General features: G+C 37.3%; 5 protein-coding genes across 10 annotated transcripts in view; 2 read left to right on the forward strand and 3 right to left on the reverse strand.

Annotated features, from left to right (window-relative positions):
• The window catches only part of kcnn1b (potassium intermediate/small conductance calcium-activated channel, subfamily N, member 1b), a 36,546-nt gene extending 28,088 nt beyond the window's left edge, over positions 1 to 8,458 (reverse strand). Inside the window, exon 1 of one of the 2 annotated variants that reach the window (XM_082187303.1) lies at positions 7,164 to 8,458. In XM_082187303.1, the coding sequence (XP_082043429.1) occupies positions 7,164 to 7,922 (759 nt within the window). In that variant the 5' untranslated portion in view covers positions 7,923 to 8,458. Of the gene's footprint in view, positions 1 to 6,829; positions 6,881 to 7,163 lie in introns of those variants that run through there. The other variant, XM_082187304.1, reaches the window with a different exon arrangement.
• A 9,187-nt stretch (positions 8,459 to 17,645) lies between these two features.
• On the reverse strand, positions 17,646 to 28,624 carry ccdc124 (coiled-coil domain containing 124). The gene is made up of 5 exons (XM_082187321.1): positions 28,549 to 28,624; positions 27,246 to 27,417; positions 22,523 to 22,715; positions 20,765 to 20,870; positions 17,646 to 18,598 (listed from the first exon to the last, which is right to left on the reverse strand). The coding sequence occupies exons 2-5, from the start codon at positions 27,402 to 27,404 to the stop codon at positions 18,397 to 18,399; spliced, it is 660 nt and encodes a 219-aa protein (XP_082043447.1). The 5' UTR covers positions 27,405 to 27,417; positions 28,549 to 28,624; the 3' UTR covers positions 17,646 to 18,396.
• A 1,124-nt stretch (positions 28,625 to 29,748) lies between these two features.
• slc5a5 (solute carrier family 5 member 5) lies at positions 29,749 to 37,075 on the forward strand. Its single transcript, XM_082187294.1, has 16 exons — positions 29,749 to 29,945; positions 30,107 to 30,527; positions 30,905 to 30,970; positions 31,194 to 31,245; positions 31,398 to 31,465; positions 31,797 to 31,951; positions 32,020 to 32,160; positions 32,326 to 32,455; positions 32,559 to 32,647; positions 32,723 to 32,835; positions 34,247 to 34,317; positions 34,417 to 34,503; positions 34,600 to 34,802; positions 34,926 to 35,020; positions 35,674 to 35,759; positions 36,049 to 37,075. The coding sequence occupies exons 2-16, from the start codon at positions 30,174 to 30,176 to the stop codon at positions 36,151 to 36,153; spliced, it is 1,815 nt and encodes a 604-aa protein (XP_082043420.1). The 5' UTR covers positions 29,749 to 29,945; positions 30,107 to 30,173; the 3' UTR covers positions 36,154 to 37,075.
• Positions 37,076 to 37,363: 288 nt separating this feature from the next.
• jak3 (Janus kinase 3 (a protein tyrosine kinase, leukocyte)) lies at positions 37,364 to 57,410 on the forward strand. Of its 3 annotated transcripts, XM_082187292.1 has the most exons (25): positions 37,364 to 37,610; positions 41,382 to 41,591; positions 41,906 to 42,023; positions 42,907 to 43,024; positions 43,241 to 43,386; positions 43,522 to 43,822; positions 45,340 to 45,462; positions 45,675 to 45,832; positions 45,924 to 46,098; positions 46,833 to 47,013; positions 48,016 to 48,140; positions 48,401 to 48,532; positions 49,405 to 49,492; positions 49,718 to 49,842; positions 50,320 to 50,458; positions 51,031 to 51,179; positions 51,369 to 51,519; positions 52,218 to 52,351; positions 52,803 to 52,992; positions 53,080 to 53,204; positions 53,307 to 53,479; positions 54,931 to 55,048; positions 55,247 to 55,360; positions 56,424 to 56,583; positions 56,831 to 57,410. In XM_082187292.1, the coding sequence occupies exons 2-24, from the start codon at positions 41,405 to 41,407 to the stop codon at positions 56,541 to 56,543; spliced, it is 3,390 nt and encodes a 1,129-aa protein (XP_082043418.1). In that variant the 5' UTR covers positions 37,364 to 37,610; positions 41,382 to 41,404; the 3' UTR covers positions 56,544 to 56,583; positions 56,831 to 57,410. The 3 variants fall into 3 exon arrangements, with proteins under 3 accessions (XP_082043418.1, XP_082043417.1, XP_082043419.1); XM_082187291.1 differs by having other exon boundaries at positions 56,424 to 57,410; XM_082187293.1 differs by having other exon boundaries at positions 37,365 to 37,610; positions 45,924 to 46,035; positions 56,424 to 57,410.
• Positions 57,411 to 70,784: 13,374 nt separating this feature from the next.
• LOC309511937 (N-acetyllactosaminide beta-1,3-N-acetylglucosaminyltransferase 3-like) overlaps positions 70,785 to 72,089 on the reverse strand; it is a 112,540-nt gene continuing 111,235 nt past the window's right edge. For 2 of the 3 annotated variants that reach the window (XM_082187317.1, XM_082187316.1), the window contains one exon: positions 70,785 to 72,089. This exon is cut by the window's right edge and continues 2,747 nt beyond it. The gene's annotated coding sequence lies outside the window, so the exon portion shown is untranslated. The other variant, XR_014210826.1, reaches the window with a different exon arrangement.

The following is a 72,089-nucleotide window of genomic DNA, read 5'->3' on the forward strand; positions in this document are numbered from 1 at the left end:
AAACATTCCAAACCAGTTCGTTTAAAATCCAAAGCTTGATTGTATTGGACTTACAACAGGTGACTTTTTTCCAATACCTACCTTCATGTTACAGTAAACAATTATTTTTAGGAAACAAAATTTCTGTAATATAACAAGAACTAATCCTGGTATTGATATCTTACGACTGCCGACTCCTGGTATTGATATCTATAAGACCTTATGTAGCCCCGCCCCTTTTCAGCGCTGCACTCATTGTCTTTTGACTTCCGGTCTGTATTTTCACAGCGATTCTGCGTGTTTATTAATGAACGGCTCGTTTTAAAATATTCCCGGTCGACTGACATTTGTTAAGTCATCTGCTTTAAACATCACAGTCCTCATGATAACTTTCTTTAACTTTACATTAAGTAAATCCACTTCAAAAGCGAATTACTCCTGGACAGCAATGCCATAGAAATATATAGAGCGACCGCAAAAACGGAAGTTAAAAGACAATATTCTAAAGATGGCGGCGCCCTCGTTTCTCTGGCGCACAAGGTCTTATAGCAGTAGCAAGGAAAACTAACTTTACCGCGCTATAGAGCCCTCTGGTGGTCGGGAGCATTTCCGTTGTGTTGCGGATTTATTTTGTGGTGTTGTGGTTTTATTTCGTTGTGTTGTGGCTTTATTTCAGTGTGTTGTGGCTTATTTCCGTTACGCTGTGGCTTATTTCCGTTGTGTTGTGGCTTTATTTCGGTGTGTTGTGGCTTATTTCCGTTGTGCTGTGGCTTATTTCCGTTGTGTTGTACATTTTCCTTCCTGTTGTGGATTCATTTCGATCTTGTGGCTTAATTTAGTTGTGTTGTGAACTTATGACTGCTTTTAAAATTTTGTTGTTGTGCACTACTGGGCCACCGTACTATAGTACTTCAAATACAATGGAGGAGAAATAGACATAATAAAACAGACCCAGAACTGATTTCCAACAAGCAGTGGCTATCTCTCTGATGAAAAGGCTCCAGGGATCAATTGCAATACATAGCAAAGCTTCTGTCAAAACTTCCACTCTTTCCAAGGCCAACATGGTCTGCTACTTGCCAAAAGAGCGCTTTTTTTCTATCAATGTCCACAGAGAGCCAGCAGTCATTTGTGTTATTAGTCTTTCTTCCTGTAAATGTTAAAAGGTACAATAAACTAACATTTGTTCCAGAAAGATCAAGTTGAATATTAACATTATCCTGAGGTTTAAAATAATCCAATCACAGAGCAGTTTAAATACTCAGAGGATCTTAGTTAGGGTTAAATTAAATATAAACTTTGTCTCGGATCCTTGAGACTATTGCTGACTTACAAGAGTATAAAGCTAGAAAGTGAATGCAATTTATACACTGTTCAATGGTTTGGGGTCAGTAAGATAATTTTTTCTTTGAAAGAAGACACTTGTGCTCACCAAGGCATTTATTTGATCAAAAACAAATGTTACATTTTAAATAACTTTTCAAAAATGTAATTTATTCCTGTGATGGAAAAGCTGAATTTTCAGCATCATTACTCCAGTCTTCAGTGTCACGTGATCCTTCAGAAATCATTCAAATATGCTGATTTGCTGCTCAAGAAACATTTCGTATTATTATCAATGTTAAAAACAGTTGTGCAGCTTCAAAGTTTTGTGGAAAACAGTGATATTTCCCCCCCCAGAAAGTTAAAAAGAATATTTATTTGAAATAGATTTTTTTTTTTGGAACAATGAATAAAAGGTAACACTTTAGTTTAGGGTCCAATTCTCACTATTAACTAGTTGCTTATTAACATGCATATTACTAGGATATTGGCTGTTTATTAGTACTTATAAAGCACATATTAATATCTTATTCTGCATGACCATAATATTCTACATCCCTTAATCCTACCCCATACCTAAACTTAACAACCTTACTAGGAGTTTGTTGAGGCAAGGCTAGTCGTAGTGAGAATTGGACCCTAATCTAAAGTGTGACCTGATTTCATGCATTCTTGCTAAATAAAAATAACTTTTGAATTGTACTGTAGGCTATACTGTGTATTTTATACTATACATATTTCTTATCCAATTTCCAAAAGAGCTGTTCTATTCACTTTTTTTTATATATATAAATACCATACATAGAGAAATCCCTGACTTTTCATTGCAGACTTAAATCTCAGCGCAGTTAGTGACATTGATCTCTTCTGAAGCTCAGAGGAGGCACATTGATTCCTGCATTTTTTAAGCAAAAGTCTCCATTTGCTCTCCATTTAATCACATTGCTGTCAAGAGAAACAATTGGGATATTGCAGAGATCTCATTTGTGATTTTTCTTTCCAGTGGGATGCATCACAAAGTAAATTCCAACACAAATGACAGCACAGCTGTTGTGACGACATGACACACAAAAGCTAGAAATTCTTCGCACGACCTTGGAAGAGTCAATAAAAACACACAGCTGCACACTCCGGGTACAATTTTATGCTGATTTGGGAAACGTCTACAAAACTGATCATATATCAGTCACAAAAAACAACATCTGCACCATCTCCATTTACTAAATTATGATGCAACAGGCTAAGCATTTACCACATTGCAATGGCGTTTTCATTGTCTCAGCCTCCCAATTTCACAGATTTTCCATATTAACCAATATTCTCTTCTGTGCGTGACAAAACTGAAGGGCCCTTAGACTTCACCCTCCCCTGCTCCTTCATTCTCCTCTCTGCAAGCTTTGGTCCGTACAAATCCAATTTAGCAAATCTATTTTGACATTGAATTTGCACTCATTCAGATGTGGCATCAGACTCTCTGTTCCTCAGGTCTCTTTCTGTAATGAAATGTCTGCAGCAGACCTGAGAGCTGATTACAGATCCTACTATTCAAGAATATCTTTTCTAACTGCTCACCACTATCAAAATGTGATCTTTACAACCAGACATCTTCCCACGTCTCGTGTTGCAAAAAATGTGCACCTCAGGGCCCGTACGATGTAGGAGACAAAATAAGAAAAACATTTACAACATACAGTATGTGATTTGTTTCAACAATTGTGATTTTTATGTAGATTGAATCATGATACCTGGAGAAAGCTATCAGTTAGCATCTCAACGCCAGTTGTCTGACTCACTCAGGACCCTCGGTCGGAAAAATGCAATAAGAAATCTGCCATCTTTGCTCATGGGAAGCACAGAACTTTTTGAGTCTAGCAAATGAACCGTAATGACCATGTGACTTAATCACACTAGAGCTGCTACATGCTGATGGCATCACAAGAACACACCGTCCCAAACACTTCTTCACTATAGCAGCTACCCAGAGATGTAATAGGAAAAATTGTGAAATTCATTTCACTATTATTATTATTAAAGGCACAATATGCAAGATTTTTGGATTAAAATATCCAAAAACGATGTAATATATTTTGTTGACTTGTGTACTTACAATATCCCAAATGTTTCTAACAATGTTTAAATGCTGTGAAGTCAGTTAATGTAACCAGTGTCACATCCCGTGTCATTGCGTCACCTGTGAATGATGTCATATTCGCATTACCCCTGATTTCCCGTTTTACATCCATAGAAATCATGGAAACACCAAAGATGCTTTAACATATAACGTCTTTTATTAGACAGGTGAGCAACTGTTTGGATACCTTTATTAACAGAAAATTAATCAATGTTATATAGCTCAACACGCTTAGTCTTATTTTTATTTTTATTTACTGCGAGTAACATGTTTGTATAATGCCTCAAAAACAACACTATTTAGTCAAGTGACTAACATAGCATAATCAGAAAGAGCATTATTTGTAGCAACAGTAATAAAGCATTTTCTCCACCATACAATGTTTTAAAATGAATTGCATTCATCTTTATGATATTCTAATATTGATCTAGCTTACTGCAGTGTGCAACGTGTGTCGTACCAGCCACCACGCGAACGCACAGAATAACATTATAAAATAACTTTCAACACACTCATGTATTTTTTATATTACAAAGTAAAACAGCGCTGCGTTACCCCACAATTTGAATGTGTCAAATAAAGTGACCTGTCTGAGTAGTAACTGAGTAGGCTGTTTCATTAGTATGAAATAAAATAATGTGAATTTAAGTTATCAAACGTAACTGTAAAAAAGTTCAGGTTCAGGGAAGGAGGCGAATTTTAAACGTAACTTCAATCGTAAAATATACATAAACAACAAAAACGAAAGGAGCGGCAGCGGCATACAAGAATAATAAAATATTTCCCACGCTCTCTGCCCTGCCCTGCTTCATTAGCTCATCCATGAACACGATTTCTGTCCGAGTCCCGTCGGATTGCTTTCCATCAGCTGTGGAGGTGAAGACGACAACTCCCATGATTCCACGGCACGCTCATTCACAGCGTGTTATTGTTTTGCGACCTCAAGCGGCAAAACTTACATATTGTGCCTTTAATTAGATATTATTTTTATTATTCCAAACCTTTAGTGCACTCTTAAGGCCAATTCACACTTCACCGACGGACGCCGACAGACAATTTGTCAGGTTTTTATTGGGTCTGCATTGTTACCCATCTGCGTCTGTTGGCATCCGTCTGAGCTTTTTTCGCCGATTGAACACGTTAAATCTGCGCTTGTCTGGTCGTAGAATGTATGAGAAGTGACGTACTGTAATATGGTGGTTGTCCGTGTTGGTTGCATCTATCCCTGCAGTGTGAATTAGCCTTTAAAAATAAAGGTTCCAAAAGGGGGGTTTTCACAGTGATTCCATAAAAGAACCATTTTTTGTTCCTTACAGAACCTTTCAGTGAACACTTCTTACAAGAACCTTTTTTTTTCTTCAGGCCAATTCACACTGCACAGACAAACGCAACCAGGTTTTGTCAGTTCAGTGTGTTCCCCCTGTCAGCGTCTGTTGTTGTTGGTCGGCTCTTGTTTTCGCTTGTTTGTTGGGTCGTGGAATGTCTGAGAAGTGACGGACTGGACATTTTAAACATCTAAATAACCTTTTTTCACAATTATCTTTTGTGCAATGGAAAGGTTCCATGGATCTTAAAGGTTCCTCATGGAACCATTGATGCCAATAAAGAACCTTTATTTTTAAGAGTGTGTGCAACTCATCCTGCTACAGTGATACAGATATGAATATAAACAACACCATAAAATCATGCCTATTGCCTAATTTCATTTCTAAGGTAATGGACATGTCTTTTGCATGCATGGCGGGTGATAAAATCTGTGAGCAAAACAAATCTTTAGATTTACATTTAAAAGGTACTTAGCAACAACTTAGAGACCACATAATGTAGCAATAACCTAGCAATGCCATTGAAACAAGGAATGCTGGGAAAGCTTTCCAGCCAACTCCATTATCATGGAAAGTAGTAAAATATCGATTTTATAGTGTTTCACTTGCAAATCAGTTTAGGGTAAAAAAGACAGCATTTACATCCTCAAGCAACTGACTTCATAACATCACTTCCATCCTTTTCCCAACTGAAATTTAGTGCACTATCACACAAATAACTGCAGAGACTCTCATGGGCTAGAAAACAACAAGAACAAAAACTGCAGAATCAAGAACATTGTTTCAAATCAAAGGTTTTTTGTTGTTGTTGTTGTTGTTGTCCATAGACAACAGAAAATAGGAGAATGATCAGGTATTTCAAAATGGATGGATGAATTATTCCGAAATAGCAGTGTTTTAACTGGTAGTATCAATAATTCAAACCAATGCCCAAGTATGCCATTAGAACATAGCCTATTCTTTTATAAATAATCTATACTATCCCAGCAATAGGACTTAAAACAGTTTGACATAGTAGACAGACACACACACACACTGTAGGTATTACAGAGAGAGCCTTTGGCTAGTTTCAGTTCGAATACACACAGAGACAAGAGAGCTCAGCCAATTATACTCTCCACAAATTACCCTTGATTAAGCAGCAGAACACCAGCTGCAGAGCAACAACACCCAGAGATTCTCCCTTCTGCCTGCTCGCTCATACTGAACCAGTCATTCCCTCAACATCCACAGCACATCCCAGTGCTTCCACTCAAGAAGAAGCCTTACTGTAAACTCTGCGTAAATATTTACATAATTACAACCCCTCCGCCGAGAGAATTCAGCATGGTTTTCCTAAAAGAGTGATTTGTACAAACAGCTAAAGCTCCAAGGGTTATTTTACTTCCTTCCAATGCTGTTTCTGAACCTTGCATTAAAACAATTCATTCAATTACAAATTAATCAAATGGCACAGGCTGAACAATCACTTTTTTTTTAGAACAAGCACAATGCAGTCAAACACAAGAACCAGTCAAGCGGAGAAAGAAACAGACTGACGCAAACAACGGGAAAGACTTATGGGAGATTTCATGAGACGAGATCAGTGATGGCTTTTACCTCAATCTGCTGTGCATTGTGAACTAAACTAATACTAATGTCTCTTCGCTCTGGCAGTGATGTCTAACCCATCATGAATAATACAGGCCTGAAGTACATGTTAGTACCACTCAGGGGGGCTTTCCCTTGGCTTGCACAGGCAGAAAATGGAACAGCGAGGCAGAAACAGGGTCAGCTCTCCCACAAGGAATGAATGACACTGATTTGCCTTTCTGCCTTGCTTTTCTGTCCCTGGTCCTTTCAGGCAACGGATGCATTGATATAAGGATAGATAGATAGATAGATAGATAGATAGATAGATAGATAGATAGATAGATAGATAGATAGATAGATAGATAGATAGATGGATGCATTTAAAGCATAATTCTAAGCTGTGGCTCACATAATGAGGTAGGCTAAAATATTCAGGGCTAGACTAAAAATGAATGATGCAGGTGTAAGATTAAACGAATGCTTCATAATGTTTACTTACTATTAAACGCCATCATGGGAATCATGGACAGCCTGTTGCAAGCACCCCCGCCTTTTTCTTTCTTTCCATGCTTTCGAGGTTAGCACGAATACCAACACCTAGCAACTACAAACCAGCCTTCTGCATCTATACGGCCGAAATGTGGTGTTAAAAATGGGAAGCGATATCAAGCATGACCTCCCAGAGTCGAGCTGAAGCCTGCGTAATCGGGTGCATTGATAAAACTGGCCACCTGTTAAGCATAAACTTCACAGAGTGCACGCATCAACGATGCGTATTTCATGCGGTCTGTGCGCAACAACAACAAAAAATGAGTTGGTATATGCAGGTTTACCTTATATCCTTCGTGTCTATGTTTATTCTCCTCGAGGCACACGCGACTGTCAGAAGACAGCGGGCTGCTTTTACTCCGCGGAGAAACGGAGTTCCTGGCTCCCTGGCATCTATCAGGCGTGCATGCACGGGCGTGATGAGCTGGATTCCGCTGCTCGCCTGATGTCAGGCTGTCGTTTTCACGGTGCTGCAGCAGAGACGGCTGCTGGCTTCTCAGCTCCCCGGATCCTCGAGCACAGCAGTTGGGAAGGCTACTCCTCAGCACCCGCTGCTGCTGAACCTGTAGCTGGAGGGAAGGTTGAGGGTTGTGACGCTGGCTTGGATGCTGCTGTTGCTGCAACAGATGTTGATGTTCATGCAATCCGCAGCTGCACGAACAATGATCTGGTTGGCAATTCGCAGTTTTGGCAGCCCCTCCAATACTCTGCTGCCGACTTAGGGAGGGTTTGGAACAGTCTGTGAGACTTAGGTTGCTTCCTTGGCTTTTGACTGGTGCTTCCTGGCCGAAAGGGCTAGGCAGGTTCTCTTGGCTCTGTTTTGGCAAGGGGTGTGCGGTCTGTCTAAGGCCACCCCTGTGCTCCGCGTGTTGGTGGTGGTGCTGCTGATGGACGGCTCCCGAGTAGCGATGCTGCATCCCCGCCTCACCTGCGGCGGAGTGCCGCTTTGCGTTGCAATGATCCGGCACCCTTTCGCTGCGCGCAGCCCCGGTGGAGTCAAGAAGGCCCGTTTCATTGGTAGGTTTAACCAAGACCAGCCTCATCACGTCACTATGGAGTTATAGGGAGCCCCACCTACATGTGACAGTCGAAGTGTTTATATGAATGAGTAGCCTACACTAAGGGAAGTGCACAGTACGAGGGTGCGAATTATGGGGAGGTTGGCGAAACCATAGTCCCCGAATTAAGACTCGAACCCCCTAAAGGAAATCAAAACAAAAGGTTGGGTGGAAGTCTTAGTTTAAATTTGTATACAAGTAACGTTATAGGTTTAACGAACAAACGCTAACGAATAAAAGTTGTGTCCGCCTGATAGTGCAACCATAGCAACAGGAGGCCGCTCGAGCAATTCATGGACCTTGTCACTGTGATGACGCGTCATCAGCATCGTAAATCCTGCAGCTTTTCATATCTTCATTTAAATTTTTTTTTTTTTTTTACATTTATAACATTATCATTTGTATTATATTACCTTTGCATAAAAAAACAACCAAAAAAATAAACTAGTTAACGCTGCCATGAGGGTGTTTCAGCGGCTGTGGAAGTGACGGTAAAAATGACATTTCTCTCTTCCGACAGCAGTTTATCAATCTCTCTCTATTTTCTTTTGAAAGCTCTGAAAACACTATTGTGGGATTTTTCTTTTGCTATTTGAGCAAATGGGAACACAAAAAATAAATAAATTTAATGTAGTCATTCACTGCTATAAAAGTTGAGCCAACTATGACGACTTCCACTTCTTAGAAACCCAGAAATGTTAAAAGGGTCTGTTTTGGTCAGATTCTGGTGATATGTCAATAAAGCGTGAGAAGTATTGTCATTATTCCCATCACTTTCCGATTTAAATATCACAAAAACGGATGATAGGCCTATAAAACGGGTGTTTGAAAATAACTTTAGGACGTCAATTACGTTTAGCTGACTTTCGACAGATTACAATTTTGCATGCCAAAATTGCAAACATGTAGCTATTATTCATTTAAAATCATCATCCATGGTGCTCGTCTAAAAATCCTTATACTTAGGAGGCGGTGATGGCTAAGTAGTGGTGGTGAAGGTTCTAGGTTGCTAACACAAATCCTGCTGGTTCGTTCCCCTGTAGAGGTGATTCAGGAACTGGAGGAATACTAAAATCACAGTCCTGATCTGGCACCATTGTACTCATGATGTTTATATGAAGTTGGCCAAGGGCAATAGTCCATGTAGTAAGTGTCCTTTTGTGAGATTTATCAGCTTAATGGCAACTTAAGCTTGGCCATTTTAATACAATTTTAAACTCAAAATAATTGCGTAAAAAAAAGACAAATTATTGTGATCAGCTATTTTTTTTGTGAGTTGATCACATATCTAATCTTAATGTGATGTGATGCTGGGTCAATCTGGTGGTCAGGCAGTCATGAAACTCCTAGTAACCTGCAAAAATATCAGAGAATAAATGCACATCAGTTCCATTGAAACCTGTTCTCAAACAATAAAGTATACTTGTATTACATTTTATTCAATTGGTTAGCACATGCACCTAAACCATTATCAAAAAAGCCTTGAAATTCAAGAGTAAAGTTGTTTAGATTTCAGGATAGTAGTTTCGGTTTTCACAGGATTGAGTGCTGATGTCAATGAAGGTGATGCCAAAGTTTGGAGTTGAACTCCGGAGTGGATCTGGGGCGCAGATGAAGGAAGCTGGTCATTTGATCTTTTTCATTAAGTAATTAGTCCTGGAGACCTGTATGGGTTCCTGGGCAGAATGAAGTATCATTTGCTTGCTGGTTTTGGAGGCAATGTTGCTTACAACCACATGAATTATTAATTTCCCTTTCCCACTCCATGTTCAGTGACATATGTGAATGGGATTGCCTGTTGAAATGACCCCAGTGTGTGTGGCACTTACAAACAGCATTTAAATTAGGCTAAACAAAATCTTCTCAGTTGTCAATGCTATTTAGATGTTGTTTTGTGGGGTTACAGACTGAACATTTAAACCAAAAGGGTATTAGTTGGAAGTAAATAGGGAAATGTTGACCATTAAACTAATACATTATACATCTACACATTTTCAATAATAAATAAATAATAATAATACAGATTTAATTTGTTTACCTTAGTAGTAATAAGTATCATGAACTGACAATGACAAATACTGGTAACACTTTAAAATAAGGTCCCATTCATCAACTTTAGTTAATACATTAGTTAACATAAACAATGAGCACTATTTGTTAATGTACAAGTACAATTCATCATTGTTCATGTTAGTTCACAGTGCATTAACTAATGTTAACAGGTACAACTTTTGATTTTAAAAATGTATTAGAAAATGCTGAAATTAGATTAACAAATGCTGTAAATATTGTTCATTCATGTTTACTTGACCTAATGTGAACAAATTCAAGTGACTTTTACTGCATTTATTAATTGGTCTTGATTAGTGTTAATTTCTGCACATACACATTTGTAATATTATACGAGTTAACAGTTAATGCATTATTAATTAACAGTAATTCACAATGAATAATAGTATATTAATAAATCAACATTAATCTTGATTAATAACTGCTGTTAAAAATGTTGTTCAATGTTAGTTCGTGATACTTAATGCATTAACTAATGTAAACAAATTGAACCTGAATGTAAAGTGTTAACCGAATAGTATGTCATTTTTAGGAGACAAAAGTTGTAGAACCATTTTCAGCAAGTTTTTTTTGTTTTGTTTTTTGTTAAAGTAAATGAAATCTCAACACATTTCTGTAGTCTGACATCAGAATCAAACCCTCCCATAGTGACCAGACTGTAATTTGTAAAACCACTTAGGGCCTAGAAACAGCACACCGTACAAACAGAGCAATTTTATGGGCTATCAGGTATTTAATATCCAGGTATCACTTTTACAACAGAAGGGCCATCTGTTTTCTATTTTAACCTGTGCAAGAGAGTGAACATAAGTAATTCTTTTAGCAATCAAACTGACAGCTCTTATATAAAGGCCTCTCAGTGTGCATTATTTATATATCTCCTCCTGCCGTTCCACCTGTTCATTAAACTGCATTCGAACTTCTCGCCCACAGCTACGAGGAAGTAACACACATCCTAAATATAGATTTTTACCTTTAATTGCCTTTCTGCTGATCTTGGATCATTTTCCTTGGAAAAATCCAGGCTTGAAGAAAAGCAACACTGCCTCCAGATCAGCACCAATCAATAGCCGTAAATGCACTAGAGCGGTTTGTGTTAATGCAGATTCATTTGCATAAAGCAAATGTCTGTAGATAGAAATGAATTTTTATATTCAGTTTCTGGGATGGCAAAATAACAGTTTACTATTAAATTAAATTGATATGGAGTCAATTTGAACACTTAAAACGTGTTAATTTCAAGTAAGCATATAAAACTGATTAGTAATGCCGTGAGAACGGTTCAGGAAAACATTGCAAAATGGTTGCTCCTGTGTTTATTTTCTGTTTGTGCTAAGCTAACTGTTGCTATTACAGATGCTCTTTTGTATGAAGAAGCGCATGTTCCTGTCTAACAGCGAGAGAGAGAGATGGAGAGGCCCTGTCACAAGCAGATGAGTGTTCATTACTTTGGGTGGGGGGGGGTAATATGAGTATATGGGGGGATTTGGGCAGCAGGAAAGAGATTTCACACTAATTTGTGGGATGACACCTTAACCATTTACAATATATATTAAACAAACTGACCATAAAACCCTTAATTTAATATCTCCCCATATACCATGAAACAGATCAAAATTGGTAGATGTTATAACAAACTTAAAAGGATGAATAGCATGTCTGTCATAAATATAAAGGACGTTTCTCCAATGCGTCATGTACAATAAATTACAGATGTCTAAAAATACAGCCTGATGATCTGATTAGAGCAAACAGGTTGTTTAAACAGTAACATTTTACAATAAGGTTTTATTTTTATTCTAACATTAGTTAACATTAACTAACGATAAGCAATACTTCTAGAGCATTTACTAATACATATTTAAAATCAAAAGTTTGAATCTGTTAACATTAGTTAATGTGAACTGACATGAACAATTGTATTTTTATGAACTAACATCAACAAATATATGCTCTAAAAATATATTGCACATAGTTCATATTAACTAATGCAAACAAATGAGGCATTATTGTAAAAATAAAAGTAAAATCTACCATGTTAAGCCATAATGCCAAAAATAGATGCAAAACATTGCACAGTAACTACTCAAAATAAAAAATGTCATTTTTTCCCGAGCATTTGCTCAGGAATGACAGCTGTTTATTAGAACTGTAATTGCTGAATTAAGTTCCCAAAAAGCCTAATCTCAGCATACAAGATTTAGCATTAAGGGGTCTGACATATAGATAAAACAAAACTTTCATAAAGCATTAATAATTGTAAACTGAGACATCCTTACCTTAAAGCAGCGTCCTTCTTTCCTTCGGCAAGCACGTTAGACTCTGGTCCCCAGACATACATGAGGTGTGAGTGATGGGCGCTTTTTCGAGAAAACAGGATTTAGTCATCAGACATGCAGCTTTTTCCTTAGACGCTTGTCAGATGTAGGAGGCCGGCCGGTCTCTCTTTGAGACGCATAATTAGGATGCAGGCTGAAGAAAGGACAGCCCAGCTTGATAAGGGTTGGCATGCAAATGGATAAGGAGACAAAGAAGAACAGCGAGAGAGAGAGGGAGAGCAAAACACTATATGTCGCACACAACACTTTCTGCTTTAAGCGTCGGGTATCATTATTGCGTCCACTGCTCAGGTTGGCTGTGGTAGTCGAATACATTGAGGTCCGCAGATGAGGAAATCGAGGAGAGAAATCTGCGATTGATGCTCAGCAGTTCAAAGGCCTTCCAAAACCCTCTTATCTTTCCCGCCACAGAGGCAGCTCAGATAAAAGACGAACACACATCACACTAAACGTTGGACGGAAACATGGATGTTAGAGATGTACATGTACACAAACAGCAGTGCTCAGTGCATTAAAGAGTGTGTATGGTCCTCTATTTATGCTGTAATTTGAAGTCACCATGAAATTAAAATTTACTTCTTTGTTGGAATATTGCAGTATTTATTATAAATCATAGATTTAAAAAAAAATTCATGTGCCCTTGTAATCTTTACTCAAAATAACTTCCCCTCCCTCTTGCAGTGACATCTCTTCTCTGATGACGTGTTTAATGCCGTTAGGGCGGGACAACCTGTCATTCACATTACATTACATCACAGCAACAGCAAATCACAACGAAACAATCAATTCCCGATGGACAAGTCCCGCCCAACATTTTTTTTTTTATGTTCGACAAGCCGTTTCAATCGGATATACCATATACGTCACAATAGGGAAGAAAAGTCTATAGCAAATTCAGTTTTATGCAGTGAAGAGGCAAGTTTTTGGATTGAAATATTGTAATTTTTGTGTCATGTTTTGTGTCATGTTTGTCATTAAATAATTTAGAGAGGGACGTGCTAGGAAAAAACACTGGGGACCAAAAGTCTACTAGAAAAGGCAACAATTGAATAAGCTTGTTTTGAATTTAAAAAATAATTAAAATGAACAATAATAATAATAAAAAAAAAAGTTTAACATTTTTCTAATAAAATAATTTTTCATTTTTAACTGTAAAAAAAGTATTGTTATTTTTGGTTAATGTTTGTCACTAAATAATTTAGCAATGTTAGAAAAACGCTGTATAAAATGTGGAAAAATATCATGGGGCCACTGAATTTACTACAAAAGGCCACTAATGATAATGCGTGTTTGGCATTTTTCTTTCTTTCTTTTTTTAATTAAATGCTGTTTAGCATTTTCCTAAACTAAGAATTTTTTTAAATGTAAAAAAAATAAAATAATAATCATTGTTATTTTATTGTTTGTCACTAAATAATTTAGCAATGCTAAAAGGGCATGGTACAAAATGTGGGAAAATACAGTGGGCCCCAAATGTCAACTAAAATTAACATGTTTGTTTTGCCCAATTAAAATTTTAATTAAGAATAAAATCATTACAAACAATATATGCTTAGCATTTTTCTAAGCAAATTATCATTGTTTTGTTTTTAAATAATATAAAATAACATTACAAATGATTCAACACATTTTGAGTGGAGAGTTAACCTGAAAAATGTATACGAATTTCCTAGTGTTTCTCCAGTCCCCTTTAGTGTCAATGACAGCAGCATTCAAGACTTAAACAAAACCTGATAATGTTCTCCAGCATGATTTGAGATGTTCCACAGAGCATCTTGGGCTGTAATTGAAGCAAAAACATCCGAGGTAACATTTTCAGTGTCACAGTTTTGATCAAAATCGGTGCAAAATCACTTATAATTGAAGTTCTTCAAATGCCTCCAACTAGAAAGAATAATGAGACTTTGCATCTTGCCTTAGACATATGTGGACCGTCATCAATCTTTGATGCTCTGAGACTCAGCAGATAAGGGAACTCCGTGCTATTTTGGGCCTGATGCTCTCTAAGACAGCAGGGTCTCTCTAATGGCTGGCCCGCCCCACACTTACCAGATTTTCAAAATGTGAGAGACCACAAATATGATGAAAAAAAATCACAGATTTAACGGAACTGTTTCTATAGAATGTGGAGTGCCGCGATGTGAAAACCAGCACACCACACACTAAAGCCGAGTGCACACTGTGTGATTTATTATAGTCCTTTACGACTGTTACTTGTAAGACTGTACAAGCATTATCCCCGCTGTAAGCCATGTAACACTGTGGGATGTCAGTTGTCATTAATGTCAGACTGTCCAGCAGTCAAGACGCGTTAAAAACGGGCACACGCAAGCAGACTTGTCCAGAGTTTTACATCATCAATCTGTGACACATTCAGTGATGTGAGCAGCATTTACATCCGGGATAGAAATTGTGGCTAGGAAACAAAAACAATCACTAGCATGAATTTGATCATGGCTCCTCTTGAAATAAAATGAAGACGATGTGTGTGGAGCAAGTGGTGGTTTGTTGTCTCACTAATTGCATCATCAGGTTCAGCGCTCATATTGGTTTTTGATTTGATGTTTGTCGTAGGAGAAGTTACACTACAGGACTGTGCGTAAAATCTTCTGACACTGCCAGAATTTATTCTGAGGTACAACTTGATCGCAATGGTCGTTAATCGGCTGTCGGTGAACGTGTCAAACTAACGATCAAAGACTTCAGACTTTGGCCTAGGATCCGAGGAAATGTTTAGGATTCACAAATTGGTCTCAGACGACCAAATCGCAGCCAAAATCATAGAGTGTGAAACCCGGCTTAACTGATTCCATTCACAAACAACCAGAATCCCGACTGTGAACATCTTGCAAAATCTCTCCCAGTCAAACGTGACTTGGAGTAAATGAAGATGGCGGACGATGGGTAAGAAGAAATGGCGATAACAGTATTTGGACTGCTTTTTACAGAAAATTTGCAGGAAAAAAAGAAAAAGGTTTGGATGAAGTTATGGAGACGGCGTGAACATGGACTTTACTTTTCCGTTCCACGTGACAGTCGACAGAGTGCTTGCACGTTTGTTTCAATTTCTGATCACAAATTTTCAACATGTTGGATAGTCACGATTTGAGATCGGCGCGGCCCCGTACGGTGTACATGAGGACATGTGACAAAAAGGCATCATGCCTCAGACTGAAAGGCTTCAGTCATTGGACGAAACTGCATCGCGCCTCAGACCAGTGTTGCCAAATCTGGGGTTTTACTGTGGAATTGGGCTACTTTACACAGTTGTTATTTTTAGTCAGCGGGTTGAGGCGGTTGAATGAAAATGCAAATCCACTCTCTGACAGTAGGTGGCACTTATAGAACAGCAGAAATGCCTTTATGTCTGACGCCTTTTTAAAAGGCTGTTTCGCCTCATGCCCAATTGTATGAGACCTGACACCTGACGTTTTTTCTGAGACCTGAAGCCTTTTAGTCTGAGGTGCAATGCCGTTTCGTCCAATGGCTGAAGCCTTTTAGTTTGAGGCATGATGACTTTTCGACATATGACTGAGGTCTGATGATGTCCTAAAATGTACACTGTAGTCCCGACATTCTTCTAAGCAGATTCAGTTACTCTTAACACACCTAACACCACAGGAAAATCTGATTCGGGAGGGGAGAATTGGGCCCAAAATTGGCCTGATTATCTTGTAGTGTGTGGGTGCCTTTAGATTCATCTTCTCATGCTGCGCAGATTATCAGCTATTTTATTTTGAGTTTGATCCTACGACAAAACCACTCATTCAGCAAAGAATTTTGCTCTTAAGAAACCTGGTCTCCAAAACGATCTTGATAAAATGATCACGACGAACCAGCGCTGCTAATAAAGATTAGCCAAATATAGTCATTGCCCTTGAGTGCAGGAAGGGGATGTTTTTTAATTAACACTCTCAGTGGGTCACAACTAATAATGTGCAAATAGGTTTAAAAATAAAACGACATACTTACGCAAGTAATATCTTTGCTATTAAACACCCCTGTTCAGAGATTTTTAGGTTGATTAAGAACAGCTATTGTTTCACAATTGTACTTGGGGTCTTCATATGTTGTCATTATGACTGTTTTATAGGCAGTTATGTCGAAGTTATGAAAAGGACACATTCATTAAAACATTATGCATGGGAGAGATGTTTAATAGAAGGTGAGTAAACGGGAGAGGTTATCGCATGGCATAATCTCAAGATGACCAACAGTTCTTCCACTGTGACGCTGCTTGATGACACATTATGGCCATAAATTACTTTAAGTGCGAAAGAGTGTGTTCTTGCCAAGGATAAAGGTGGCTACTGGGAATTATCCAGCCTGCAGGCTAATTTCCTTTCCTTCCGGAACGTCCCATAGGGGTCAGTGACCGTTTATGTCCATCGATTGTGCACCTGCAGAGACGTTATTAAAAGCAAATCTACCTTCAGTATGTCTGAAGTATCACATTAGCAGCAAACGTGGTTGAACGAGGGAAAATGTCATCATAGCATGGCACTGTCCATACACAGTATAAGACCAGAAACTCTTTAAAACAAATGTTTTTAACAAATGTTCAGTCAATCCAAGGGGTCAAACTAATTATTCCATGTGTTTTGTTTTTGGCTTTTTTTGCAACACTGTCAACCAAATGTCAGTATTATATGTGCATGATGTTTGTAATTTTCTAGCAATAATTTTAACCATTAGATAAAAATTAAGTGACTTGTATGATTAAATATTTTAAATAAAAATTAAATAATATATTTCATTACAAATGAAATTTATAAAATGAAATTTTAAACATTTAATTATATATCTAAAAAATTATATATATATATATATATATATATATATATATATATAGAGAGAGAGAGAGAGAGAGAGAGAGAGAGAGAGAGAGAGAGAGAGAGAGAGAGAGAGAAGAGAAATAATTTAATAAATAAAATGCTTATCTATATAACAAGGGTTTCAGGTAAGGGTTGTAATGTTAACCTTGTAAATCTAGCCTAAATTAAGCTGCAACAAGTTAGCTAGTTTAGGACCAAGGTTGGTTTGTGGTTCTCAGTTTCCCTTAAATTTAGGAAAAGTATTTGTTTGATCTATTTTTCTTACCATAACTTGGGTATGAGGATTAAATGATTCAGCTTGACAAATGCAGTCAACAATCCAATATTTGTAAAAAGTCAAAACAGACAACAACATTTTCCTGAAAAATAAATGAAATGGGAGACCAAAAAAACTAGAACTAAACAGCTTTCCATCATATGAGGCCATTTCTTTTAAAGGAAATTAGAAAAAAAAGTGAAAGGAACTCTTTCTTCCATCTTTATTATTTTTTTCCAAGAACCAACGAGAGTGTTTGTCCTCCTCCAGATGCGGAGCAAAGCATAGAGTGTGTTAACACTACTTGACACGTGTGTATGGGAATCCAACAGTTATTAGTCCACTCGCTTTTGGAATGTGGAGACATCGTTCCAGGGTCCAAAGTGCAGTTTCAAAACAAGGAGTTATGTAAGATCAATCAATCGAAAAAAATCCCTACCATCATCTTAACTAAGGGCAATTATCAGATCACCTTTCTCTTCTCCATACATTTCAAACCAGAAGCTGAACCCTAAAGATCTTCACACAGACTAAATAAAAAAATTGCCTCAGGTTAACCACACTCCAGCTCATGTGCAGCATATCAGATGGAGACATTAATAAATGGGCTTGACACTGCTGCAGTAAAACATGTTATGAGAAAGAAACATGTGCTAGCTGAGAAGAATCCACTCTGCATTCACTCCAAACCAAAACTAAAAACTTCCCAGCAGCTCTTGATATGCTGTGGTCTAGCAGATAAGCAAATTAGGTTGTATGCTGTTCATACATCATGAGATATTTATTGAATAATTAGTTAAATAATCCAAGTTTGTCTATGAGTTCATGTAAGAGGCGAGGGGTGTGAATAGATCACCAGTGCATGTGTTAATTTTGTGTGTCCTAATTAATCATGATGCCTTTTTTGTATTCATTAGGATCTGCGTCGAGGGTCAGTCTTTAAGTGCCATTGTGTTGGTTTACTTGGAGTTGTAGGAGGCCACGCGTTGGTTGAGGGGGTTGTCCGGAGACTTCGTCCACTCCTTCTTGAGCTGCTGTTTTAGCTGGGAAAGTCGCATATTGGGGTTCTCCATTTTAAGGCGTGCCATATTTTCTTCTTCAAATGCAGCGTAGGCGGCTTTCATACGACGCTCAGGGTGTCGATCCAGGTCTTCCTTAGTGCTGAAAAACAGAAAAAACAGAGGCATGAACCAAAAGTAGAATGGAATCTAGCTTTAAAGAAAGGCAATGCACAGATTATTGTGTTGATACTGGTCAAATCTATATTCTGAATGTGTTAAATTATGTTTAAAGTCTTTCCTTCCTGTGACAGGGCGGCCCAGAGAGAAGCCCCGATAGCTTACGTTAAAGTAAATGCCAGATATAGTATATTGTGCAACCAAAATCAGAACAATAACCAGAAAAATGTTATGTATGTGGGACTTTTAATTATAAACAAGCCTGAAATATCCTGTGACTCTTATTTAAAAAAATGTATATGCTTCCCTACTTCCAGCTGCTTATTCAAAAAGTTGAGGGAGATACAATACGCATTCTTACAACCATCTACAAACCATAAAGTAACAACTGTTATAAATCATGAACATTAAATCATAAACATTCGCTTATAAATGTGCGGTATTAATTGATCGCGAACTGCTCTGAAACCACGAGCCTGTAGAACGCGCAACAGTGCCGCATTTTGAACTTTGAACTCAGTTATTAATTAAATCATACCTTCTGAAGTTTAATCACATTAGGCTGTGTCATGATTCCTAATCTCCATCCTCAAATTCAAGAGCTCTTAAAATGATAATTAAGCCTTTTGTTGTACATTTAAAGGCAGGGTAGGCGATTTGTTCCAGAATAATTTTTTTGTTAAGCTGGTTGAAAGTCTCTTCACATCCTGATAGCAATCACTAAGTTAAATGGTCTAAATGTATTAATATTTATATATCGTCTGTGGAAGGTGTAGGACCATAAAATGTTCTGAAATATACGAACGTATAAAAATGGTCCGAACGTACATATTTTCGTCCCTCCGCACACACTGATCGCGCAGACATCACACGTCATCAGTGTGTTCCGCAAGGTTATGCAGAGTTAGGCATACGAGCAACAGCAGCCACCTAATACTTTTCCTCCTGAACCAAAACAATGAGCTTTTGCTGTGTTTATGCTATAACTACTGTAATTTGGAAGAGATGGAAACTCGTAACATTATACTCGGAGCGGTTTGTGTCTCAAATTTGTGCGTTTCAATAGCAACACTATCAACGGCAAAATGAATCTGCAGCAGTCAGGTGGTACAGGTCAGAGCTCTTTAAGTTGTTTATGTTCATTTTTATTGTAATGTTATGTGCTTTGACGCAAGAGGTAATTTAAGAGACACCGTCTCTTGTGACGCTTTGCAGACTCTGCCTGTGTGCGACTGTGCGTTGTTACGTTCATGTGTTTTAAAGGAGGCATTGCTTTGGAGCATACCTGTCAACATTTGGTTTTCAAAATCCGGGATTGGATGTCGGATGTCTATCGGCTTGCTTTCGGGTTAAGCTTTCCGTGACTGCGCAACTGAGTTATAGGTTGCCAGGTTGAGGTGACAAACGGGTTGAAATTGTATATGGTGTGTGGATTGTGTGAATATAATGCATTTAATACAAGATCTGGCAACTGGTCAACATTAGACAAACATATTGGTCCGATTATTCATAAAGGAGTTTGGGCCATGCAAATTACAGGAGTTTCCCGGGAGAAATAACAAACCGGGAGGGGTCTGGGAGATAGGGCTAAAAAACGGGAGTGTTGACAGGTATGCTTTGGAGACACTCTGAAGTGAGCGTGGGATCTTATGCTTTCAAAGCTAGCTTGCTATTGCTAGCCGCTCTGAAAATTGCCTACAATAGTGAAAAATAAATATACTAAAATATATTTGAAATACATTTATTTTATGCTAAGTATACTACAAATACATTTACATATTACGTACTAATTATAAAAACCCTGCAATTGAACTTTTGGTATACTTAAAGTCTGCTAAATTGGAACAACTAATTTTGTACTTAATGTACTTAAGTATATCTTTAGTTGGACCTCAGCACTATTTATGGATAACTAAAGTACATTTTGGTATAGGTTTTTTCACTAGGGCACCTTTAAGATATTTACAACTTTTAAACTGAATTTAAGACATTTTAAGACTTTTTAAGAACCGACAGGGACCCTGTGACAACAGCAAAAAATATGGGAATTGTGACTCTAACAAATGTTTTGTTTTTTTATACATATTTGCATTATGTTTGTAGAATAAGAGAGAACTCTAAAAATGTATTTCTCCAGAGAGCATGATACCTGAGAACTGCGATGGCATCCTCTATGGTTCGGGCCTCCACCGTGCCTTCTTCTAGAACTATCCGATTGATGTTCTCCTCAAGTGGCATCTCCAAGTGGCTTTTCTCTGTAGATTTGAAAGGACACATTAGACTTAACGATCTGAAAAAGTTAATTCAAACAATTAAACAATATAGACACACAAAAATAAGTGCAACATGTGGCTGTCGATTAGGTGTGCACACTTTGCTCAGAGGCCTTAAAACAGTTGCAATGCACTCGATGTGAACAGTCCGGGTAGGAATTTTGACAAGCAATCCAGTTTATTTTGTTGTGTGAATATAAATAGGGCTGAATGTCAGCATAAAATGATAATACACCCTATTTATTTTACCAATGTAATGTTATTGATCTTAATGTGAACAATTCACCAGTTCAAATGACTCTTTTTGATTTCCTGGTAAAAGCGAAAGGCTGTTGATGCATTCTTTAATCATTTACTGTAGTCCGCTTAAACCCCGCCCCTTTCTACAAGCAAGCTCATATTCAGATCTGCCTCCATCCAATCATCTACCATTGGGTCCCTGCTCTACTTTTTTTTTTTCCTTTCCATAATCCGCTTCACTCTGATTCATGACACGACACAGAAGAAAAGATCTGTTTCATAGTGACTTTAACTTGTCAGGGTTTCCTTCATGGACGATTGGAATAATATAGTGTGACAAAAAACATTAAAGCAATAACCTATGGTATTAAATGTAAAATATATATATATATATATATATATATATATATATATATATATATATTTTAACTAATTTGTGTGTTTTAATATTAGAATGTCATGGTTTTGGTTCATCAACATTCAAATGTAAAACTCCACTGAAGTCAATAGCTGCGTTTACATGGACACTTATAATCGGATTGACGGCTCAATCGGACTAAAAAACCTTCATGTAAACACCTTAACTGATCCGATTGAGCTCGATCCGAATGAAATTTCGATCGGATTGAAAGGGGTGGTTTATCCCTTTTGTAATCCGATCGAGAGAACATGTAAACACTTGATCGGATTGAAAACCGAAACTGAAAGGACTGCGCATGTGCGATGACGTTAACTAGCGTAATGACGTATGACGCGCGGAACGAGCTGTTCTTCCTGTTGAATAAAGTGTCATATAAATAAGTTTCCCGTCATTCTAAAATTCTCATTTCACTCGCGCGTCTGTGAAGTGAAGCAGGACAACGTCCCACCAGTCCTTGTTTTGGATTCTCATCCACAGACGACTGGTTTTGGCCGCAGGGAGGAGCATTTTTACTGCGTGATCAATAAGCAGCACGGCAAAACGGTTAATATGCTCTAAATTATGACCAGAGACAAATTAATATTACGTACAGAACCAATAGAGGAGAATATTTATGCGCGAAAAGCGGGAAACTCTGTATATTCGTGCAGTGTGCGCATGTCAAAACATCAGATCCGATTTGAAACTTGTGACATATAAACGCGCACATCAACCCGATTACTTTATTTATCATTCATGTAAACACCTTGTTCGGATTCATCAATCGGATTGATTTCATTCTGATTGTGTCCATGTAAACGTAGCTAATGTGTGTCAAATCTCCCATACAGTATAGTGGGCCTTTTGTGTGACACACGCTATGTACAGCACTGGAAATCAGTCACTTATGAGGTTTCATGATGTTTAGGATGTTGCCTACATAGGAAGCACAGTACGTTTTGGAGCAGAGTTATTGGATTGGATTTGGCCTTACCTTTTTCCTTGGTTTCCTTGGTTTCCTTAACATTTTGGCCTTTTTGTAGGGTCTCCTCGATCTGAGCTCGAGTCACTTTACTGGGGGCTTCTTTTGTCTGTTTACCCTTTATCATGGCATCTTCTTCATCAAGGAGCCTTTGCTTTTCTCTCTTCCTCTCCAGAGCCTCCAAACGCTTCTTCTCCTTATCATCCTATACACACACACACACACACACACACACACACACACACACTCTTTTAAATTACAACAGGACCGATGTTATCAAGGCAGCCTGACGGTCATTAAGCAAATGTAAGTGTAAACTGCAGAGCAGAGTAAAGAAATTAGAGATGCCTCCTGCCCGCTCAGAGTCACTCTGTGTCAGCGCGGCAGTAAGTAATGGTTACTAGGTTCCGACATGGTCTTAACTCTCCACATCCTAACCACCAGCCACCTTCTTGTTGATAACATCCCCAGAAATGGTGACACAACAGTAAGAAGATACGCATAATGAGATGACACCTTCAGATGTCGAGCAGAGGCTGAAATGTCATTCGCATGACACAGATAAGACGCACGGCAGGCCGTGCTTAAGAGCAAACCAAGATACGTTCCTCTCTCTTGACATTCTCACATATCTACTGGTGATAAATTATAGTCACCAAACCCGGCTGATCTTTAGAATATGTAAAGGATAAATCAGTGTGTTTCCAGTGCAGGTGAGCTTTCCCGAACACACAAAGCGGTCCCAGTGACATGGGGTATAATTAGCAGAATGGCTGCAGTGGGATAACAGCAGCGTGGGTCTGATAGGACGCCGGGGATCAGATGGCAGAGATGGGGGGAAACAGGAGGAAAGGAACAGGGTGTGAGGAGCTCCTAACCAGAGTGCCTTACCAAGTAGACTGGCACATCATGCCAGTATTGCTGACTCTCACTACATATGCCAACACTGGCTAAATAATGTATGAAATAGAGGCAGGAGAGAGCCAGGAAGGGAGAAAGGGCACCGAAGGCCAGCAAAGACTGCTTTTCAAATATTTAGACTACCGAAATATCTTCTAATAATTAAAATACTTAATCTATATCAGCCCCAAAAACATATCAAAATAGGTAAACAGGATTTAAATTTATATGGTACTTTGCTATAAGTTTGTTTCCCAAAAAAATTTAACAAATTAATTTGAGAACTGCGTCAACACGATGCAATGCAGCTTGCAAATGTGTTAAAGGGATAGTTCACCCAAAAATGAAATTATTCTGGCATTATTTACTCAATTTTATGCCATTCCAAACCTGTATGGCTTTCTTTCTTTCTGCAGAACAGATATTCTTAAAGATATTTAAACTGTTTGTTTCCATATAATGAAAATCAATGGGGTCCAAAACAACATTTCTGTATTCCACAGAAAAAGAGAAAAACATACAGGTGAGTAAATGATGCCTGAACATTTTCTTTTTTGGGTGAACTATCCCTTTAACACATTTGCAAGCTGCATTGCATAGTACTGACCCAAATTTTTTGGGTGAAATACTGATTTAAGATTATGCATGTGTTACAACAGCCTTTCAACCCTAATTAAATTCACCTGATCCAGCTAATCAAGTCCTTCAGGCTCATTTGAAAACTACAGGTATGTGTGTTGGAGCAGGGTTGGAACTTGTGCTGCGTTCATGCCATGTCGTAAGTACCGTAATTACATGATGACAACACATGACGTTCTACTTGAAGCTGTTTGCGTCCGTGGAATGGGAATTATGTGTTTCTATGGCAACACTATCAATGCTAAATAAATCTGAAGCGGTCAGGTGGTACAGTGGTCATGTGGTCACAAGTAGGAGCTCTCAGAAAAATTCTTATTACGAGTTCTACGAGGACGTGAAACACACTGTAAACTCTTTAGGCTGTGACCCTCCAAGAACCGAGTTTTACACCCCGCTATAAACATGTGTTGACGTGGATCACTTGCAATCTGGTTTGCTGACACTTAACATGGCATAAAAAATTGCTTTGGAGGCATAATAACCAAACAATCAGTGCACATCAGTCACAACATCCGCGCATGGACCTCACCCAGGCCTCAAAATCATGCTCCATTACTGACAACAAACACTCATCAATATGCGGCATAATTGATAGAGGATATCAGAGCTTCTGAGATGGTGTAACTTTAACCCAGTAGGCTTCGTCTTTCATTTTATTCGTGGGGACCTCATTTCCTGAGCAACCCTAAACCTGACTTGCAATGTATTAATCTATTGTGTGCTACTCAGACTCATATGTCTGCAGCTTTAGCGAGGAAGACAGCTGTGTCATTTAGATACAAGATTAGGAGCCAATGACGGGAATGCTAGACAACATAACATGGAAAACATGGGCACGGTGGGAATCAATTTTCTGTACGTTCAGTACAGAAGTCAAAAACATTTCAATATCATAAAGACAATTAGGACAAAAGGGGCCAACGTTTTGGTGGTTAGCATGGGTAGCTAGCTGCAGCTGGTAGATGCTATAACTATACTGGACCATTATATGAGCAAAAAGCATCTTGACGGTGTTAGGTTTTTTTTTCATACACTATACTACCTATCAAAAAATGTTCGGCATTTTTGTTGTTGAATTAATATTTTTATTTAGCAAGGATGCAATAACTTGATCAAAAGTGACAGTAATGACATTTATAATGTAAAAAAAAAAAAAAGATATTTTTCAATCCTTTGGATTTTCTATTCTTAGAATCTTGAATTTTTTTTTTATCATGGTTTCTAAAAAAATATTAAGTAGCGGCACAACTGAAATGTTTCTTTAGCACCAAATCATCATATTAAAATGATTTCTGAAGGATCATGTGAAACTGAAGACTGGAGTAATTATGCTAAATATTCAGCTTTGCAATCACAAGATTTTTTTTTTTTTATGTTTTGAAATTGTAATAATATTTCAAAATATTACAGTTTTCACTGTATTTAAATCAAAATGCAGCCTGAGCATAAGAGTCTTTTATTTAAAACATTTACAAATCTCAGCGACCTCAAACTTTTGTATGGTAGTGTATAAATGGCAAATAATAAATATTTTCACAGTGACTATTTTCATTCTGAAGAATTCAAAAGTGTGAAATGGACTAATACCTTATCTGCTGCCTTTGATGTCACAGTTTAAGATGTTCGTAATTGTATGGTGCCATCAGCCAACTATCGCCGTGACATCATTTTCCTGTGGCTTCTAATGGATAGCAATCTCTATCCAGGTACTACTGACTGCATTGATTAAGACAAACTATTTCACTGTCGAACAATTTAAAGGGTTAGTTCACACAAAAATGTTATTACTATATTATATTAAAAAACATTAATTACTCACCCTCATGTTGTTCCAAACCCATAAGACTTTTGTTCATCTTCAGAACACAAATTCATCATTCATCTTTTTGATGAAATCTGAGATTTCTGTCCCTCCGTTGAAAGCTAAGCAACTACCACTTTTACTCTTCAAAAAGTTAATAAAAATATCGTAAAACTAATCTATATGAATCCAGCAGTTTAGTCCAAGAGACTCGATCGCTTTATATGATGAACAACAGATTGAATTTAGGCTTTTATTCACATATAAACATTTATCAACGCACACATCAGTTGTGGTAAACGAAAGCTTAAGCATGTTTGTTTGATGTGCGAGAACCAATGAGGTTCATTCTCATGTTAAGCAGCATGTTTGAGCTTCCGCAAGAAGCTTCTGTTTATATTCGCTGATCAATGTTTAAATGTGAATAAAAGTCTTAATTTAAATCTGTTCATCATATAAAGCGATCGAGCCTGGGGAAATTGACTAAACCGCTCAATTTATATGGATAGTTTTACAATCTCTTTAAGAACTTTTTGAAGCGTCAAAGTGGTAGTTGCATAGCTGGAGGGACAGAAATAGCTCCGATTTCATCAACAAGATCTTCATTTGTGTTCCGAAGATGAACGAAAGTCTTACAGGTTTGGAACGACATGAGGGTGAGTAATAATAGAATTTTGAATTCTTGGGTGAACTATCCCTTTAAGTGGATTGGAGGAACAGTAAACAATCTTTACTGCCACCTTGTGTTTATTCTACACTCTGTCTGTATGCACGCATTTCATAGAGTGTCCTTCCAATTAGGTGTGGATGTGACAAAAATGTAATCACAGTAATGGTACATTTCAAACAATACCAAAGCAGATCACATTTCCAGGGTTCCCACACCTTGGTTAACTTCAAATTCAAGGACCTTTTAAGGACTTTCCAGGTCCAATACCCTTAAATTCAAGGACTTAATGTGGGGACACATTTCAAGTGAGAGCAAGGTTACATAGTGTTACCTTGAAAGATACATTGTGACAGTTTTGCACGCGTGAACATCATGGCAACGTACAACACAAAGTACCTCACGCGGGGAAACACTTAACGCAACGCGTAAATGCGCGTAACTAACGTAAATAAAGCAAGCTAGTATGCATAGGCCACGAAGTGTTCGCAAAATAACACATTAGCGGACCGGAGGGAATATGGAATTTTTTCCAGAAAACTTCTTGCACAAAATACATTTTCAAGGACCTATATCTACGCATGTTTATTTTCAAAAACTTTCCAGGGCCCTGAAATTTTTTTTTTCAGATTCACAAACTTTCAAGGATTTCAAGGACCCATGGGAAGCCTGCATTTCCTGCTTTGAAGGACATAAGTTGTTAAACCAAAAAAAAAAATCAGTCCTACCTTCCTCTGCTCTTTCTTCATGACATGTTTGTCGTTATCTTGCCAGAGCGCATCTTCCAGATCCTTCTGTTTCTGTGCATCAGCGACTGCTTTGGCCTCGGCCTTCCTGGCCCTCGCTGTGGCCGATTTGGAATTCTCACCCTGGAATTTCTTCGGCATTCCTGGGACTTCCCTGCGGAGAAGATAAGGTAGAGATGATGACCAGTTAAAAGTGGTAGAATACTGTATGTGCTGAGATCACAAAGGGCATTAATGTGTTGTGTATAAACATACTAATGAGAGAAAGATTGAAAACTAAACACATGGCAATCATGACCTGAGGCTGAATCGATAGTGTTTATTTAGGATCAGTTGTTATTGGGCTCTCTATTCGGTTTTGTGCATCTGTTCTGTGCACCTCATACATTTCACAGTAAAGCACAGACCTCAATAAAATAAAATAAAATAAGGCATTTTTGAAGGCCCTTTTTGGTAACCACAGATGCCAGTAGCTATTGACTTCTATAGTATTTATTTGTTCCTACTATGTAAGTCAATGGCTACCATCAACTGTCTGGTAACCAAAATTGAAAATTCTTCAAATTTTTTTTTTTTTGTGTGTGTTCAACATAACAAAGAAACTCGTACAGATTTGGAACAATTTGAGGGTAATTAAATGATTACACAATTTAAATTTTTGGGTGAACCCTTTAACATAATCCGGTATTAACTAGGCAGTGTTAAACTCCAAATATTTTGTTTACAGCACTTTCAAAAGAGAAGGAGATTAACAAGGTAGACGGTAAAATATGCATCCACTTTTTCTTAATTACCTTATAGACTTTATTCTAATGTTATTTGCGATACATTATAATTATTATGATATATATTATGATATACATTTAGCAGCACTGTCTGTGTGTGTGTGTGTGTGTGTATATATATATATATATAATTAACTTTATCATAAATCTTACACCTGCTCGGTTTTTTTTATGTTCTGACAGCACACGTATCATCTGACATGTCTCGCGGCTAGAGGATTTAATTCTCTAATTTCCTAAAATAGAGTGTCGCAAAGGGAAAATTCTGGAACTTTAGGAACATTTGAATTGTACTTTTTTCTTTTCAGAAACCTTCTCGTTAGCATCTTTGCTAGTCACTCTGGTTTCAGAGAGTGATAGTATTCATGTACAAGCTTGTATCAGACACTGTCAGCTGAACAATGAAAGCAGATCTAGACGGGGGCGTTTAAAACATCTCATTTTATTAATCGAATTCATTTTCAGGCACCGAATCTAATATATAATGTAACAGCACCAACCTTTTCCTGCACCGGGATGATGTTCGCTCTTCTTCTCAAGCCGCTGCCCCACAGTTGAAGCGGTTCATTTAGCGCCCTCTGGAGGCTCGACGGTCAGTCCACTACACGCTTACGGTAAACAGCGAACGCTAGGCTTATTGTGGTCCGTTTTGTCAATACTCAACAGGTACAGAAAAATCGAAATACGTGTGATACTACACGACAACATCCGGAGTCCCTCTGTTAATAGTCTAATTGCTCCTTAACCAGAAAACAGTGGGGTCCATCCAAAACAAAGTCATGAGAAAGTCTTCGATTTTATGGATATCAAATGATTGCTTTGCGCAGGCTTTAGCTGTTATTCTCATTGTACTTTCCATTCTTATCTAATTTGATGTGAATTAATTTTTATATATATATTTTTAATTAACAATACAATTGCTTTTTAACATATTTTACTTAAAAAAAATTGTTTATGGAAATAAATCCTAGTTATAATGAGTATGGCCTATAACAAGCTTTATTTGAATTTCAGGATGTTTGTATTTCATTTAGGACTTGTTATTCAGCATGATATGAAAATAAAACAGCATCTTGTGCTTCAGTGGAATCAAGGAAATTTGACCTTTTGTACAAAGGAGTTTACATGGTCAGTTTTACATATTTATTTGATTAGTGACCAGTCCAAAATCTAAAATATTTCTTCATTATACCTATTTCATGTTGGTTTTTTATATAAAACTTTCTGTTTATTTTCCAAGGGAAAATACCAGATTTTCAATGTGATCTTAGACTTATATAAAAAAAAAAACAAGAAAGGAAAAGAACTCATTCAGAATAGATGTTTTTCAATCCTGCTAAACATTGTGCATCCTTACAAACAATACCACATTATGGTACTTTGCTTAACATGTTTAATATTCCCATACATCATTGTATTTACATGGTACAGTATGACAAAGAATGTGATGGAATCATATGTCCATGTCCAAAAAAGCAACATATTTTGTTTCTTTTTGTTCAGTGCTTATTAAATCTGTCAGAGTAAACAAAATATTAAATCATGACTTTCATAAGAAAGAAAATTTAAACAAAAATTAAGGAAAGAATCGGTGGTGTCAAATGACTCTGCTGTCAATCACAACATACTCCTCCCTCCACATAATACCGGTAAATTAATTCCTAATTCCCCTCCCATCAGACTGCCTTCGATTATCCAAATTATCAGCCCAGACAAATAAATCCACCTCTATTTGAAAGAATGCTCATTCACTTTCCACACTGGTCAGTGATAGTGAACATATCTTTAAACCAATTCTTTTTTCTATCCTGTATGAGTTGATTACTGTACATGCTGGCCTGTGGAATTTGGTCTTTTCATACACTCATAAACTCATTTTTCATTGTTTTGGTCAAAGGTAAGTAGTTTTTTATTAAATAGTGTATAAAAATAAAAACTCAAGCTGCTTTTACCTTAAATGACACTTTGCACTGCGTGAGCCCTAACCTCTGAAAGTCAAAAGAACATAACAGGGAGTCGATTAAGAATGCATTGTGATTTCTGAGTTTGTTGTTACAGCTGACAGTCTCTTGAAGAGAAGGACTCTACTCATTTAGGCTCTGGCAGAGTCTAAACAGAGAGCACTATGGCTTCGGACTCAGACAACTTGGGCTTCTGTTTGGTGGACTATGTAGTATTTGCTGCTATGCTGGGGGTTTCGGTGGCCATCGGGCTATTCCAGTCTCTGAGACACACCCAGGGTCGCTCGAATGTGGACAACTTCTTCACAGGGGGCAGGGGTTTCTCTGCTGTGCCAGTTGGACTGTCGCTCTGTGCCAGCTTTATGTCAGCTGTCCAGGTGCTCGGCGTGCCATCTGAGGCATATTTATATGGCTTTAAGTTCCTCTATATGTGCCTGGGACAAGCCCTCAACTCCCTCATTACTGCAGTTGTGTTCGTTCCTGTGTTTTATCGTCTCAAAATCACCAGCGCACATCAGGTTTGGTTTTTGTCCATTTATTTCTTTAGTAGTTTTGCAATATGAATATATATATGCACACTCTCTCTCTATTTATATGAATTGCATACGATAAGTCGCATTGAATTTCATGGATTTCACAAAGAATGTGAGGATGAGTAATTTCTCTGTAGTATGTGATAAGAAGACACATGTACTGAACAGTGGAGTCTAAAGATTTGAGGCCACTAGTGAAATTCCTATTTAGCTTTTTTTTTTCTAATTAAAAAGAATTTTCCCAAGTTTTGATGCTTTTAATTTTCTGTATTTAGTATGTTCCCCTAACAAGCATTTACATACTTTTGGACTGAACCATTTTCTCATGTGTGTGTGTGTGAAATGTATTATGTGTCATTCAGTATTTAGGAATGAGGTTTGGGAGAGGGATGCAGCTCTTGGGAAGTTTGCAGTTCATTGTAGCCACAGTAAGATGAATTCATATAATCCTAAAAAATATATTTTGTAATACTATTAAAGCAGTATTAAATGTAGAATGCTGATCGATAAAGCCTTGAATCGTATATACTTTTAATTCCAATATTTACTTTGCACAAAATATGTATTAAAAATAATAATAATGTGTTTATTTTAGTTTTAGGTTTGTGTCAAAGGATAAATGATGCTGATATTGTGTTGTTCTTCCTGTAGCTTCTCTACACTGGAATAGTGATCTTTGCTCCTGCAGTCATCTTGAATCAGGGTAAGAGAAATAAACTGATTTCTCAGCTTCATGTCTCCATTGTATGCGAGTCATTGCAAATCCATCAGTGGATCCCATATATGAGTGGTTGGAAGTTATGTGTTTGATTTTGCCCTTATTCTTATCAAGCTTTTCTTCTTTTCTGAATCAAGCCACAGGCCTGAATATGTGGGCGTCTCTTTTCTCAACTGGACTCATCTGCACATTTTACACAACAGTGGTAGGCCAGTGTTGTGAAATCTTGCCTGATTTGAATAATACAAATACTGGTGTCCAGTCTTTATTGCTTTATTTGTGGACTATTTTGACCCTTTTAATGTGACCAAATATTTCTCATAAATTGTGTATACTGTAGTCGCCAAAAGTGATGTCCGGAGGGGATATTTGTTTTAAAGGGTGAAGATGTCAATTTTCCTAGTCTGGATATCACTTTTGGCCTGTATATTTGTATATGATTTGTGTGTATGTATTTGAATGATTAATTAGTAAAACAGTTGCATGAGTGTGTAAATGTTTGTTTGTGAACGTAACGTGTTTCCGTTTTCCTGCAGGGTGGTATAAAGGCTGTAATCTGGACAGATGTTTTTCAGATTGTAGTCATGCTCTCTGGGTTCATTGCAGTCTTCATTCAGGGCACCGTATTGGCAGGAGGGCCTGCCAGAGTTTTAGAGATCGCCAACAATGGATCCCGCATCAATTTTAATGAGTATGAACAGTAAATGTTTTGAAATGTTTATTTAGTGTTGTATTGCTCATTCCCTCTCTGTGTTACAGTTTTGCCATAGACCCTCAGAGGCGGTACTCGTTCTGGAGTTTCACAGTGGGCGGCACAATGGTCTGGTTATCCATGTATGGAGCCAATCAGGCCCAAGTACAGCGTTACATATCATGCAGGACTGAGAAACAAGCTCAACTGTGAGAGAATAAATCAGTCAAATCTGTCTAAAATAACCTCTTCAATTCAGTCTACTAAATTTAGTTTTGTTTGGCATTCAATTTCTCCTAATAATGATTGTTGAGTAACTCACATACAGTATTTTCTGCTGCTGAGATCCACTGAGTATCAGTCTTGTTCTGCAGAGCACTGCTGGTAAATCAGGTGGGTCTGTGTCTGATTGTGAGCAGTGCAGCCACCTGTGGGATTGTGATGTTTGCTTTATACTCCAACTGTGACCCGCTGAAGACTGGCAGAATATCTGCACCTGACCAGGTAAGTGAATACATGCATGAACAGAATTAACTGTACCTACTGTATCCTACTAATCACTATTCAGTTTTAAACCAAAAATCTGTCTTTATCTTTATTTTCACAGTACATGCCGTACTTGGTTTTGGACATTTTCCGGAATCACCCAGGCTTCCCGGGTCTTTTTCTAGCCTGTGCCTACAGTGGAACTTTAAGGTGGTTGAAACTATCTTCAATGAGGTGTTGATTACTGATACAGACGGAATAAACCACCTGCTTCTTTTTCCACAGTACTGTCTCTACCAGCATTAACGCAATGGCAGCTGTTACTATGGAGGATGTAATGAAGCCGTGGCTCATCACTGTTTCACAGAGAAAACAGCTCTTGCTCTCCAAGTCATTATGTAGGGTCAAAAGCCACTTCTTATTCTTTCCTGTGGTGCAAGTAAACACAGAGTCATATATATATACACACACAGTTTAAACATACATACATACATACATACATATATATAACATTATATATATAATTTGTATTTGTATTATATAATTTGAATTTGTTTGCTGCCTATAATATATGCTGATATGTATTTATTTGAAATTAAGGGGAAAAGATTATTTGAATATATTTTATAATGTTATATTATATTTACATAAATATAATATAATATTTATTTAATGTTATATTATATCAATTATTATAAAATGAATTAACTCTAAAAATATAACTATATAATGTTTGTATTTATTTGCTGCCTTTAATATATGTTGCTTTTAATAAAAAAAAAAACTTAATTGTCATAAAAATACATTTACATTTACATTTAATTCCAGTAAACCCTAACGCTCAAAATAATTATTTGGTTTGAGTAGAACAAACTTAAATTAAACTAATTAGCTCAGTCAAATGAACTTTTATGAGTATTTAGCACTTTCTTTTTCTTTCAAGTTCACAGAACTGATATATTTTAAGTAAACTGAACTGTTTCATTGTTTTGAGTTTTATGAAATGATTTATTTTAATTTAAACAAACTTAAGTTTAACTGAAACGGCTGGGATGTCTATTTCCCAGCATGCTTTGCCGATGGCACTTGAATGGGAGAGTAAATGCTAAAATTAAGTGTAATATAATGGGGTTTTTTTTGTGCAAGATTAATGTTAAGTGGGAGATTGAGTATTGATTAATGTTTTGTTTAGCTAATTTAGAAGAATTTCTGTTAATGTTGGTTTTAGGATAGTTACCATCATGGTGACAAGTGGTGCATGCGGCTTGATTTGAGAGCAAATAATATCTTTATATTGTTGCTCTCATGCAGCAAGTGCTGTATAACATATTATTGTTAGCATGATAACATAGTAGTATGTTAGCAAACTAGCTTGTTAAAACTATAAGTTAATACCAATAAAAGTGTTCACATTGAGATTACATGAAGATATTAAGTTAAATGTATGAAATAGTGTAATCTGATTTTAATTGTTCTTAACTTGAAATGTTTAAGTACAAACTTAAAATCTGCAAGTTCTGCTTACTTAAACTTTGAATTTCAAAACTCAAAAAAATTTAGGCAATCGATTGCCTTAATTTTTTTGAGTTCTGCTAACTTATTCGGGTTTACAGTGTAATTAAAATTTAATGTTGGATTTGCAATGCATTAAAATGAGATTATTGGTGAGATTTTTATACAGCACTTATTTAACTAAGAAAGCATGATGTGATTCTGCAAATATCTGATGCTATCAACATGATAATGGTTTAGAAATATAACTATAGTGTCAACTAATGTTATTATTGTTTGTTTACATGTGTAAAACAGCTCTGTTGTACGGCCTTGGCTGCATCACAATGGCTGCGCTCTCCTCCCTGCTGGACTGGGGAGTCCTTCAGGTGTGAACTACTGGAATAACTGATTTTAATCAGGCTGTATTTCAGTCTATATATGTGTCTGTGCTCTAACCAGCTTTCTTTTAACTCTAATAACCTCAGGGTTCGTTCACAGTCATGGGTGTAGTGAATGGTCCACTTCTGGGAGCGTTTGTGCTGGGCATGTTTGTTCCAGCCACAAATAAACCGGTAAGGCTCCATAAACATCACTGTTGTGTGCACCATATATTATTCTATCCCTCCACTCGATGAATAGCCATGTAATATTTATTTCTCACACTATAGGGGGTTTTCTCAGGTGTGGCTGTGGGTTTTTGTCTGTCTCTATGGCTTGCTGTTGGAAGTACAATTTATCCTCCTTCACCACAAATAATGGGTGTTTTACCCACTAGTGCTGATCACTGTCTAGCAACTAATGCAACATTCAACAGCACCACAGCAGTCGCTAAATCATCTATCTTGTTATCATCAGTCCCCCGGGATTATGGGTAAGATTGTATCACATTTTATATTAACCATAATTGCATTGTATTTCACTGCTCTGTGACTTGAATTACTTGTGAAAAATAACACAAGAGCTAAGTTTTCTTTTTCCAACTAAATTCATGCAGCTTTCAAAATATCTATTCAATATCATACCTGTACTTCGGAGCCCTATCAACTAGTGCAGTCATGCTAGTCGGTGTGGTGGTTAGCTACATTACAGGTGAGAGAAATTCACTTACAGTATTGTTAAAGGGTTAGTTCACCCAAAAATGAAAATTCTGTCATTAATTACTCAGCCTCGTCTTGTTCCAAACCCGTAAGACTTTCGTTCATCTTTGGAACACAAATCTTTTTAATGAAATCTGAGCGATTTCTGTCCCTCCATTGACAGCCCACGCAACTGATACTTCAAAAAGTTAATAAAGAGATTGTAAAACAAATCCATATGAACAAAATGGTTTGTTCTCGCGCATCAAGCATTATGGTTCAGCCTCTGTTTATGTTCGCTGATCAATGTTTCGATGTGAATAAAATACTAAATTCAATCAAGCGATTGAGTTTCTTCAGAACATTTGGACTAAACCGCTCAATTCATATGGATTAGTTTTATGATCTCTATGAAGTTTTTGAAGCATCAGCATGGTAGTTGAGTAGCTGTCAATGGAGGGACAGAAATCGCTCAGTAAAAAAAAACATCTTCATTTGTGTTCCGAAGATGAAAGAAAGTCTTAAGGGTTTAGAACGACATGAGGGTGAGTAAATTATGACAGAATTTTCATTTTTGGGTGACCTAACGCTTTAATAATTAAAACAAATGAAAATATCTACAGATGTTATTTTACCTTCAAATGAATTTGTGCTGAATTACTGCAGGACCCACCAAGAAGGATTCTATCAGTCCTGGTTTATTACGGTGGAACTTGGAACAAAAAACCTGCGATGCGTCCTGTCATAACTTGGTAAGTTAGATGGTAGTAGCCGCTCATTTACTTATTTAACTTATAAATTTATACTATTTATAAATATTTTGAATGAGCTTTTATTTTTATATTTTTATTTTTCATTTTCTTTGTTTTTTTTAGTTAGCTTTATTTTCATTTCAGTTAGTTGCCAAGACAACATTTCTAAATTTGGTTAAGTTTAGACTGTTTTTATCTAATATTTCATTTAATTTCTGCTAACGAAAACAATTTGTAATAGTTTTAGTTAACAATACCAACACTGCTGAAATTATTCTTGTCTCTACAGAATGAAACTACAGCACACAATCCCAACGAAATCCTTCTCAGTTCAAAAGAACTATTTGCCACAGCTGATAAACAAGTTGTTTTACTGAACAAAGATGAAGTTTAGACAGGTGCAGGACCCGCTTTAAAAGTCAGGTTTCAAACCAAATATCCAAGAAATAATGCAGTTTAATTCAAATTTAAAATAACTTTTTTTGGAAGAACTACTGTGGCTGTGCACAGTAAAATGCTGAAAGGCACAGCTTTACCATTTAACATCATGCTAGGAACACTCTGTACAGTCTTGCATATCAAATATGTCAAAGCCATACTGATTTGGTTATCTTCCTTTTTGATTGGCATTACTGAATACCTGACCATCACCACCTGATTCAAAGGATGATTCTTTGATCTTTATAACAATAGTGCTTTCTTTCATAGTACAAAATCACGCACAATACGTTTCTGTTCATCACACACCTGCATCGCACCTGTTTGTCAGCTCACTTTCATTCCCAGCCAAGTTTAGAAGAAAAGAGAGCATAAGCATGCACACAAAAGTCATTTGAAATTTGTTTAATTAACAGAATGCTTTTAAAGGAGATATGATCCAATAACTCCAAAAAAAGTATGAATGATTATTAGTGTGAATTAATTAAAAGAATATGCAGCCTAAGTTGTTACACACTATAAAGATCCATTTTATTGACCATGCTACTATAGATTTTAACTACACCATACTGTGAGAATAATGCATTTCATTTGTTTTTTGGCAGACAGGAATATTATTTGTCTGTCTAAACCTATAAAACAAGGCTCATTAATGGGATATCAGTTCCTCAGCATTTCTAAGATCAGGGTCCTAGACCTAGAAAAGTACATAGAAAACTCGCCAGAAACAAGAGGAAACTGATTCAGTGTTTATGTATTGAATGTTGGCTGTATAATTCATGCATATTTTGAATATGTATTATTTGTTAGTAGTCTAGTATCACAGAGATGAGCTGTAGAATAATGCACATTCACAATAAACTGAAATGTCAACACTACTATCAAGTGCACGTACTTTCTGATTAAAATAGTTTAAAAGTTTCATAAGCCACTGGGTTGTATCAGGCCAAAAGGAAGAAAAACTACAGTTTTTCTCTGCAGGCGGAAATAACAAACCCGCTGCTCACTAGCAGAGAAAGAGGAAACCACAGTTTCAGTCTTCCCACGTAAAGAAAGCAACAACCCCAGCAGCTTCAGCAAACACCCTCATTCTCTCTCGCTCTCACACTGTTAATACACTATTCTTGAACTTCATCATTTGCAGGGGGGGAACTGTTGTCAATTTATAGCCTGATCACAGGTCTAGAAACCGAGATGTCAGATGAGGCCGACCAGTAAAGAAACACCCAAGTGGTGTCGATCTTGCTAAAGCAGTCAGGAAATGAGGTGCGTTTGCGGTTTGTCTGTCTCTTGCCGGAAACAAGTCTTATTTGATCCCTCCCACCAGAGACTCACAACAGCGAAGGCCGAGTTATATTTACGCAGCTCATCACATCAACATGAATAAATCATCAATGTTTCTTCTTAAATAAGGTAACAACTCTTAGTTGTCTTTATTAGAATCGTAATATGGAAAAACAACTTGTAACTTTACCATTTCAAAGAATATGCCAGTGGAAGTCATGTGACTACCAATCAAATATATGTTTTTTTGAGTGTGGCGTTGTATCATGTTTGCTTGTATGTATTATTGTTATTGTGTTATTGGACAATGAATAGATGTATTTTTGTATAAGGATGTATAACTATAAAATTTAACAGCAAATTACATTATCAAAACCAAACCAAACTTGTGTTACCTAACCTTAACTTAAAATCCTTAATATATATCAAATCCTTTTACTGTTTGTGGCTTAATATGGTAAAGCTTTTGGAAAACACCCATGAATTAGTTTGTTACGGAAAGTACAGATCGTCAACTTGAGAAACGATGAGCTCACTTCTAACATGGGCATGACCACCATGGTTCCAAGAACTGGTGTTAACAATAATCCACTGCTTTACAGTACAATGTCAACGTCAACTTATAGGCCTCAAGTTCTCTTAAAATGGGCTTAATTAAATGTTTGGGATCTTGAAGACCCTAATGATTTGTGTCTAAAAATAATAATAATAATTGCAAATCTGGCTTTTCAAATTCACCTTTTAATATGTACCTTTGACTTAAAGCCCATTTGAAAGATTTTGCTAAATGCCAAAAGGTTATACTTCTCTAAAACGTAGGGTTAGGGTTAACGTGATCAAAAATAGCAAAGTTGCTTCAGTTTGGGGTAAAAAAAATTAAATTAGCTGAGGCCTAAGATGAGTTCAGTATCAGTATTCATATAGCAAAAGTCAACTTTAAAGTGCCCCTATTATCCTTTACATGCATCCAAGGTCAAACAACACTTTAATTTTCTCATCATATACATTGCACATCACCTCTTTTGAAAAAAAATCTCTCTAACCTCTCCTTTCCACGAGCCCACTCTGCTCTGATTGGTCAGATGACCCAGTCTGTTGTGATTGGCCCACTCTGCACTGATTGGTCAGATGACCCAGTCTGTTGTGATTGGCCTACTCTGCTCTGATTGGTCAGACGGCCCAGTCTGTTGTGATTGGTCGACTGCCTCTGTTTTGATTGGTCAAAGGGCCCAGTCCGTTGTGATTGGCCTACTCTGTTTTGATTGGTCAGACAGCCCAGTCTGTTGTGATTGGTCTTCTCTGTTTTGATTTGTCAAAGGGCCCAGTCTGTTGTGATTGGTCTACTGTGTTTTGATTGGTCAGACAGCCCAGTCTGTTGTGATTGGTCTACTCTGCTCTGATTGGTAAGATGGTCCAGTCTGTTGTGATTGGCCTACTCTGTTTGATTGGTCAGACGGCCCAGTCTGTTGTGATTGGTCTACTCTGCTCTGATTGGTAAAATGGCCAAGTCTGTTGTGATTAGCCTCCTCAGCTCTGATTGGTAAGATGGCCAAGTCTGTTGTGATTAGCCTCCTCTGCTCTGATTGGTCAGATGACCCAGTCTGTAGTGATTGATCTACTCTGTTTTATGAGCACTTAACCTCATAATAAAAAAAATTATGATCAGCTGTTCGGCCAAACTTTCGATGTTGTTACAGAAGGCCGAAGCTGATCGGTTGATTTTTGTCACATGACCTGTTGAGAAAAGTTTTCATCTCGCCGCGGCATAGCCTACATTTGAAATAAAGATTTTGCACGCTCAAAAAATGCGATATGTGAACGGACCCTAAAGTGGTATCGGGTGCGGTTGAATCGGGGTAGTTTTACGAGCACAGTATCGGACCGACACCCGAGCACTGGGCTGCGTTCAGCCCGGACAAAACGTTGGACAACGTTTTTTAAACAGAAAAGGTGATGCGTTGAACACACTGTTCTGATGACGAAAGAGTTGCAACTATGGCAGCTGAGAAGGCCATTCTTTGTGTTCTTTGTGAAGAATTTTCTGAGCCTGATGAAGTCGGTATAAATATGTGTTTAATACTGCAAAATATGCCGATGTTACAGTTACTGCACTTGCCGCCCAGAACAAAAGAGAACATCCCAATCGAGTGAAGGGATTTGTGGAAACTGAAATGGAAGGACACATCTTACCTAAATCAGACTAAAACACATCTATTTAGCCTCACATACTGACTTTATTTGTAGTTCATACTGTTTTAATACCCTGTATTTTCTTTCTCATTTTTAGGAAAAGCACTTAATTACCATTGCAATGAACTAGTCATACACTTGCAATGAAGCTAAAAATATAAACAACTACATCATTATGTTGATATCCTATATTTTTACAATAAAACTTACAACAAACATGTCTTCTAATATCCTCAGTTGTTGCGTATACCGAGCTGCATCGAACACATTTGTAAATTACTTTCCTTGAACCCATTTTGCGAGTTCACATTAATACCGCGTGCTTTATATACATGTTGCTGCTGATTGGACTGCAGTTCTGACACACCCACCAAACAAGAGAAAACGTATCTCAAACTTTTTACAGTCTATTATCTCAAACCCCGTTGCACACTGGTGCACGCCGTTTCCAGGAAACATGACGTTCAACCCAGAAACCGTAGCAAAACGTTGCGCACCGTTTTTAACTTGAACGTGCCCCTGGTATCAGTATCGGTGCATCCCTATTTATGTCATTAATATCAGTCTGTCAGAAAAGCAGTTCTAGGCTTATTCTTGGCTAAATAGCTCTTATCAGGTTTTAAAATTAAATATGAACGCAGTTTTGGATTAAATAAAAGTACAGTCAAGTCAAATAAAACACGATATACACTTTAATGTACATTTAATCTAAATTAGCTTTGGTACCGAAATTGGTACCGAGAACCGTGAATTTTCACTGGTATTGGTACCGAATACTGAAAATTTGGTACCGTGACAACACTGGACAAAAGCATCTGCTAAATGACTAAATGTAAATGTAAATGTAGTCAAAGGGCCCAGTCTGTTGTGATTGGCCTCCTCTGCTCTGATTGGTCAAACAGCCCAGTCTGTTGTAATTGGTCTACCGTTTACAGACAGTGTGTGTCTGAAATGAAAAGTCTATTACTATGTCTAAATTTCAGTTCTGGAGGCTTACTTAGCACTCGATACACAGTGATACAAACAATGGCGACAGGTTTTTTTTTTTATCAATTTGAGCATGAGCCATCCTTTGGAAGTACATGAACTGAATTCGCAGCACTAAAAACAGCCTCTTCATGTTGACAACAAACCAAACTCTTCCAGGCTTCCGCTACTGTACAACTACAGTGTTTGAGGGCGGGTCAAAGAAGACGTTGTTCGCGGGCAGTCATTGAAGACCATAGGCTGGAATTATGCAAATGTGTTACATTGCTATGTATATATGTAAAAAGAAGTGAGACTGAAATTGCTGATGACTCATTACAGGCAGTTCAGAATTGATTCTTTCTTTTAGGAGACAATAACTTTATTTGTTGTGTACTTCGATCTTTAAAACCATTCACAAACAGCTATATTACACTGTGTGAAAGGTAATATTTGACAAAGCATAAAAGGGGCACTTTAATACCTTAACAATGTTATTCTTGTAAAAGTTGAAAAAGCTTCAAAAAGCCCCAAACAGAACATGAGGGTTTATTTATCTTATTTTATCACTTTTTTTAATGCTTCTAACATCAGAATAATTAACTTTCTGTCAGAAATAACCATTAGTCTTATTTTAATAACATCCTAATTTGAGTTACATGCACTGTTTTGGAAAGAAAGAACAGTCAATAAACATCTGCATCTGTTGAGAAAAAAACACTCTAGTTCTTTTCGTCCAATCAGGAGATTGCTTTGGTGAGAACACCATGAGTGAAGAGGAGGAGGTGCCCTTGATGAAGAGCGAAAGGGCCGGCAGTCAGAAGTCCAGCTGTGACTCTGCCCTGCAGGTCCATCTGTACTACAGCCCCTGCTTAAATTCAGAGACCACTTTTACTATCCCCACCATACACATCACAGCTGAAAGTGTGTGTATGCTTGCTGCAAAAGCCAGCGGTGAGATGTTTAACATGTTTAAGATGATTAATAATGATGCCTGTTTTTTAAAGGTCAAAAGCTTCTTTTTTTAAGTATATACTCTTTTCACTTTTTTATCTGCTTCCCTTATAACATCTACAAAGCTTTTAAAAAGTTGCAGAGGTGTTGCTGATGAGATAACCTTTATAAGGTTTTTAGATGATTCAGTATGACTAAAGCATAAGTTAAACTTTAAGCAATAATCTGCTCATGTGTAATCTTATGATTACATTTTAAAATAGTTGTGCACCAACAATATTACAATAACCTGAATTGAATATTTATATTTTTAGGAATTCTTCCTGTGTTCCACAACCTGTTTGCTCTGGCATCAGAAGATCTTTCATACTGGTATCCACCAACTCATGTATTTAAGAGTGAGGAGACCATCAAAGTTCACTACAGAGTGAGGTATAGAAACTGCAGCAATAATCATATTTTATTTATTAATAGCTTACTCTTTCTGAATATTTGGCTGTTTCCTTATTTAACTAGCCTATTCACGCCATTCATTTAAATTTAATTTGCAAATGCCTGTTATGAAAAGATAATATTATTTTAATATAATCTGGTATTTCTCCCTGGCCCAGATTTTAATGTAGGCTATACATTTGTCATACAAATACTATTATGTTTTTAAACAATAAATGAAAGAGTAATAATCATTAAAAAAAAACTAAACAAAAATGTCAATATTTATGGTTTGAAAATGATTTATGTCGATGTTCAACACACCCTTATTAGTGGTGTCATTTCCATCACAAACAAAAATGTTTGGTTACCAAGAAGACAATAGTGTCTGTGAAGAGCATATTTTAAGTTACTGGGTTAGGTCTCCCAATTTTTTTTTAATTCTATCATAATTTACTCACCCTCATATCATGTAAGACTTTTGTTCATCTTCAGATTTCTGAGAGATTTCTGTTTCTCCATCGACAATCTACGTAAAAAATGACAAAATTCATCTGTGATGCACTGAAATGCATTGTTGACCATTGCTTGCAGTGTTGTTATGGTACTAAAACTAAAACTAACTAATCAAAATAGCTGAAATAAAGTAAAAATATCAGATGAAAAACGTAAAAAAACTTAATAAAAGTACTGTAATAAAATGACTAAAATAAAACCGACAAATAAGCAATAATATTATAAAAACTTAAACACTAGCAATCAGTGTTATTATTTATATGTTTTCCCTTTTAATTTTAATTTTAGATTAAGTGAGTGAGTGAAAAGTGTGTTTTAAGAGAGAATCTGTTTGTGTGATTGTAAAGCTTTTCTCTGTGTGTTAAAGATTTTTCTTCTCAAACTGGTTCGGTCAAGGGTCCAGAGCATCGTACCGCTTTAGTCTCAGCAAAGGACGAATCTGTGCTGCGCTGGACTACTGCGTCATTGATTATCTTTTTGCTCAGGTATACAGTATAGCACAATTTTTCATTGCCTTCTCAAAAGGCAATTGAATGTTATTTTAAAAACCATTGTGAATGTGAAATGTACATTATGTGCCTCTACCCTGATGATGTATTGATATGATTCAAATAATAATAAAAAAGCTGGCATTAAAATGCTGACTCAACTGTTCAAGATAATTTTCCTTCCCCTCTGACTGTACTGTCTCCCTGTTTCAGTCCCGCAGTGATTTTGTGTCTGGGTGTGGCGGGATTTCTCCTGCTTTGAGTTTGCAGCAGGAATGTTTGGGTATGGCAGTACTAGATCTGTGGCGTATGGCCAAAGAGAGGAACCAGAGCCTTGGTGAGATCTGCAATACAACAAGGTATGTTACAACATGAGAAACTGAGAAAGTCTCTAATAAATTAATGGATAGACCTATGCAGAGATTTTCTGTTCATTCAACATAATTGAAGTGTTTAAGCTGCATTAACCATGGTAAAAAAAAATCTTATTCCAGCTACAAGTCCTGCCTCCCAGAGACTCACAGACAAGATATACAGAGCATGAGCCGCCTAGCGAGGTATCAGATCCGCAAAACCCTGAAGCGCTTCCTAAAGAAGCTGGGCAGATGCTCAGCTGGAGAACGCAACCTGAAGCTCAAGTATCTGATGGAGCTGAGTGTGTTGGAGCCGGCATATGGTTCAGAAAGCTTCACTCTGCATCACTCTGGATGGTTAGAGCAGAGCGAGCAGCAGAGGGTCAGAGCCGTTCAGGTGTCTGGAGAGGGAGGGATTCAGATACAGACCACGGAGAGCCAGGTAGGCTAGAAGAGTAGCCGTGGTGATATTTAGACAGTACATCTGCCGGTGTGATGATGTTTTAATACAAAAGTTCAATAAACAAGAGGTTCATTTTGAGTAACTTACATTTTAGATAAAATATTGCCAGTTACTTTGTCTATTTTTGCTCCACCAAAGAAAATAGGTCCTAACAAATCCACAGTGGAATGGACAAAACACAGTAGGGCGAATCAGTGTTTTTGAACGAAACTGCTGAGTGAATGATTCATTGAGTCACTCATAAACGCAGCCTCTTGATTTGTTCATGAATGAATGAGTGTTTTGTATAAATCGGTTCAGTGAATGATTCAATGACTCCCCCATAAAGCCAGTAGATTAGTTCCTGAATGTACTCATGAATGCAGTCTCTTGTCGCCACCTATACCGGAGTTAGCCGGTTGTAAAAATATAAATAAATACGTAAATATCAAAAGTATTTCATTGGAAAAATTAACTTAATCAAAAAGAAATGAGAATCTTAATTAATTTAACATGCGATCTTGCTTATTTAAAGGGATAGTTCACCCAAAAATGAAAATTCTGTCATCATTTACTCACCCTCAAGTTGTTTCAAACCTGTATGAATTTCTTTTTTCTGCTGAACACAAAAGAAGATATTTTGAAAAATGTCTGTAACCAAACAGTTGATGGACCCCAATGACTTCCATGGTAGGAAAAAAATATATACTATGGAAGTCATTGGGGTCCATCAACTGTTTGGTTACAGACATTTTTCAAAATATCTTCTTTTGTGTTCAGCAGAAAAAAGAAATTCATACAGGTTTGAAACAACTTGAGGGTGAGTAAATGATGACAGAATTTTCATTTTTGGGTGAACTATCCCTTTAAACTAATTTTCACGCTTTCAAAAATGTACATTCCACTAGTCAGTGAAGTACAAGAGACTGTTAACTCTTCATAAATCTATATTTAAAAAACTACATTATTTGTTTAATTTAATTTCATTCATTTTAATTCATTTTAATTTTATACTTTTATTCAACGTGGATGCATTAAATTGATCAAAAGTGGACAAGAGTTACTTACATTTATAATGTTACAAAAGAATAAAAACTTTGGATTAATTAAAGAAAAATGTAACAGTTAGTTTCTACAAAAATATTAAGTAGCACAACCGTTTTCAACATTTATAATAATCAGAAATGTTTCTTGAGCAGCAAATCATCATATTCGAATGATTTCTGAAGGATCATGTGACACTGAAGACTGGAGTAATGATGCTGAAAATTCAGCTTTGCATCACAGGAATAAATTACACTTTACAATATATTAAAATAGAAAACATTTATTTTAAATTGTAATAATATTTCACAATATCACAATTTTTACTGTATTTCTCATCAAATAAATGTAGCCTTGGTGAGCATAAGACACTTCTTTCAAAATCTTACTGGCTCCAAACATTTAAGCGGTTTGTAAAGTACATTAGACTTGCGCTCTGTTATTTACTGAGCTACCTCTGGTATCATTCACAGGAATGGCAGACGTTCTGTGATTTCCCCCAGATCACAGACATTAGTATTAAGCGTCTTTGTCAAGAGCAGATGCCCCTGGAAGGAAGGGTGGTCACCCTCACACGCCAGGACGACCAGTGCATGGTAGTGGCATTGCATTCATTTATTATTTTTTTTATTTTTTTTAAGTATTACAAATTCTGTCAGTGATTCATCTACCATTTTGATTAACCAAGGTTTATGAAAGTATAATAAACTGTAACTTGTGATTGTTACAAAGTTCTTTATGTTGAATTCTACATTACATAGTCATTCATATAACAATATATATATATTTTTTCTCTTTCCACCAATAGGAGGCTGAGTTTCACACCCTAACTGAGGCTCTTTCCTTTGTATCTCTGGTTGATGGATATTTTAGACTGACTACAGATTCGACTCACTATTTTTGCGCAGAGGTGGCCCCGCCAAGCTTACTGGAGGACATACAGAATTACTGCCACGGCCCGATCACGTACTACACAATTTCATATATGCCCATTTGGTAAAATTAGAAAGGAAATAACTAAATAATAAGCAGAATTTTTGTTTTTTGTTTTCTAAAGGTCAGAATTTGCAGTGCACAAGCTTAAGAAAGCTGGAGCCAAAAATGGGATGTTCCTGTTACGTCACAGTCCCAAGGACTTTGACAAGTACTTCCTCACTGTTTGCATACAGGTACCAGATTTGCTGGACTCATACAAACATTATAAAGCTCCAAGCATTGAGTTTTCACTAACAGTAAGTAACTAAATCAGCACATGACTCATAACTCCAAGCTTCACATGAGTTTGTATCAGATTCATGAAGAACTACATTTTATTTATCACTCCTTAGCAGTGTTGGGGTAACATGCATTACGTAATCAGATTACTTTTTTTGATGTAATGAGCAAAGTAATGCAATACTTAATAATTGTACACATTCATATTTGAGTTGCTTTTAAGTAATGCACATTACTTTTTATTTTAATTAATTTGCTGAAACATTTTTTAAACCACTGAATTAAAATTCTCTCTTCTCTATAAAGTAGTCACTTTATACACTCATGTGTGCGCAGGAACAGGCAAAAAGTAAAAAACACAGTAGGTTATACAGTAGGGATTATAATCCATAATGTGAAGATATGTTTTGTATGGCATACATAGTTTTAGGGGTTAGGAAATATTCTAAGTGGGCAGAATATAATAATATTCTAAATGTGTTTTAAAAGAAAACGATGGTGTGTTATCTAAGATATGTTGTTGAATGCATTGCTGCATTAAAGTAAAACCTTGAGAAAGAGCAAGCCTCAATCAGGTGAGAACTGTAATTAATTACCTTTTAAAAGTAACTTTCCCCAACAGTGCTGCTATTATTATAATGTGAATTTTGAAACAACTCCAGCATGACCTTTTTTTAGTTATACAAATGAGCTGCATTGTTAATGACTTAACTCCAGTGATATATTTCTTAACTTCTGGATGTTCCACCAGACTCCTCTGGGAATGGATTACAAGGACTGCCTGATAGAGAAAAATGAGAAGTTCAGCCTGGCTGGGATCCACAACTCATTCTGCAGTCTAAGACAGCTCACAGACTTCTATCAGCACAGTACACTTCTCATGTCAGACATCCCCGTCACCCTGGGCAAGTGCTGCCCACCCAGACCTAAAGGTAGAACATTTCTGTGAAATATTTGCTTTTGTGCTTGTGTTTATCTTTTATAAAAGTTAGAAAGCATGAGTTATTTGGAATTTAAATGGAATTTAATTAGTTTTTTTTTTAGTTTTTTTGTTATAATAAAGTAACTTCACCAGAATTTAAAATAATAAATTAACTTCACCAGAATATTGATATTTTATATATATATATATATATATATATATATATATATATATATATATATATATATATATATATATATATATATATATATGTATACAGTACAGGCCAAAAGTTTGGACACATTACACAATAATTGGTTTTCAATTTATTATACTTTAAATTATCATTTAATTCTGTGATTTTCATTCATCACATGATCCTTTAGAAATCATTCTAATATGATGATTCATTATCAAAGTTGGAAACAGTTCTGCTGCTTAATATATATATATATATATATATATATATATATATATATATATATATATATATATATATATATATATAAAACCTGTGATAATTTTTTTAGGATACTGTAATGAATAAAAAGTAAAAAAAAAAAGTAAAAAAGAAGCAAATGTTTTAAAAATAGAAATCTTTTGTAACAACAATACTGGTCAGTAATTTGGGGTCAGTAATTTTTTTCTTTCTTTTTTTAAAAATAAATCAATACTTTTATTCAGCAAGGATGTGTTAAATTGATAAAAAGTGATAGTAAAGAATATTTTTTTATTTTGAATAAATGCAGTTCTTTTTAACCTTTTATTCATCAAATATATTAGGCAGCAGAACTGTTTCCAACACTCATAATATATCACAATATTACTTTTTTTTTTCTGTATTTTTGATCAAATAAATGCAGGCTTGATGAGCAGAAGAAACCTCTTTCAAAAACATTAAAAATAGTAATGTGTCCAAATGTGTCCATATATATATATACTTTTTTTTTTTTTTTTTTTTTAAAGGGTTTTTAATTTATTTTGTATGTGCTATTTCTTGTCTTCTCTGCAGAACTTACCAACATGATCATTGTTCGTAACAGCAGTATGGCTGAGATGCCCAGTTCCCCCATGTTACAGAGACAAAACCCGAGCCACATGCAGTTCCACATGATTAAACACGAGGACCTCATCTGGGTACATTTATACAAATTTATAAAGGGTTTAAATATATTTTCATGAATGTTTTTTAAACCAAACTTTTCCAGGCCTCACTGTGTTGAAAGGTTATATTTGAAAAAGCATAATAGGGGCAGTTTAAATTTATCTTTGTTATTTATTATTTTCAAAATTGACTGAAAGTGTTTTATTTTAGGGAGGTCAAAAGATGAATTTTAACAACAAAATGTCTAACCTCAAAACAACTCAAGTCAAGCTCCTTCCTTTTCTTTTAACAGAGTGAAAGCTTAGGCCAAGGTTCCTTCACGCATATCTTTAGAGGCAGTAAGACAGACCAGCGGGACGGAGTGACACACTCCACGGAGGTGCTTCTGAAGGTCCTGGATGCAAATCATAAAAACTGCTGGGAGGTGTGTTATCATTCCTGGAACATATGCTGAACATGGTTGTTTGCAGTTAAAAGACAATTTCCTATTAAACTCTTACTCGAATATGCTCTTTGCCCTAGAGAATATTGCATTTTCCATTAATTGACAATCAATGACGATGTTTTGTGTGTGTACCATAGTTTCAGATTTTCAAATGAACTTTGAAAGGTTGGCCATATGCAATCCAAAATGTTAAAAAGTGACATGTAATAAAGAGCTTGTGTAAATACAGGGTTCCTACGCAGTTTGGAAAAGTATGGAATTTTGATTTGGGTAATTTCCAGGTCTGGAGAAGTATGGAAAAAAGAAAGAGTATGATAAAAAAAAAGTTGTGTTTCCAGATTATTACCCCTATTCAGTTTTCTAAAATATAAAATTAAGAATTTCTTAAAATAAGTGTATCATACAAGTAGGGTGTTTTCATGGCAAAAGTTTAGTGATCATTTTATGATTGTCAAACACAACATTTTTATTACGCAAAATTTGTCTTTCATGATTGTGTGAAAGGTTTGAACTTTTCTCAGACTGCACTTTGCTGTTTGGTAATTGTGCAAAATCAAACCACATTTGCAGTATCAAACTGATGAATATATGCAGGTTATAAAGTGTTTTAGGTTTCTTCTCATCATTTATAAATGCATGTTGTTACTTTGAGAAAACCAATGAAACCCTGAGAAAATAATATTTACAGATGACTACTATATACCAAATATAATGCTAATGCTGTAAGAACCATTTATGTTAATTATGGTCTGAAAATGTGAACATTTTTAGATGGAAAATGTGTAAGAACCCTAATTACAGCAATTTTGTATTTTCAGCCATTTAATTATGCCTTTTTTTCTGTTTTAAAGTCTTTTTTTGAGGCGGCCAGTTTGATGAGTCAAATTTCCCACAAGCACCTTCTCCTGGTATATGGTATCAGCGTGCACAAATCCAAAAGTAAGTCACGTAAAAGCACTCTTAGGAGTCACTCTTTTATCAAAGTCTAAACACAAGAGGACAAACCCTATAAAAGCAATTAAAAGTCTGTGTAATGACCTCAGCTCTTTAACTCTTCTTGAACTCTTGAGTGGGTCTGGAGTGTCGTTGGTGATGCTGGTTGCCTGTCAAAGTACCTGTGAATGCAACCATGTGACTAAAGTGTGTCCTCCCTGTCCCCCGCAGACATCATGGTGCAGGAGTTTGTGAAGCACGGGGCACTGGACCTGTACCTGAAGAGGAGCACGTCTGTCTCAGTCAGCTGGAAACTAGACGTGGCCAAACAACTGGCCTGTGCTCTCAACTTCCTGGTGAGACATATCCATCCATGCATGATACACTGACTAATGACAAAATACAGAACTACAGTTTATTCAGGACCATATCAGTTATCAGTTTTAATTTATTGGTATTGGTTGATTTATCAGTAAACTATGATTTTTTGGTTAAATAATCTCTACGGAGATTTTGAATATTGGCCATTTATCAGCAATAACATAAAAATAATGTATTTTTGGTTTCAGCTAGACATTTAATATTGGTACATATGAGAACAAGCCCCAATAATCTAAGATAACAATATACTCTACCATTCAAAAATTTGGGCTCAATAAGATTTTTTCATGTTTTTGAAAGAAGTATCTTATGCTTACTTACCAAAGCTGTATTTATCTGATCAAAAATATAGTAAAACATTTATGTTGTGAATTCAGTATTCAAGGGGATGCATCCCAGTCCTGATTTTGGCAGTGGTTAAAAAACATTTTTCTTTTGTCTGTCATATGCAGGAGGAGAAGAATATTGCACATGGGAATGTTTGTGCAAGGAATCTGCTGTTGGCCAGAGAGGGTGACTCTTCCTCCAATAACTCACCCTTCATTAAACTGAGTGACCCTGGCATCAGCATGGCAATGCTGGGAAAAGAGGGTAATTTATATTGAACAACTAGATGAATATCAAACCAATGAAGATGAACAAAATCAATTTAATTTACTCTTCTAGACTTCTAGAATAATTTGTATTTTAAATGAATACTAGAGAGAATAATAATAGATTCTTTATTTAGCTCTCATTAGGAATTAATTACACCATGCTTGGCTCGAAAATTCCCTTTTGGTGAGAACATGCAATAAATAATGTGCATAATGTATGTTATAATGCAATATATCTTTTCATAAATAAGTGTAACCAAAGTTAAAATTATAATGTATTATGATCGTGGTTACAATTACTTATAAAAAGAAATAATGCATTATAACGTATATATGAATACCTTTATAATGCATTATACATAAAGGCTTTAAGTAAATTGTTACCTGTTAGTTTTTTATTTATGGAGCTGTGTTGTGCCAACTTTTTACTTTTTGTATTTTTCTCAATCATCGAGATTTTTGCCCACTGGATTTGTGTGTTTTTTTGTCTAATTCTTGCTGAATATTATATTACACCCTAACATGATTGTATATAAAAGAATAAAATGCAAATTTCTGTGAATCCAGTGGTGTTGGACAGAATCCCATGGGTGGCCCCGGAGGTTCTGGATACACTTGAGATCGAACTGGAGTGTGACAAGTGGAGCTTTGGAACAACGCTGTGGGAGATTTTCAATGGTGGAGAAGCTCCATTGCAGGGCCTGGACCTCATACAAGTACATACACCTCACAATTAATACAGAATCATAAATTAAATACAACATCATAAATTAAATGCAAATTTTCTATATGATGTTACACATTCTGGATAAAGATCACCACAACCTTTAAAAATTTGAGAGCTACGCAATGTGACTCCACCATTGTACTGTGGCTGAACAGCTGCTGTCCTTCTTTGTATCCAGAAGCAGCAGTTTTATGAGCACTTCTCAAACCTGCCCGCGCTGGAGTGGACTGAGCTGGCCGACCTGATCGCTCAGTGTATGCAGTACCAGCCTGAGCTCAGACCGTCCTGCCGGAGCATCATCCGACAACTAAACAGCCTCATCACTTCAGGTAACACACAGATGTACACCATCTCCCTTCTCACAATGACACTGATGTTTGTGATCTGGAAGATCGCTTTCTTTTTCACATATGAAACTGTTATTATCCCATTTATAAAATGAATGTAAGCAATCAATCTCTAATATAATAAATGTAAATGTAATTAACGAAAGTATTGAATATGTATATATTTAATATATTGAATAAATAATAATTAAAAAGTAATATTATCATTTTAACATTAAATACATGCTTTACATTTATTATTATTTTCCACTTATTTATTAATTAAATAATATATAGGCCTATATCTGTTATATAATAAATATGAAATGTCTAACTAATACAAAAGGAATTGAATAAAATGTTAATATTAAAAATAATATTTAATACATAATGATTTTATTAGTAAGTGTTATTTATTCATGTTTGACATTTAAGGGGTATATTAAAATATGAAATATGCAATCAATTTACTTTATTAAATACATCCATGATCATTATTGTGTTATGTTGATATTACTTTAATAATAATTATTTCCATGAATTTTAATTGAAAGATTTCATTGTTACTCTGAAGTTTAGCTTTTTATTGGGGGCCAAAACTGTTTATAAAAAATTACTCCTACATCTGGGTTAGATTTGTCCTAAAACCTGTGGGAACATTATGATCAGCCATCATGACAGTTCTGATCGTCATTCTGTAGATTATGAGATCCTTCATGCGACTGGCACACTCCCCAAGAGCGATGGCTTCTGGAGAAGACCGAACATCTTCAAAAAGCAACAACAGGATGTTTTTGAGGAGAGATACCTGCGATTCATCTCTATTCTGGGGAAGGTACAATGTGGAGAAAAATTCCACCCATAGAGGGCGCTGTTGTTCATGTAATAACACAGCTCTGCAGCCGGTTGCAACAAAGCCTAGCAGTTAAGAATACCCTTAGTGATAATAAACTAAGTGTTTTTAATGTACGTAATGATCTGACAATCAAACAAGTTAGTCATTTAGAAAAGACTGTCATAACTTTTTAAAAGCAGTTACATAAAAAGGTAGATTGGTCTAATTTGAATCCAAAAAGTAAGACCCATTGATTACCCCTTGGTTAGATTAGTTCTTAAAACTCAGTCTTAACATAGTGGCTATGTTTATGAACCTGGCTGATATACTTTGCTATTTCATACATTACAGCTCGCATGTAACTAAACGTGATGATTATAACTATTGGTTTTCTGAGCAAAAGAAAAAGAAGACTGATGGGTTTTAACTGTGTGCATGTGTGTGTTTATAGGGTAACTTTGGCAGCGTCGAACTTTGTCGATATGATCCGTTGGGTGATAACACTGGAGATCTGGTTGCTGTCAAGGAACTTCAGGCTAACAAACAAGCCAACATGGCAGACTTTCAGAGAGAGATCCAGACCACCAGCTCTCTGCACTGTGACTATATTGTCAAATACATGGGCATCTGCTACAGTGCAGGTCAGACTACATTTAATAATTACCAACCAATTACCAATCTGTACAGCCTGCCCATTCCAACATACCTTATTTTTTAACTCGTCACAGGTCGACTTAGCACAAAACTGGTGATGGAATATCTTCCGTACGGCAGTCTGATTGGATACATGGAGAAACACAGACAGAATGTGTGCACCCGCAAACTGTTGCTCTTTGCCTCACAAATCTGTAAGGTACAAACAGACTTTTTAAAATCAGATAACAGGTCAGATTAGCTCTTTTGAATTGGTTTGTGGAACTTTACACATCTAACCAGAAATGTAACTCTTTTGTAGGGAATGGAGTACTTGCAAAGCATGCGCTATGTTCACCGTGATCTAGCTGCTCGCAATGTCCTAGTCGCCAGCGACACACTGGTGAAAATCGCTGACTTTGGGCTTACGAAGATCATCCCAGTGGATAAAGAGTACTACCGTGTCACGCAGCCAGGAGAAAGCCCTATTTTCTGGTGACTATTACATCAAGCTCTTGGGAGTTCAGACAGACAACATGATAACTGATTAGGGTAACACTACAATACAGGTGCACTAATATGCATTGATTCTAATGCATATTAGACTAATGTTTTGATAATCTTGAGTGAATGTATGACTCGTATGATTCTTGTATGCTGATTTTTGTGTGCAGCCCAACTTAACCATCCTTCAAACACATTCTCTGACAATACATTCACTGTGCAACTGTCCCACAAATCTCAAACGTTAATGTGAATGTCAAAACCCATAACCATAGTGCCACATTACTTAATAATAAGTTAATAGTCATGTGTCTCAGCAAGTAATCATAAGATGATATTTTTGCAAATCATCAGTTAATGCTGTATTAAAACAGTCGGCAGGAAGTTGAAAAACATGGCTTTGACGCATTGTGGTAATTAGAGGGAAAGTTCACTTAAAAAAGAAAATTCTGTCATTTTTTCACCCTCAAGTTGTTTCAAACCTGTATGAATGTCTTCTGCTGAACACAAAAGAAGATATTTTGAAGAATGTCGGTAACCAGACAGTTGATGGACCATGGATGATTTCCATAGTAGGAAAAAAAATACTATGGAAGTCATCAACTGTCTGGTTACCGACATTCTTCAAAATATCTTCTTTTGTGTTCAGCAGAAGAAAGAAATCCATACAGGTTTGAAACAACTTGAGGGTATGTAAATGATAACAGATTTACGGGGGGGGGGGGGGGGGGGGGTGAATTACTCCTTTAACACATAAAATTATACTATAAGTTCATACTAGATATTTATAGGGAATTAATCCATGATGACACATTTAATTAATAACAATTCATATATGACTTAATCTATTAATCGGATAGACTCTTTAACAGGTGCTGATGTGGCAATCATGTCTTAGTTCTTCATGAGTTACAGGCTTCTGTACATTAACTCATTATCTGGGCATTAGTTAAAAGAGCCGTATGTAAGATTGTGGCCAAAACTGGTACTGCAATCACTTTCAAATTACTGTAGAGCGGTGTATCCGATTTTTACAAACAAGTACACATAAAGGCCAATTCACACTGTGCCCGACAGATAGCAACCGGGTCATTCCGTGTCAACTCAACCAGAGGTCCCTGGCAATTTTTATTTATTTTTATTTTTTAAAAATTCTGCTGAAAGAAATACATAAAGAAGAAAGCCAAAATGTTAAATGTCATGGATGTATATTTACTGAATAATCCACTATTTTGTAGAGGGGGGTCAAAATGACTATTTTCACCTGAGATTTGGAGCCAATTACAGGGGTATACAAATTACTTTAGAAAGATGGCAGCATCATTTCATTTTTGTACAGAGATTGATTGGTCTATTAGTTAAATCTGTTTACTTTAGCAAACTTTGTTATTCGTTGCGTTTCATTCCTTTTTTGTTTTTTCCATGTCCTGTTCCCTGTTCAGGTATGCACCTGAATCCATTTCAGAACTGAAATTCTCCCACAAGTCAGACGTATGGAGTTTCGGCATTGTTCTACATGAGCTCTTATCTTACTGTGACATCAGTCGAAACCCCAAACGGGTGAGTAAATGAAACTCCATGTAATGGTATTACTGTATGAGGAGTGGATGAATGATTGTCACCGTGAACTTCAATGGTCACTTTTTAATAATAATAAATAAATAAAAATTCTCTCATCATTGTCTCACTGGATGTTGCCCCAAATCTTTTAATGTATTAACTTTATAAACCTGCTTTATTGTAAATCATTTCATGCAGTTGTGTATCCAGAAGATTGGAAGTTATGTCCAGAGTTCTTCCATGGCCATCCATGTTCTTAATCTTCTCAAGAATAACTGGAGGTTACCGGCGCCACCTCAGTGTCCACCAAAGGTACAAATAAAAACAGATTTGAATGCATTTATATCGGTCACGTTGAGCAATCGAATTTTGATACATTGTACATAGACAGCAAGTCCATGCAACAAACATATAGCCTACAACCCCATTTCCGTAAAAGTTGGAACATTTTGTAAATCAAGAATCTTTGATTTGTTAATTCTCTTGAACCTTTATTTAACTGACAAAAGTACACAGAAAAGATTTCCAATGTTTCCACTGACCAAATTAATTGAATTTTGATGGCACTGCATGAGAAACCATCATGCTATGGTGTTAAATACAGCCACATGGGCTCGGGAGTTCTTTGGAAAACCGTTTTCACTTAACAGTCTGCCGCTGCATCAAGAAATGCCACTTGAGTCTCTGTTACGCAAGGAGAAGGCTATACATCTGTTCAATGCAGAGATCCTGCCGAGTTCTCTGGGCACGAGCTCATCTCAGATGATCCAAAAGACAGTGGAAATGTGGACTGTGCTCAGATGAGTCCATGTTTCAGCTTGTTTTTTGGAAAAACTGACTTCGAGTTCTTAGTCCCTATAAGACCAAAAGGACCATCCAGATTTTTCTCAGCAACAGGTGCAAAAGCAAACATCTGTCATGGTATAGGGGTGTGCATCAGTGCAAACGGCATGGTTGACTTGCATATGTGTGAAGGTACCATTGACGTGGAGGCATATATTGGGATTGTACAGAGACATATACTGCCATCCAGATTTTTCCTAGGAAGTAAGACATCCAATATGGATGTCAACCACAGAATTTTGAGCTGATTTGTATCAGGCGAGATTAGGCAAAAATTCAACTTGCAAAAATGCAATAATTAGTATCCTCAATTCCCCCAAAATTAAAAAGTGTAATTAAAAGAAAAGGTGATGTGACATAGTTGTAAACATACCCTTGTCCCAACTTTTTTGTAGTGTGTTGCAGACATCAAAACATATACAAGGAGTATATATGTGGTGAAACTAACCAGGGAGGAATCAGTATCTAAGGAAACAGGAACTAAACTGCAAGGAAAGTGATGTATATTTTTTTAAAAAATTTTTTTTTTTAGGTGCACAATATTATGATGCAGTGTTGGGAGTTCAACAGCGAGGACAGACCGAGCTTCTCCACTCTACAGGACCTGATTGAGAATATCCTGTTAGATGAGAGAGAGGGATGTAAGGGGTAAAGTCAGAGTTACCCTAAACAGACCACTGTATTTTCAACATGTATGTATATTTAAAATATAATTGAGTAATTTTAGGACATTCTTACAGTAGTATTTTACTGTTTAGTACGTTGAACTTCAGACCATAGAACAGTTTGTATATTAACAGTTTCCAGTACACTTACAGAGCTGGCACTATACCCCTTCAATCATATTCCGTCATAAAATGCTTTGGATTTCCTCTGTAATCACAAAGAAATAGTCATAGTTAAGGCATCAGTTTTTATTGTTGTGGTTTTATTTTGCAGTGATGGTATGAAGTTCTACTTAAGTGCAGTAAAAGGCAAACCAGTTTTTCCTGTATCTTTTAATGGCACTCCCATAAAAAGACTATTCAAAATTGAAATAACCTGTCAGCCCACATCATATATGGTATTCACTCTTTAAAGACAGAACAGGTTTTCCCCACTTCAGGAAGCCACACCCTAGCATCACAGAGAGTGAACTCAGAGCATGCAGCATGGACAACACTTCATACATGCAGTCAGAATGTGTCTGAGAGTCACGCTACTTGCATCACCTGAAATGAGTTATATATTTCCCATAATTATGTGCATTATAACAGAGTTAATATGTTACAAACGTACTCAAGAGACAATTACAGTAATAAAGAGTTATGATTTGTTCAGGTTACACTTTCTTGGTTAGTTTGTTGTCATGGATGTTAATTTGATTTGTCATTCTGTTCAGATGTGTTTGATTAATTACCTTGTTTGACTGTTGTATTTAAGTTCCTGTGTTCCTGTGTTCCTGTGTTACGATTATGTTTTGTTTGCCTGCCTGGCTTTGATTATATTCACTTTAGATTATTAAAGACTTTTGAACTTGTTTCCCTTATCTTCATGCGTTTGTATAGAGCCAAATTGTGACGTATGCAAAACCTGCTATACTGTGCAACTAAGTGCAAATAGCCTACTTTGCGAGTCTTGCACTAAATAGCATCCCTTGCAAAAAATAAGTATACTTAAAGTTCATTGCCTTCAGAGCAGGCAACAAAGCAGTACTAAAAACAGCAAGGGCCAAACTGCCCCAGGCCATTAAAGAGGCAAAGCAGTGACACACGTCGTATGTGGCAGGGCATGCAAGCCATCACCAACTATAGGCCAACACCACCTGCATGTGACAGTGATACCTCCCTCCCAGATGTGCTGAACGACTACATGTTTTGAGGCACAGAATGACACCATGGCGAGGAAGATCAACCCCTCCTCCCGAATCTGACGACCAAGTAATGTAGCCTACTGTGTACCACAGAAGGCTGCAGGATCAGACAACATTTCTGGCAAAGTGCTCAAGAGCATATGCAGAACAGCTGGCAGATGTTTTCACTGACATCTTTAATATCAGTTGTTACGTCCAAAGGGATGTAGGGGTTTATTTTTTGTTAGTTTGTACACTCTAAAAAATTATTATGTGGCTTAGTAAATATTACAGAAATATTTAACTTTATTAACTTAATAAAATCTCTGAATATCGTTTACTTGATTGTTTGAGATAAACATCCCAAAGTAATTGAGTAAAAATCCAACAGTTAATTTTATCTAAAATGTACAGATATATTTAAGTTTTTTTTCAATAAAACGATTTAGTATTTGACTAACCCAGGGGTTTTCAAACTGGGGGCCGCCAGGGGGCGCCAGGGGGGCCGCAGCAAGTTGAAAAAAAAAGCGAAAAAAAAAGTTAATATGTTAATATGAGTATTGTTATGAAATAACATTATAATAATTTGTTGCATAGCCTATCTGAACATTATACTTTCAATGCTAATCTTTTAGAGATGAACTGATTGATCGGCTGGTGACCAGAATTGGCCGATTTTCGGGCGATTTTCAGTCTGACATGTGCCGATTCAAATGCACTCGGGCGCCGCATGATTAACATCGTGTGAACATCAGCATCACACGTGCACACAGAACGCACATCTAGGAAACCTTGTGAATTACGGCCGTTTCAGACCGCGAGCGGCGCGTGAGCAGCGCGAATTTTTTTTCGGCGTGCATGTTCATTGAGTGCGTTCACACCGTGAGCAGGAGCAGCGCGTGAGCGTCAAGCAGGAGCGTCGCGTGCTGTGAGCAGTAGTGAAGCGAAGGGTTTCTCCGCCGTCTATTTTTGCTGCGCTGCTCACGCTCAATTAAAGCGAAAGCACACTTTTGATGGACAAAATAAATATGATTTCACACAAAAAGTACGAAAAATGACTCAAAGACTCAAAAATATTTATAGAAAATGTACACATTTAAACTTGTTTTTATTAATCAGTTTGGGTAAAAGTTTGGTGTTTTATAAAAAATATATTTATAGAAAATAAATATTTGTGTGTGCTGTAAAGTGGTTAGAAAAAATGAAATCAGAATCGGCTAAAATCTGTATCTGCAGGTCAAACTCAATGAAAAATCGGAATCGGTCTTGAAAATTGTAATCGGTTCATCTCTATAATCTTTCTGATTGGCTGGTATCAAACACCATCACATAATCTGATGTTCACCTAGTTGCTTTATTTATTTATTTCTACATTTGCTGCAGTATTGTCGATGGGTTCAATAACACATCCTGCAAAAGGGGGGCCTTGGCCAGAACCTAGTAGTATTTGGGGGGCCTTGTCATGGAAAAGTTTGGGAACCCCTGGACTAACCAATTATTTCTTTATAATACACTTAATATATTTGTGAAATTTCTATCAAAATATTTGAGAATGTTGAATTAAACTGATCTGTTTCAAGACACAAAAATATTGCTTAATTCAAATCAATATTATTAATATATTTAACACACTTAAGAAATTGAGTAAGTTTACTCAATTAAAACAATGCCACCTTCTGACGTGACGACAAGACAACTCGACGGTTGGTTGAGTGAGTGCGGGCTGTTTGAACTCTCCAGTCTCCAGTCTCCAGAACAACAGTTCTCTTCTCGTCGTCACAAATTTGGTGCATTTCCTCTGTGAAACTCAGGTTTGTGTATATTTTATTTTATCTATAAAATCATTACTGTGCTTTAAATCCTTTTATTTAATGCAAAACAACATACAGAGGCGTAATTCGACACCTAAACGAGAGTCTTTTCGCGTGATTGAAACGCTTTGCATAAACACAGGACTTTATTCCTAATGATAATGAATATAATTAATTTGGATGATAAAATGTCCTCAGAACTGTCACTGTTTGTTTATTGGCAGGTTATGGAGTCAGTCGCTCCCAGTATCTTTCGGCTATATGAGTGAAATGCAGGACGGCGGTATGAAGTTCGAAGTTCACCCACAGAGCGCAAGTCTGTCTCCGGCATGAGAACCAGCGCTGATCCGGTGGATATTAGATAACAGACCGGTTGATTACACTTGAATTAGGCTACCTGAATGTTTAAATGTTTCATTTTTACTTCTGAAATGTTTGTTAAATGAGTTTAAATGTAGGCAATATTGTATACATTTTAAAAACTGTGTAAAATGTGCTGTATTGCTGTAGGCCTACTCATCGACAATAAAGGCCAATGTCATGAAACTGGTGGTTGTATGGAATAGGCTACTATTTTACAAAGGTTTAGAGGAAATAAAAAAAAGTTATTATTACTCATAAATAAAAACAGTATTTTGTAAATATTCAGTAAATATTGTTTTTAAAACGTTTAAATGTTAAATTAGGGTGATATCAGCTAAATTGGGCCACTTTTTGGTAAATCGTTTGGGACAATAATACAATACCATATATGTCTTTTCCATGTGTTTTTATGATTAATAATGACTGTTTTTGATAATTTTGTGCTAAAATTATGTAATAAAATATAATTATTTATGCCCTACAGTTCTTGAAACATTAGCTGTGCCAACTTTTTTTGCATGAGCAGTTTCAGGTAAAATGGGCAGCAGTTTCAGGTAAAATGGGCCAGTCAAACTACAAAGGGAAATATTTATTTACAATCAAATTTAATTTTAAAACACAATTGCTTATACAGCCACATAACATTTAAACTGTATTAAACAAACATATTAATATTGTGCTATTAAAAAAAACACATTTTGGGTGCAAAGTCAAACCCATATTCAAATTGCAATTGCAATTAAACAAAGTCATTTTGGAACAGCATAGATCAGTGAACTGATGTGTGTGTGTGTGTGTGTGTGTGTGTGTGTGTGTGTGTGTTTTTGTTTATATTACATTGTGGGAACCAAATGTCCCCACAAGGATAGTAAAACATGAGATCACCTCCATTGTGGGGACCAGCCAGCGGTCCCCACGAGGGAAATGGGTTAATAAACATTCTAAATTATATTTTTTTGAAAATGTAAAAATGCAGAAAGTGTTCTGTGATGGGTAGGTTTAGGGGTCGGGTTAGTGTAAGGGGACAGAATATACAGTTTGTACAGTATAAAAACCATTACGTCTATGGAGAGTCCCCACAAAGATGTGTGCGCCTGTTTGTGTGTGTGTGTGTGAACACATTTAGAACAAAATGTACAAATAAAAAAAAAACTCATTCAAAATTGATAATTAGTGTGTGTGTGTGAATGTGACATGCACTACATTTATACATTTTTATAAATAATATACCGGTAGGCTATTATCAATTTAAATATATAAAAAAATGTGTGTAATAAAACATTTACACACACACACACACACACACACACACACACACACACACACACACACACACACACACACACACACACACACACACACACACACACACACACACACACACACACACACACACACACACACACACACACACACACACACACACACACACACACAGTGACAGAGATAATGGCCCATTTTAGCTGAAACCATGTAGCCCATTTTACCTTAGTGGGTTAAGGTAAATTGGGCTACCAAGAAAATCATCTCCTTATCAAAAAATATGTTCAGATACCAAACTAACAACATTATTTCTGATTGATGCCATCAAGACAGATATTATGCATTTTTTTTATGTGCATGTTTTTTTTATTTATAGATTTATCATCCTTATAATAGTTTAGTCACATTTGGTATGCCAGACTACTTACCATGCAGCTTTCTGGTGCAGTCTTGATTAGAATGATTGCCCCACCCACCATAGCAACCATAAACCAATCAAATCACCTGTTACTTGTTAAGCACAGTTATGACAACAGTTTGAAATCCTTTGCAGTCATTGGCTCTAAATTCCAGAGGGGCTGGGACTCACAAACCTTAAATTGCCCATTTTACCTGATGGCCCATTTTACCTGATATCACCCTATTTCTACTCAATTTTATTTGTTAATGTACTACATGCAGTTACTCAGATTAAATTTTTTTTGCTTGCATTTACTCAATTCATACAGTATATTTCACTGATTTCACAGCTTTAAAAAAAATTGAGTGTAAAAATGTTTCACCAAAAAAATTTAGTAAATAATAGTTAAACTTTTTACAGTGTATATGATGTGGGGCTTGTTTCTGTGCTTTGTGTTTGTTTCTGTGTTGCTCTTGCTCCTCCTAATGTCCACTTGTCATGATCATGATGAGTGCCACCTGTTTCCTGACTTGTGTAAGACAAAAAGAAGTGAAGTTGCGAGAAAGCTTCTTTCCCTCCTGTCCTTCCTTAACATTTGTTCCTTCTCCCCCCACTTCTTTCTCTTTACATATTCTTCTCTTCACTTAGAACATTGTAATTTTATATAATCTTAGATGTCAATATAAGTGAACTAACAGAAATGTTTGGTATCATTTAAAATGTCTCAGTGCGACTGGTACAATGGTCTCATCTCCACAGAAGTAAACAAAATGGTAATAAGGGTTTAGATATACTTTGCTTATTGGGTGTGGACTTTTTCCCAGGGTCCTTCCTCCAAACTACCTCCAGTTCCTCGACAAGGTGTGAACTCCCTGTGTGGACATTAGGATATTAGTCAATCGCCTCTGTTAATGACCAAGACTGATGAGCTTATTTTCAAGAGATCGTATACCCGGCCGGTGCGAGACTCAAAACTTTATAGGAATCCAGATGAACGAATGTCATTTCAATAAAGAGTTAAATAGAATAATCAAACATTCACCTAAATTTAATGATTAACAAACATTAAACCTTTTTCATTTTTGGAGTCAGATGAAACAAAGAGGTAATTAAATTACTTTGCCACACTGAAAAGACAGTAATGTGCAGAAACCTTCACCTGCTTATCGGAAACTGTCGTTGGACCGGCTGGGTGGAGTACAAACGAATCCAGAAAATTCCAAACCAAACAGTCTTTCCTCAGAGAAACTGTCATCTTCCAATTCCCTGACTTATTATTTTCATTGTGTAGCCTGTTGGGTAACTTGTGGTGAAGTGAACACAAAAGAAAGTGTTTAGTTTACCCTGTGTTTAGTTACCATAGTTCGGTGTGTTAAAGGTATCCCTTTGTTGTTGTATCTGCGTAGGGCTGGCCTGACCTATCCTCTATATATTTCACATAGGCAAACATATTTTCTATTCTATTTTATAGTTGAATTATGGTATAAAGTAGATTTGTTGAGTGAAGTTGTCTAATGTAAAATGTCAAGTAACGGTTACCAGCACGAGCGGGAAGCGCGAGGAGAAGATCTCCTCAAGGAGATTGAGGAGATCCTCGAAGTATTCCTTTCACCGTCCGATGACATCCCCAGTCGAGGTCAACAGCTGCCCACCTCCACTGAAAACATCGTTGGTAGGGCACTGCTTCCCTCTCCTGAGGCGCCGAACGGTTTGCCAGAATCTCTTCGAGGCCAACCGGTAGTCCTTCTCCATGGCCTCACCGAACTCCTCCCAAGCCCGATTTTTTGCCTCCACAACCACCCGGGCTGCAGTCCGCTTGGCCTGCCGGTACCCGTCAGCTGCCTCAGGAGTCCCACAAGCCAGCCAGGCCCGATAGGACTCCTTCTTCAGCTTTACGGCATCCCTTACTTCCGGTGTCCACCACCGGGTTCGGGGATTGCCGCCTCGACAGGCACCGGAGACCTTTACGGCCACAGCTCCGAGTGGCCGCATCGACAATGGAGGTGGAGAACATGGTCCACTCGGACTCAATATCTCCAGACTCCCTCGGGATCCGGTCGAAGCTCTGCCGGAGGTGGAAGTTGAAGATCTTTCTGACAGGGGATTCGGCCAAACGTTCCCAACAGACCCTCACAGTACGTTTGGGTCTGCCAAGTCTGTCCAGCTTCCTCACCCACCATCGGATCCAACTCACCACCAGGTGGTGATCAGTTGACAGCTCCGCCCCTCTCTTCACCCGAGTGTCCAAGACATACGGTGGCTGAGCTGGGGGGCTATAAGCAAACCCACACAGAGCTCACCGCCTCTCACCATGGGCAACTCCAGAGTGGTAAAGAGTCCATCCTCTCTCAAGGAGTGTGGTTCCAGAGCCCAAGCCGTGCGTGGAGGTGATCCCGACTATCTCTAGTCGGAACCTCTGAACCTCACGCACAATCTCAGGCTCCTTCCCCGCGAGAGAGGTGACGTTCCACGTCCCTAGAGCTAGTTTCCGTGTCCAGGGATCAGGTTGTCGAGGCCCCCACCTTCGACTGCCGCCCGATCCACTACGCACCGGCCCCTTATGGTCCCTCCTGTAGGTGGTGAGCCCGCGGGAGTGCGGCCCCACGTCGCTCCTTTGGGCTGAGCCCGGCCGGACCCCAGGGGGGGACATATCACAATTACATGTCAAAAACTCCACCAGGTAGTCTGATCATATATAGTTAGTTCATTAAATAGCATAATCCTGCTTTTATGAGCCTTCATTTTTGGTGCATGTTTCTTTGTGCTTTCAGGTACTGCCTCTTGCTGCCAACTGCGGTGAAAATGAAAGTGAAGTCAGACCAGGTTCATGCTGCGCAAATCTTGAGGTCAGGGCAGGGTACAACCCGTTCTGTGACACCGGTCAGTAGGGCTGTGCAATATGACCAAAATGTCATGTCCCATTTCATATCCCGATGACGATACATATCCCGATATAGAACATTTTCTGTAAATTAATAAAATATCATGAGTTACAGAAATTCCAACGGTAACTCATGATATTTTATTAATTTACAGAAAATGTTCTATTTATTTGCATCATAAAGGTTTAAGGAATAAAGAATAAGTTAACGCTATAGTAGTTTAACTGCTTAATTGACCATTTAAATGATTTAAATGCAATTAGCTCAGATTGGCCAATAATATCGGACGGCCAATTAATCGGTTGGGCTCTCTCAAATGCCATATACCGTCAATTCGCACAGCCCTACCGGTCAGTCATACATTTCTTAGTTTACTGTCATTGTATGTAGACACATGCACTCAGGAATGTGTTTTCTTTGTAATTTTGTTGCTCATGTCTTCATCTGGTCGCTTTCTGCTTACATCTGAGCTGCAACCAAGTGACATGGACCAGCAGTTTAGTTGTGATTCATCATCTGAAGGCAGTGTTTCTGGAGTTTATTTGGAAATTCCAGATATTCCAGAAGATGATCCATTAAGACAGATAGGTTTTGATACAGACATGGATTCAGTACTAATGTCAGCAGGTACAACGACAAAGGCTGAGGCACTGCTCATGGTGATGAGTCATGCAGCAAGGCATAATATAACAGGGACACAACTTCATGACTTATTAAAGCTCATAAATACTCTGTTTGGCAAAGAGGTGTTACCCAGATCAAAATATTTGTTCAATAAGGTCTTTAAAAACAACTCAGACATTGTGGAGTTCCACTTCTACTGCAAAACCTGTAAAGTATATATTGGCACACAAGAAGACAGACAAGACAAAAACATTGCACAGTGTGCAATCTGTAGTGCTCCCATTGAAATCAGTTCCTTGAACAGTGCAAGCTTTTTTATCAACATACCAATTGCGCCTCAAATCCAGACGCTGCTTGAAAATCCTCAGATTCAAAACAGCATGAGCTACAGACACCAACGGCCACAGAATGAACATGTTATCTCGGACATATATGATGGTGAAATGTATCAAAACTTGTCAAGACCAGATGGAATTCTGTCAGATCCAAACAATTTGTCATATAATTTCAATTCTGATGGCTCACCTGTGTACAAGTCTTCCAGATTTTCTATATGGCCCATACACCTGCATTTAAACGAGTTTCCTCCAAAAATGAGATTTCAGAATGTAGTGCTTGCAGGTCTTTGGTTTGGTACTCAAGAGCCAGTTATGTCTATTTTTCTTAGACCCTTTGTTGATCAGGCCAAAACACTGGTATCCAGAGGCATGTCTTGGAGAAAAAATGGAACGTGTGTACAGCAAAATTGTTGTAATATGTTGTTGTGTAGACTCAAAAAGGCAATACCAGCCATGCAAACCACCACCCAGTTTATTGGGTACTTTAGTTGTGGCTTCTGTTTACATCCTGGTACTCTAGTAGAGAAACATGCGAAGTACACTGTGACTGACACAGAACATCCTGACAGAGAAGCGAAGAAAATGCTGGCAGATATGGAGAAAGCAGTAGCACCAAACAGAAGTGTCAGAGGAGTGAAAGGTCCATCACCACTCATAAACATGCCCTATTTTGATATAGTGTGGGGCTTTGTTCCAAACTATATGCATGCTGTCTTACTGGGTGTCATTAGACAGCTCACAGAGCTTCTTTTGAACAACAGTGCATTTAGTGCATAATAGGGTTGCAATAGCAACCCTATTACACTGGGAGTCCCAACACTATGAGGGTGCTAGAAAACAGGATCAAGGACATAAAGCCACCACACCTGGTAACACGACTACCCAGACCCCTTGCAGAATTAAAGTATTGGAAAGCCTCAGAGTGGCGAGCATGGCTCCTGTTTTACAGCTTGCCAGTCCTGAATGGTGTACCATGTTATGTGAAGCACCTAGGCCTTCTGGTATCAGCAGTAATTCTATTTTGATAGGGTTTGATAGTGATGATAAGCCCTGTCTGTTTTTTCTTTTCTGTTTTCTGGCCTTGAGTGCGAATGTTCTCCTAGATATTTATTCGGCCTTCCGCTGACTACTCTTCTTTGATGTGAAATGACTTGACGCCATTGGGAAACACTACATTACTGACAGAACAAGGACCCTGAAGAAGAGGCTCAACGAATATCTGGAAACAGACATGCACAGTCTGTGAACTCCAGAACAAAACTGCAAAGGGGTCAAAGTAATTTCAAATCAACGACCAGTAGTCAGCGGAAGGTCGAAGAAATATCTAGGAGGACAGTCGCACTCAAGGCCAGAAAAAAAACAAAAAAAAACAGACAGGGCTTATCATCACTATCAAACACCCCTCCACCACCACTTCCTGTTATCACATGACCCAAGTTCACATTTAGGCCATCTAATGACACCTTAACCAGTTCCATTCATGGAAAGGCCCTGCAAAATCACAAGTGTGGGTTTGCCATGGGCTAGTGAGTGGACCTATACATTTATATTATTCTGTGACAATACTGATCCCTAAGGTCAGTGAACTTCCATGCTGAAACTATAAATCACCATGTTTGACAGATGAGGTGGTCTTTCAAGGGTCATTATTTCTCCAACAAACTGCTGTGACGCTCAGAAATGAGGATGCAATAATGCAAGTAAAATGGATTTATTGGAAGTTCACAGAAAAGTCAGGTTTAAACAAAGTACACACAACACAGTGGCAGCAGAGTGGCGCAGGGACCTCGATGGACAGCACGGTGGTGATGGATGTGAGGCTGGAGAGGTGTCCTTGAAGTGCTGGGTGAGTGACGTAATCCAAATGGTGAACGATGAACACGGGGAGAACATCCAGACAGGAAACACCGACCATGGGACCGGGAAAGGGAAACTCCATAACGATCTAACACCACAAGACAGCGTTCACTGAGCATATAAAGAGGCGTAGATAGGATCAGCTGGCGCTGATAATCAGTGGGCGCAGATGCGCGACTGGCGCTGATGAACAGCGGTAACGGCAGGACACACACACACACACGAGACAAGGAAGAGACAGTGAATTCATGAACCGTGACAACTGCTTTATAAAGTTACTGCAATGTACTTTTTGATTAAACATCCTCCACAATACATTGTCAGCGGATGCTTGTAGGAACACTGTTAATATATTCTCTTATATTATTGTAATAAACCTCAGAACAGCCAGCCGGTTTAATCAAAGAGAATTTACACTTTATTTCAAATAGAGGCTAAAACTCATCCTACGGGTACAGATAAGATATGGAGCCAGGGAAGAGAAACACGGGAAACTCCGCAAGGCACAACACTTCATATACACACAGTGAGTTTTCACGCTCAATACGTCACACAGTGTTTGATACTCAACATAGCACCCCAGCCTCCACAGCACACAGTGATCACACGTAAGGCGTGTTTCCTCCGTTCTCAATTCCCCAACCTCCCTCTCTAACCCGCTGTCCGTTACACAATACACAGTCAAACAATTCATATAGGAATAGAAAAAACACTTCCCTCTCGCGGGGCAGAGAAGACTCATCCGTAGGGGGTGAGTAGTGAGAGCAGCAACCCGTCTTCTCACCGAAGACGTCACTCTACCGTCCAGGGGCGGAACTTAAAGTTCATTCATAAAATCCTTCCGTCGTATGCATCAAGGCATTCATAGAATCTCGGTAGCACGTGGGCATTTATTCATAGAATCTCGGTAGCACGTGGGCGTCAGTCGAGCAATAGTCTGAGGTAGTCGGTGACACTAATTTCCCCCCTCTACAACTCAACTATCTCACCCCAAGGCAGCTAGCTAACTAGCTATCTTCATCTCCGGAGGACCTACTGTCCCCGAGAGACAGCCAAAACGTTCTCAACAGGTCACCACACTCAGCCTCCCCCGGTTGCACCACACCTCTTTTTTTAAAGTCCCTTTGTCCTCCCTTCACAGGTGCATGCCATCAAAGCAGTCATGTAATCAGCCAATGACGACACACTACATTATACTCATACAATGTTTGTTATAACTGACTGTTACAGGCCATATTGCCACAAAGGCTAGAAAATCATGGTAGCAATGGTATAAAGTAATTCCTATAAATGTGAGTGTAACGTGCAAAGAATCTTTAGTTTAGTTTTAGTTTATTTATTGTCATGAATTTGAATGAAAATTTATATAGTGGAATGTGTTGTATTGCAGGCCAAGTTTTTACAATATATTAATGTACTGCCCTTAAAGAACTCCTTGACATTGCTAGCCTAATTTTTATTTAATTGTCTTCTATTTCAGTAATTTAAACGTAGAAATAAACAAGTAACTTATTAAATGGACATTGTAAGTACTGGCTGCATAAATGTGTACACAATAATGAGCTCAAATAAATCAAACAAAGACCATGCTGGTAGACCAGCATCATTAATGAGACCTTGCTGGTTGACCAGCATCACCAGCAACCAGCATGGTCTTGCTGGTCCACCAGCTAAACCAGCACCAAATCAGCATAGACCAGCATAAACCAGCATGGAAATTATGCTGGTCTATGCTGGTTTTTCCAGCAGGGTATAGATCAACTTCCCTCATGGTCATTCCTGCACAAGGACATTGTCAACTAGTGCTTTGTATTTCATCAGGAACAAATGTCCTTTGACCCCATCCCCTTTTTTTTTCCTTTCCTCTCCTCTTCCTCTCCCAACACTACGATTCATTTTCCAAAGCACATAATCCCACATGGCCTTATTTATATTATCCTCAGATTCTGATTGGAATCAGTTTTGCTACTTAATGTATATACACATGGATAAATGTGTGCTATTTGAGTTCACAGTGTGAAACTTTAGTTAAATATATTGTGTACTTGTGTTCTCTGAATGAGAACATGGTTGAACCTGTGAAAAATGAGAGTATTTTGTGTAGAGTTTTGCAGAAAACATTGAGAAAATTGGAATGTGTGTGAAAACAGGAGAAATGTTTTAAACGATTTGAGAAACATGTCTTTGTTTCTAGAACTGAAAGAATGGTTTGGAAAATTGGGCCAACTGAATCAGTTATAGTGTGTTAGCAATAGGGATGGGCATGATTAATCGACGATCGATAATTGATCGTTAAGAATTTCGTCGATCACGTTTATTTGTTATCGATTAAACTAATGCAGGTTGCGTTGCGTAGTGTGAGTCTTGAAGCAATGGAATTAATTTTAGCGCGGAGGTACCTGTGCATCCCGGCAACGTCAGTCCCCTCAGAGCGGGTGTTTTCGGCGGCTGGACTGGCTGTCACCAGGTTGCGGTCGCGTCTGATCCCAGATCATGTCAACATGCTTATCTTTCTCAACAGAAATCAGTAGACTGGTGCAGAAGTTCTATGGGAACTTCATGCGTTTTCTCAGATCGGATAGCAATCTGATTTATCAAAACGATTCCATTTACACCTGGTCACATAAATGTGTTTTTGCAAAACGGATATAAATCCGATCTTGAATTCCCGCGCTGCATATTTAAATTGTTGCATGTCATCGAAAGCAACTGATATGAGCTGCATTTTATTGATCATCAGCGAAAATTTCTAAATCAAAGACCGCAACAAGATATTGCGGCAACAGCCCTGGTAAGATCATTTCGGTTCTTTACTTTTAATGAAGATGATTGTGTGTTGATGAATGACTTTGACTTTGATTTGCGATAGTTTGCACGTTGGCTTGATGAATAGATGCTCATCTGTGGTGATGCGTGTTGAAGTAGCGTCGTCATATCTGGATATAACATGACATATAGCCTATAACACGCTCTCACACGTTTATTTCTTATCATTTTTGGGATAAGTCAAATTTACATATGTGGTTTCAACAACCAGATGCATTTACTCTTGTCCAGTTTCGTCTGGAATGCGTCTCAGATCTCCTCCTGAAGTGAGCGATCGGATTTAAATCCGTCTCGAATGCGTTTCGGAGGGCATTTAGATTTGGTCTTTTCACGACCGGATAGCTATCCGATCACAGAAAACGGATGAAGTGGCCATGGGTCTCTGTTTAAGAACGCCGGCTCGCAGCTGCAGATGAGATCTTCTTATAATAAAGATCTCATCGAGGACAAACAAACTGTATTTTTGTATTTTCATTGCATTTTTAATTTATAAAAAGTTAAAGAAATAATGAATTTCAATATAAAAATATTAATGATTAATCGATAGTCGATCGTTAATTCTCCCGATGATCGACTAAGAAAATGTAATCGAATGCCCATCCCTAGTTAGCAATCAAGAAAAACTGCAAATGGCATGGATGTAAGTAAGAAATAAAGTAAAAATAAGTTGTTGCAAACTTTGTGCAATTTTTTTTTAATTCAGAACAATGAAATTAACAGAATAATAAAAAGTATTTACATTAGGCTAAATCACTGACAGCCCCTGAATCATATGCATCACATCCTCACAAGTTTTTTGATTGTTCTTCAGTGTTGTGTTTGACCTTTGAAGTTGTAATTTGCTATTACTAATACGAACAGTAGTAACAGTATTTCTCCTCGAAACGAGTAAAGCAAAACACAATATACTTTAAATAAAAATACTCAAAGTAAGCAGAAGCATCCCAAAGCTCATAATTAGCCCACAAGAATGTATACTTTATTACAGCCCTGTACTTTCAGAGTACACATCAGAAATGTAAAAACCTTAATTTGCCTTTGCAGCAATCATTTAATGCTTTGTGTGCATGTGAATGCCAATTCATCATATTACACTTAATATACTCTACTGATAAAATTAGATTTAAAAGCGCAAGATATAGATATTTCTATCTCCATATCTTGAGAAGCACTGTCTGATTATTTAAAAACAAGCATGAAGACTACAACTACTATTGCTGAGAAAGGAATCAACCACCCTTTTCATTTCAGTTCACCACATAATTTTCAAAAGGCAATCACTTTACAAAACTACATTTCATTAATTAAAGTGCCCCTATTATGCTATTTTAAAGTTTCCTAATGTTGTTTTGGAGAATCCTACGACAGGTTTGCATGCATCAAAGGTAAAAAAACGGTTTAATTTTCTCATAATATACATTTGCACATCACCACATTTTCAATGATTCTCAAACGACTCGTCAGATGAATCAGTCTCTCTAAATAGCCCCTTTCACACAGAGATTCCGGAAAATACACGGATAAAGTGACCCGGGATCTGACCCGGGTTCGTTTGATTTTGGTTCATTCACACTGCCAGTGATTTTCCGGAATCAGAGAGTGCGTTCACACACAACCCGTAAAAATGCCGTAAAGACACGTGACATCGATGTGACTTGTAATCTCAGCAGCGTCTTAAATTTGCTTATGAGCTGCGATCTCTCTCTCGAGAAACCACGCTTGTGCATTTTTTTCTCTGATTCGATCATAAAATTGCGCTTTACGTACCGTTTCACAGCTGGCGAACGATCCCGCGCTTCACGTCATCACTACAACACGGCATTATTACGGCTTTTGTTCACACAGCGCGCGTTCCGGGACTGAACACGGCAATGTTACTAGGTCCCGACCCGGCATCGAACCCGGCATAAATCCCGGGTCGAGTTTGCTTCACACAGAAGGCGCTCTGGCAATTTGCCGGCAATTTCCCGGGTTCAAAGTGCTGTGTGAAAGGGGCTTAAATG

Source organism: Leuciscus leuciscus (assembly GCF_965113295.1).
Source record: "Leuciscus leuciscus genome assembly, chromosome: 13".
Taxonomy (NCBI): Eukaryota; Metazoa; Chordata; class Actinopteri; order Cypriniformes; family Leuciscidae; genus Leuciscus; species Leuciscus leuciscus.

Coding starts and splice junctions, on each gene's coding strand:
- jak3 (XM_082187291.1), top strand. CDS start 41,405: ATGAGTGAAGAGGAGGAGGTGCCCTTGATGAAGAGCGAAAGGGCCGGC. Junction 43,387..43,521: donor GAGATCTGCAATACAACAAG/GTATGTTACAAC, acceptor ATCTTATTCCAG/CTACAAGTCCTGCCTCCCAG. Junction 52,993..53,079: donor GGGCATCTGCTACAGTGCAG/GTCAGACTACAT, acceptor AACTCGTCACAG/GTCGACTTAGCACAAAACTG.
- slc5a5 (XM_082187294.1), top strand. CDS start 30,174: ATGGCTTCGGACTCAGACAACTTGGGCTTCTGTTTGGTGGACTATGTA. Junction 31,952..32,019: donor TCCCGCATCAATTTTAATGA/GTATGAACAGTA, acceptor TCTGTGTTACAG/TTTTGCCATAGACCCTCAGA. Junction 34,318..34,416: donor TGGACTGGGGAGTCCTTCAG/GTGTGAACTACT, acceptor TAATAACCTCAG/GGTTCGTTCACAGTCATGGG.
- ccdc124 (XM_082187321.1), bottom strand. CDS start 27,404: ATGCCGAAGAAATTCCAGGGTGAGAATTCCAAATCGGCCACAGCGAGG. Junction 22,716..27,245: donor TGAAGAAAGAGCAGAGGAAG/GTAGGACTGATT, acceptor GTGTGTGTATAG/GATGATAAGGAGAAGAAGCG. Junction 18,599..20,764: donor GATGCCATCGCAGTTCTCAG/GTATCATGCTCT, acceptor TCTGTTTTTCAG/CACTAAGGAAGACCTGGATC.